The sequence below is a fragment of the Eulemur rufifrons genome, chromosome 4 (genome assembly GCF_041146395.1).
Source record: "Eulemur rufifrons isolate Redbay chromosome 4, OSU_ERuf_1, whole genome shotgun sequence".
Taxonomy (NCBI): domain Eukaryota; kingdom Metazoa; phylum Chordata; class Mammalia; order Primates; family Lemuridae; genus Eulemur; species Eulemur rufifrons.
The window spans coordinates 70,456,389-70,528,477 of record NC_090986.1 but is presented as its reverse complement, the minus strand read 5'-3'; the positions used below and the strand labels follow the sequence as shown (position 1 = coordinate 70,528,477).

The window sequence follows — 72,089 nt, the reverse complement described above, 5'->3', positions numbered from 1 at the left end:
ATTTTTCAGTCAGAATTGTGTAAGCTGAACCAGTTGAGGTACATATGGTATTGGCTACTGTTTGTGCTGTTAATTATCAGTTCTCTTCAGTTAGAGCATAAACAAGATTAATTTTTCCTCATAAATCGATGTGGGTGGTCTGATGCTGAAGGTTTCATCTTCAACATAATCTCATCCTTTCTCTCTCTCTCTCTCTTTTTTTTTTTAATATATGGGGTCTCACTATGTTGTCCAGGCCAGACAAGAACTCCTGGGTTCAAGCAGTCCTCCTGCCTTGTGCATAGCTGGGACTACAGGAACCTGCCACTGCCTCTGGCTCAGCTCATCCTTTCTTAAAATGAGCTATCCATTTGTAAACTGCTGGTTTCTTTGGGGCATAAGCTTTTCATAAGCATCAATGATTTCACCATTCTTCTACCCAAGTGTCACCATAAATTTGATGCTTATTCTTGCTTCAATTTTAGCAGAATTGATGTTGCTCTGACAGGGGCTCTTTTCAAGCTGATGTCTTATGCTTCTTAGTGCCTCAAACTAGATCCTGTTCAGAAATGTTATAACAAGTTAATATTATTTTATTTTGGTGCAAGAAAATTTTCAAATCTATGCATAGTTTTTTTCATAATAGGTATTTTACATGAAAGACCCCCTCATATAACCTGGTAAGCTTCATTTAAAACTCTTGAAGTAAGTTTTCAAATATTCTGGACCCAGATTCTGGGACAGTTTGCATAGAGTTGTGATTTTATGTCTTACTATATCTGTATAAATAGTAAAGTTATAGGGAAAGTGTCAGCTGTAACATGTGGCAGAGAGTATGTTCTGTTCTATGAATACCAAAACCATTCTATTTGGACCATTCTATTTCTATTTAGAAACAGGGCCTCACTCTGTCACCTAGGCTGGAATGCAGTGGTGTCATCACAGCTCACTGCAGCCTGCAACTCCTGGCTCAAACAATCCTCCTGCCTCAGCTTCCTAAGTAGCTGGGACTCCACATGCACACCACCACACCTGGCTAATTAAAAAACATTATTATTATTTTTTTTTTTGTAAAGACAAGGGCTTGCAGTATTGCCCAGGCTGGTCTTGAACTCCTGGCCTCAAGTGGAGGGATGTGCTGAGGAATTAGAAGTGAGATTTGGTGATGAAGGTTTTATCCTTAGGATGGTCAATCCAGGATGGTACAAAGAGAGACTAAGAGTCAGACTCAGCATTTGCATATTCTTCCCATGCCCTTAGGGTTACTTTTTCCCCCTTGTATCATTCTCATGGCACCTTTTATAAAACTGGTTTTCACCTGCCAAGTTGGCTTCTATGGTATATCAGGTGTCCCACCTGGATGCCCAGAAGCCAAGAGACAGTAATTGGCAAGGGTAGGGAGGGAGAGGGGAGGTCAGTGGATGGCTGAAAAGACAGCCTAGATGGGGAGATGTCATCGTTAGGGGATGCACACGTTTTGTTCCTTCATTCCTAAATTTTCTTATTTCAGTGCAACACAGATCAAGAAAGAGTTCTCACCCCTCTTGGGGTTCCACGTGCTCTTTCTCATCAAGCCCCTTTCTCCCATAACCCTCATCAGTCGCCACACTATCTCCCTTCCTCAACAAACACCTTTATATCCATTCGGTGTTAGCTTGATGCTGCAGGGAGTGCCTCAAAATGTCCTTGGTGTAGAGGGCAAGTGACAGCTGAAAGGCCGTGGAAAAATAGCACCCCAGAGATGGAGAAAGTAGGCTGTGTGCGAACTCTAGCTATTCCATTTACTAATTCCATGGTTTTGGGCAAGTTACCTAACCTCTTTACCTCAGTTTCTTCATCTGTCCAAAGGAGAGAATTATATCTATTCAGAAGGATTTTGTCAGAATTAAATGAGATGTGTCAAAGTGCTTTTGAAATTATAAAACCCCATATTATATATAAGTTATTATGGAATATGGTAAGTGGAGTAAGAAATTATTTAAATAGGCTGTGTGTAGTGGCTCATGCCTGTAATCCCAGCACTTTGGGAGGACAAGGTGAGAGGATCATTTGAGGCCAGGAGTTCAAGACCAGCCTGGACAATGCAGTAAGCCTTTGTCTTTACAAAAAAAAAAAAAAATGTTTTTTAAGTAGCCAGGTGTGGTAGTGTGCATTTCTACTTAGGAAGCTGAGGCAGGAGGATTGCTTGAGGCCAGGAGTTACAGGCTGCAGTGAGCTGTGGTGATGCCACTGCACTCCAGCCTAGGCAACAGAGTGAGGCTCTGTTTCTAAACAAAATTTAAAAATTTTTAAAAATTAAAAAAAAAGAAAGGTCCAAATAGAATGGTTTCAGTATTCATAGGACACAACACACTCTCTGCCACATGTTACAGCTGACACTTTCCCTGTAACTTTACTATTTATACAGATATAGTAAGACATAAAATCACAACTCTGTGCAAACTGCCCCAGAATCTCTGCTCAGGTAAACTAGGTCAACAGTCAGCAGAGCATGGTAGTATTTTGTAAGCTAAAATTGCAAGTCACAAATACTTATTCTTTATTCTTAGTAAAGGGCTTAAATCAAGCAGGATTCAAATAAATAATTTTATTTATTGAATCATGGAATAGGTAGGAAGAGATAGGAAAATCTTGTATATCTTTAGCCTCAAAGAACTTTAGAACTCAAAGAACAAAGAAGGTGGTGACCACATAAACGTTAGTGAGAGTTGTACTTTTTTCATATATGACTATCCTAAAACCCCTTATACCATTATATAAAGTTCCTTCCAACTCCAAAAAATCTGAATACATGAATAATTTTCAAATTACAGTAAGTTTTTCACACTTGTAAGTAACAGTCAACTCCATTACTATTTTATAATCTGAACAAAATTGCAAAGGACTGCTGATTCCAGTCCAAGAAAGCCGTTTTATCTGAATTCCTACAGCACTCCTTACCCATACTTGTGAGTCACGGGTGCAGAAACACAGACACAGAAATTGTCATAAAATGTGAGTATCTTAAAAAACACCTTCTATGTGAGAAATCATTAACATAAAATGGCGAGGCATGAAGTAAAAACGAATTGCATAGATAACAGCACAAGCAGACATGACTCTTGAAGCAATTTACCTAGGATGTGCATTTATTCGAATGAGAGAAATCATTGTTAACATGTGTTGAATCTTTGCTTTGTAGCAGGTCCAGGGATAGCCATTATACCCTTATTAATTCATTTAACTCTCCCAACAATGACCTCCATTTTACAGAGACATGGAAAGATTATCTTGCCCAAGTTTGCTCATTAGAAAGTGAAGCCAGGATTTACACCCGGGGATTCCGGTTTGAGAGCCCATGTTCGGAACCGCTCACCAAGCTATCTTGAGACCCCGTCTTCACGGGAAGCACAGCGTTTATGAAAGCTGTGGCACCCAAGGACCTCCAGTAAAGGAGTGGATACCATCACTGAATGGGCTCTCTGAAGACAGCATGTCTCAATACGTCATTTGTTAAATGATCCCTTCTCTGTTTCACCTAAGCTTAAATATGGCCGAGGAGAATTTCTGCATTTAATTATTTAAAATCTCTGAGAAAGAAAAGAAAGTGAGCTTTTCTTTTACTCCATAGGGAGTTAAATTCTATAAAAAAATTAAACACAGATATCAAGAAGAGCTTTCATTGTACATAAGCAAAAAGAAAATAAAGAGAGAAGAAAAGAAAGTAATTATTTTTATAATAAGTAATTTGGTTATATTTTCAAAAACCTAAAGTGGTCTTCCAGGCAGAACACAAGTAACTAAGTAATGTGTCGATGCAGAACCCTGTGCTAATTCTGGTGTGGCTAAAAGAAGTAAATGGTTAACCAAGGCCAAGAATACATTGTTAAAATAAAGACAGGGCTGCTTTAGAGAAGTAAATTGACAAAAAAAAGGAAGAGGAGGAGGGAGGGAGGAAATCACTAAGTTGGTAGCAGGTTTTCCTTATAAAACCAATCAGACAATTAGAGGAATGAAAAAACGTCTTCCCAAGGTGCTTTATGCTTCTAATGCAGACCATAATTTGCAGTAGTTCTCAAAGTGTGGTCCCCAAACCTGGGAACTTGTCAGACATCCAAATTCTCGGGTCCTACTCCAGACCTCCTGAATTAGAAACTCTGAAAGTGGGGCCCGACAATCTTTAACGAGTCCTCTGAGGGTTTTGATGCACCTTGAAGTTTGAGAACCTTACTTTATAGTTTCATTTGGCACTGGAGGTCCCTACCTGAATGGCCAGTGGGCACTTTTTAAAATGTTCCTTAGTGAACTAAACACTTCTCTGAGAAGCATTTGAGTTTCGAAGGAAAACTGGTAGACTTCCGCCTATGGCCAAGATGGAATAACAGAGATTGGATTTACTCTCCCAATGGAAACAAACAAAAAACAGACAAGTTAACAACAACAGACATAGAGAAGATTTTTTTTAAGACCCTGGACATCAAGCAGCAGAGGACAGAGAGAAACAGACAAGGTGAGTTCTCTGATTGCCCTGGCTTCCTTTCTTGACAAAGTTTTTAAGCTATGGGGCAGGAAGAGGGAAACAAGGCAGAGTTCAGGACACTTTATACCCAGAATAGATGAAAACTAACAAAACTTATAAAAATATAACAAACAACCCAATAAAAAATGGGAAAGTTTTAAATAGATACTTCACCAAAGAAGATACACAGGTGGCAAATAAGCACGTGAAAAGTTCTCAATATCAGTAGTCATTAGGTAAATTTAAATTAGAACCACAGTGAGGTATTGTGACATGCCTGCTAGAATGGCCGAAATAAAAAAGATTGACCTTTCCAAGTGTTGGCGAGGATGTGGAGCAACTGGAACTCTCACATGCTGTTTGTAGAAACTTAAAATGCTATCCCCACTTTAGAAAATTTTGGCAGTTTCTTAAAAAGGCAGATATACAGCTTCCGTATGATCCAGCCATTTCATTCCTAGGTATTTGTCCAAGGGCAGTGAAAGCATATATCTATAAAAAGACTTGTATACAAATGTCCATGACAGCTTTATTTGTAATAGCCAAAAAATAAGAAAAAAAAAACAAAAACTGGAAGCAATGCATCAATAGCTGAATGGATAAACAAATTTATTTGAATAAACTATTGATATACTGAATAATATGAATCAATCTCAAAATAATTATGATGAGTGAAAGAAGCCAGACAAAAAAGATCTCATACTGTATAATTACATTTGTATAAAATTCTAGAAAATAATAACTAAATTATGACTCAGAGTAGATCAATGGTTTCTTGGAGGTAGAGGAGAAGGCACAGCAGGGAGGGAAGAGAAAGGGCAGGAGGAAAATTCTGGATGTTAATTATCTTAATTGTGGCAATAGTTTTATAGACTTGTATGTATGTCAAAAGTTATCAAATTATATGCTTTAAATATATGTCAATCATACCTCAATAAAGCTGTTTAAAAAAAAAAAAAAAAAAAGCAAAAAGGGCCAGTGACGAAAGTGTACCACCTGAAAGGAATAAATCACCCACAGCAGAATTTCAGGCAGGTAGCTCCTGGCTGAGCTGCTTTTGTGTAAGGACTCTTCTTGTCCACGAGTCTGCTCCACTGCCCAGTGGACTGTCCATGTTGACCACTGCACAGCATGGCTCTGCCTAAGCACACTTTGTCTTCAGCCTCTTCACATCCCTTCTCTGACTTCCCCACCAGTTGCAGAGCTTCTGTCCACACAGCATCCTCCTTTTTTTGTCCATCCTGTTCCTCGTTCCTGCCAAGCTGTGGTTCTCTACCCGACAGAGTAGGAAAATGAACTGAAAACGATGTATTAATAATATGGGTCTTGTTTTGGCTGACAAAAGCTTCAGGCGTGTTTGCATTTTCATAGGAGATTCTTTAAACCTAAGAAAGCTTCTAGAAAGAAAGGATACACTCTAGCGACAGATTTGCTGGTGCAGACAATTTTTCAGCAGGAGGAGAGGAACCTTCCTGGTGCTACTCCAGTTGTGTCCGCCACATGGGGCATGACTGTGCCCACAGGATAGCCAAACCTGTGCAGTAGGTCCCTTAAAACTGGATTCTACACAGGATGTGACAAACCACTGTGCCTGTACTTGTACAAGTACCTTTTGCCTATTATATTTAAAAAGTAATTTGTAGAGTGATATTTTGAGACCGTGAATATCCTGTTTTCTTTTTTTTTTTTTTTTTTTTTTTTTTGAGACAGAGTCTCACTCTGTTGCCCAGGCTAGAGTGAGTGCCGTGGCATTAGCCTAGCTCACAGCAACCTCAAACTCCTGAGCTCAAGCGATCCTCCTGTCTCAGCCTCCCGAGTAGCTGGGACTACAGGCATGTGCCACCATGCCCGGCTAATTTTTTCTATATATATTTTTAGCTGTCCATATAATTTCTTTCTATTTTTAGTAGAGATGGGGTCTCGCTCTTGCTCAGGCTGGTCTCGAACTCCTGAGCTCAAACGATCCGCCCACCTCGGCCTCCCAGAGTGCTAGGATTACAGGCGTGAGCCACCGCGCCTGGCCAATATCCTGTTTTCTAACAACATTTCTCCCAGTAGTTTTAGCATCCAATGATGATTCTTGTCTGAATCAATTATTACTGTGGGGGTTAGAGCATGATGATTTTCTAGTTTTATAACTTCTAATATGTTTCATTTTTAAATATTCAGCAAAATACCCAGCTTTAAAACACAAAAACTTTTCCAGGCAAGTTGATGCCCTATAGCATGCTGAGAGTATGGAACATAAATCTCCTAATTCTGATATAACCCACAAACATATCTGTGTGGTCTACAGAAGAATGGGTCACAATCTTACTATATTCTAGAATACACACATTACATAAAAGTGATGGGTTTTTAACATTTCTGAAGTACAAAGATAAAACCTCTATTTCAAAACTACAGTGGTTGAGAGAATATGTCCTTGCTCTATCAGAAAATTCGAAAGCCTGATGATCTAATCATTAAGATGGAAGCTTCTGCCCCTGGAGAAGGCAACCAGAAAATACAATAAAAGTATGAATATTCATGCTGCCTTAGTTATAAATCATACATTTTCAATCAGGCAGTGTTCTTCTAGACACTTTAATTTAGTTTCAGTCTGTTCTTCTCTGCCACATGTTGATCATATTCTAAATGAAAGAAAATCTGCTGCAAATGACGGTGGCATAGCACAAAGCCCTACAACCCATAATGGAATCAATAGCTTACATGATGAGAGACCCCATCTTGTCCTCAACTAGTGCCATCTTTTTATTGATGCTCACTGTCAAACAAAACCAAATGTTCAATGTTTCTTATGTTTTCTTGTGTTATACTTCTTAGAGGTTGCAGTGAGCTATGATGATGCCACTGTACTTTAGCCCAGGCAATAGAGTGAGACCTTGTCTAAAAAATAAATAAATAAAATTAAGAACTAAACAAGAGGAAAGCCAAAATCAATTAAGTATAGGAACTTATATAGAAATAACTGCTGTAAATACAATCACAAAATTCAAAATAAAAAGAAAACTATTGAAAATAAGGGAACACAGCGTAAAGAGAAGTAATAATTACATGGAAGTAAGATGGGTCCACTCCTCTGATTAACCACACAAAACCTGGGGAGTCAGGGAAGAAAGGAATGGAAGTCAAGGCAGATGAAATGCTGCCTCCTGCACAAGGCAGGATAAAAATGATGACTTATAAGCTGAGGCCTGAAAGAACAGTAGGCATTGGCCAAGAGAATGGTGGATATTTTGGTGGCAATAAGAGAAGTCCACACTGGCTGAGGTCAACAGAAATCTGTTTATGGGAAGGATGTCAGGAGTTCACAGATGCAGTTAAAGGGCAGGAATGTTGGGTTCAGAATGAGACAGACACAACAGCACTGGAGACATCACCAAGGTCAGCCTCACGATCTTGTCAGACCACCACCACTGAGATAACGAGCCCTAACCATGTTTATGACTCTGCCTCATTCCTTCCAAGATTTGAAGTCCATGAAAAGAGATCCAGATTGAACCAATTCAGGCCTGTTGCTGGCCAGAGAAAGGCAAGACTGTCCTCAATGGCCCCCCAGAGACAGCTCACAGCCTGGAGGAGGTACAGGAAATTGAGATGCTTTTACCAATAGGAGGGTGGGTGCCAGGTGATTCCAAAACTGTAAATGTTCACTCCAGGCGGAACTGAGGCTGGTGAGGGCAGCAGAAATCTATCACAAAGAGCCTTGTAAGTCATGTCAAGAAATATGGGAGGATGATGGCATTTTCCAGACAGTAGTCTCCATCCTCCTCATTTGCTGGCAAATTAATAAACTTTTCTTCCCTTCTCCTCAAATCACTTGTTCTCATTCTTCTGATGCAGCCTCAGGGACAAGTGCTGAGCTTTCAGTAACAGATTTTGCATCTATCAGCTTCTCCGTAGAATGGTACCCTGTGAATGCTGCAAGAGGCAGGGAGCAGCTCCAGATCAAGCCATGGGCAGGAGCATTGTCTTTTCAGGTAAGAAAGAAAGTGATTCTTCCAGCAGGTGCCGGGGCCTGTTTAGTTCTGGGGAGACCCTTTTCTTTCTCCCCAAATGAACGCAGCTCTAACCAATGTGAACTGAGTTGAAGAGAAGGAAATAGATTTGGGAAGTGTTGCAACAGCCACGGCCATTTGTAAGTAAAATTCCCCAGATACCAAGACCCTGTTTCCACCCGTTTGTGGGGAAGGGCTCAGATCTCCCTGCTAGATTTGTTTTGAGGCACTGATTTGGGGTTGGAAGTCAAGAGGTTGAGTGGAACTAGGGGACCTGGTCTGGACTGAGCTCAGTTGCAGTTTCCAGAGAACCATGGGGGATTGGTTGATGTTGGTTCTCTTGTTGGAGAGAATTCGGTTCTTGGTTGTCCTCTTTAGATCAGGAGACACTGATTCTCAGTTGAGAATTCAGTTCTCGTTTGTGGTTCCCATTTCTGTTGGGGATTCCCTGTATTCTCCGGGTTTGTTTGTAAAGTTTGTTGCAACATAGGAAAGTTCCATCTAAAAGTCCCTTGAGAAAAATTTTGGTTGAATAGTCACCTTATAGCCATGAACCTATGTGTAAAGAGAATGGTGTTGTTGTAACCCAATAAAGGTGCTGGAATGTGAGAAGTGGCTGTTAAAATAAAACGTTGAATTATAAAAACAAAAACAAGAAATATGGGTGTTTTTCCAGATGAAAATGGGGAATAAATGAAAGGTTTGGATGCAAGAGAGTAACAGATTCGATTTTCATGTTAGAAAGTTGGCTCTAGTTGCAATGTGGAGAGGAAAATGGGAGGGGACTAACCAGAGACTGCTGCAATAGTTCAGGTAGAACAGAATGTGGCTGAACCAAAGAGTTAGCTATGGGTCTTGGAGAAACACACGAAGTCTCAGGAGAGTAAAGTGATGTAGAACCAACAGATTTTAGTAACTGACTTTGGGGGATGGAGCAAGAGAGCAGAGGCATCATAATAATAAAAAACAATACTGGAAAAAATTTGTTTCCCACCCCTCCAAGTAATTGGCATGGTATATGCTATTCATTCATGAGGACTACAAAACCAGTTGTTTGGCTTAGAGCCGAATTTTAATCTCATTCACATCAATGAAGTGGACTATTGTCATTTGTGACCTTCTTTCCCTTGATCCTGACTTTTGCCATCTCTATTTGTTTTACTGTTAATACCATGTATGTATTCTTCTTTAGTAAAGTGGCCTAAAAATTAAGATTACAAAATAAACAAAGAAAAACTCATTATCCCCATATCCTCAATCAAAACCATTTTCCTGTCTTCCCAGCTTACTGATGGCTCCATCCTTTCCCTGTAACCTGAGCTTTGAAGCCACATCAGTCAGCAGTGCCTCTCCCCACTGCCTGGCCTTTGTTGCACGTGTGCAGATCTTCTGTATGTGAAGGTTTTGAATCAGCGCCCTACTTTTCGTTCTCATCTTTTTCAAGTTAAATCTCTCTTTCTTGCTTAAACATCCTATCAGCCCCCTAACAGTTTCTCCTCACCTTCTGACTGTATACCACTGCTGTCTTAAATTCTGATTATTTTAGTTTTGCACTTTAAAACTCAAATGATTCACCAGTGCTAATAAATTAGGTACCCACCCTTCATTCTGGCATTAAAGGTTCCCTCTCAGTATATTATAATATGAAAAATCTAGGAACACCTTTAAAATCCCCTAAATTGAGTTCACGCATTGGGATGACAAATCTACTTTTTTTTTGCTTCGTATTTTTTTTTCCAGGTCCCAGTACACCCCTGGTGTTTTACTCCATTTCCTGCTGCTATAACAGAATACCACAGACTGGGTAATTTAATAACAATAGAAACTCATTTGGCTCATGATTCTGCAGGTTGAAATGCCCAGGATCCAGGAACCACATCTGGTGAGGGTCTTCTTGCTACATCATAGCATGGTGGATAGTTGGAAGGACAAAAGATCATGAGAGAAAGAGAGAGAGCGCTTCTGTAACTAACCTACTCCTGTAATAATGGCATTAATCCATTCATGAGGGTAGAGCCCCCAAGACATAATCACTTCTGAAAGTTCCCACTCTCTCAACACTGTTGCATTGGGGGTTAAGTTTCCAACACATGAATGTTGGGGGACACTTTCAAACCATAGCACCTGGACTCTCACCCATGAAAGAGAAGTGAATAATTGTAATGGCAGATTTGGGAGCTCTAGCTCTAGCTCATCAACCTCTTGTCCTCTTCTTTTTGGGGTCTGCCTTCCTGCTTAGACCGTACACTGTGGGCCTCTCCTAGCTTGGCATAAGCTTAGTGCAGAAGCTCTGCCCCTGGGATGGGAGGGACAAGGAAAGTGCTGGAATTATTCAGGATGGGCAAGCCTGTCTAGATCTGGGATTCAGTATGAGGAATTCCACTGCTGTAACATACATATGGAGACCAAAACTAGAGCATATGAAGATCAAGGCTTCTGGAGGCTAGAGAAATTGATTGGTATAATTTAACCTTTGTGAGGACTATACTAAGCTTAGGCCATGCAGGGATTTTAAACCTTGACAGTTTTCTGCAGCCAATATTGCACCCTATGCCTGATTTTTTATGAAGTTGGTTTTTAGCTACTTCAGTCTGAATGAGTGAGTTTACATCTCAGGCTTCCTAAAGATTTTGACTTGGTGGCTTGGTCAAAGTCAATTACCTAAAGACATTGGCCACTTCAGGTAATCTCAGTGGCTTTGGCCAAATTTTAGCCACAGACGCCTTAGCAAGCACACTTGAATTGAGATGAAAAATAAATAAATAACTTAGTCTGTAGGCAGCTGCAGATGACCTTGAACAATGCATGCACAGGTAGGCCTGTGATTGCAGCCAGGGGTGATAGAGGAAGTAAATCATTAGGAGAGAGCCTTTACAGTCTCACCAAAGTCTTGTCTTGAAAGAGGTAAAGTTTCAACATATTGTTTGGCTTTTACTGGGGTTTTCTCCCAGATCTGCAAAGAAGTAAAGTTCCACATGGATCACAGAGCAGTAACATATGAGATTCTAGCTTTAAATTGTTAGTGTCAGGCTAGTAGTACCAGATCTCACAGACCTCAACTTTGTTCTACATTAGGAGCCAAGGAGGAAACTCTAGAGGACTAAACTTCAGTTCATGTGGCTGGTCAACAGTCTTGAGTTATCCCCAACCATGCAAACTCAAGTTGGCCCTGAATTCATCAATTCCATGAATTCAAACCAATGGTTTAGATTTCACACCGAAATTATGCATTCAACCACAAAAGGGTAGTAAATTTTATTAATAAAATAATAACAACAAATGGGTACCCTCATTGAAAAATATGCCATCTTCTTAAATAACACCTTTCAGAAGTCATCCAGGTAGAATTACCAGTGCATTCATAGCACCCCAACATTTTATCTTTCTTATATATTTGTTGGCTGTCATTAAACTCTAAGCCAGTGATTCTCAAAAAGGGTGATATAGCTCTCAGGAGTCATTTTGAAAACGTAAGGATCATGTTTAGTTAACACAAGATTGGGGCTTGGGAGAGCAGGACAGATACTCAGTGGACAGGGCCAGGGTTGCTAGATACCTTGCAATGTGCCGACAGTCCTGTACAAAAAAAGGACTATGTGCATCATGTCCAACCTTTGAATGTTTCAATAGACTTTCTGTAGGTGAAAAACTTGTTTATAATTATCAGAGTTAGGATTCAAACTCTGTGTTATATAAAATCAAAAGCATTTTTGCATGGTGTTAATATATATTGAATTTCACAGGAATACAACTACCATATAAATTGAGGGGAAAAAATGTACTCTGTTTTTGTTCATAACTTTACCAAGAGTTGTTTCCTGATTCAGAAATCACATCACCAAGGGCAACACTGTACGTGATATTTGAATCACCAATATAACACACCTGTATTAGTCTGCTTTTGCTGCTGAAGTACTCATGGTGATTTGTAAATGTACAAATTTCCTCATTTAGCTCTTATTTCAAAATGTCAAATATAAATTTAAAATATGGGCAAATATTCAGTTAAATATTTTAAATTGGGTTTTACAGCTTTTTTGCACAAATGAACAGTCACCAATGTGTCTACTCTGCCAACGCATTTTTTATAATTAAACCAAGAAACCCATTAAGATTAAATGAACACTTTACAAAGAAACGTGTTGATCAAATTGGCAAAAGATATATGTACATATATATATTTCTGATATTTAAGGAAAACTGAAAACTATAATCTAGTCACTGGAATATTCAATAATATCCTCTGCAGAAGGAACTAGGTGGGTTTTTACAGAACAGCATAAATAAATAATCATGCACTATGGCAGACAATGTAACACTAAAAAAAATCAGTTTTATCACTTATATAAGAGGTTACTACAAAGATGATGAAAAGAAATCCAGATTAAATAATTTCCTCTATTCCACTGCAATATTGCTTTAAGATGGTAAAAGATATCGAAATCAACAAATGATCTTTTTTTTTCTTTTACAACTCCCCTGCATACTGGTGACAAATGATCTTGATTACAAGTGGGCAAAAGTATCCTGTATAATCATAAAGCTTTAATGTTTGCATATATAAAGTTTACAAGGACAGAAAAAGTTGTGTAGAAAACATTTTCAAAATTACTGACAATGAATACAAAAGAATGGTCAATATTTGAAACCCTTAAAATTAATTAAAGAGAAAAATAACTCTTTTCCAACATGATTGCTTATTTAACAGATGGAGCACCAGCAAGTTTACAGTCAACTTTAAAAAGAGGTACCAGGTGTTTTAACAAGTCATTTTACTATTGATTAGAAACTTTCATTCTGTTGCCCAGGCTAGAGTGCAGTGGTGTCATGATAGCTCACAACATCCTCAAACTCCTGGGCTCAAGCAACCCTCCTGCCTTAGCCTCCCAAGTAGCTGGGACCACAGGCACACACCACCATGCCCAGCTATCAGTAATTATTCTATTTTTGTAGAGATGGTCTCTTACTATGTTGCCCAGGCTGGTCTTGAACGCCTGGTCTCAAGCGATCCCCCAACCTTGGCCTCCCAAAGTGCTAGCATTAAACGTATGAGAGCCACCATGCTGGGCCTCAAGTTATAATTATTTAAATTTATATTTTATATATTAATATGTTTATTTTTAAATACACAGAAAAATCTAAAGACTTAGATTCAGCTATTATAAGTATTTTGCCATAACTGCTTCCTATACCTACGTATATTTTGGTTAAAACATTTCAAAGTAAAATGTAGTTATGTTGCTTCACCCCTAAGTTCTTTATGAGTTTCCTAAATATAAGGACATTTTCTTACATAACCACAATGTTGTTATTACACTTAAAAAAATTCGGAATCATTATCTAATGTCATCTAATATTCGGTTTGTCTCCATCAGCAAAATACCTTTTGTAACTGTGGGTTTTGATATTGTTTTTAAGTAGTATCCAATCAAATTTCATGCATTGCATTTTTGGGTTATGACTTTTTACTCCTTTTTAATTTATAAAATATCTTGACCCTATCTTTTTATTTCTTTGTCATTTTCATAACATTGACTTTTTTCTACTGGGCCAGTTGTCTTTTAGAATTTCCACATTCTGGATTTTTCTGATTGTCTCTTCGTGGTGCTGTTTAACATATTCCTTCCTCTGTTCCCTACGAGCAAGAAATGAGTTCTGTAGACTTAGGTAGATTCACATTAAAATGTTTTGGTGAGAATATGTCATACGTGATGCTCTTACTTCACATCACCTCACAGCCGGAGGTAGGAGACATCAGGTTCCCTGCTATTGCTAATGCTATGGTGTGGTGCTCCAAGGTGGGCAGGACTGTGCAAACCTAATCCCAAAGGCAGAGGAAGCTGAGAGACTAAAGAAAGAGGCTGACAAATCCAGTTTCTCAGAAGGAAACATTTAAGAGGGACTTGTGAATGAACAGAAGCCATGTGCCAGGCGCTGCCAGATGAGATGGGGAATCCTCCCACTGTTATCCTCAGACGCAGGGCTTATATATCTTAGGGAAGGAATGTGGAGGACAAAGTTGAGCCCTCAGGGAAAGGCAAGCGTTTGCCTAAGGGCAGGCTTTATGGTAGGTACATGAAAGCAGAAATCTTAGAGGTATTTCCAGAACTGGGAGAAATCAGAAGTCAACACTGCCGATTAGCACCTGAGATGGAGTTGCCTTATCATCCCTGAGTGGCTGAGGAGGGGAGGACTCTCACTCCACTGTGAAGGCACATCTACAGCATAAACAAACGAGGTCTTTCTTACATTTTAAGGAAAAGGGATCAATCTCATTACAGTAAAGGGAATTTTCATGGCTTTATCAACAGATACAATATTTACAAAATATCTTACCATATTAGTCTGTTTGAGCCACTATAACAGAATACCACAGACTGTGTGGCTTATAAACAACAAATATTTATTTCTCACAGTTCTGGTGGTTGGGAAGTCCAAGATCAAGGTGCCAACAGATTTTATGTCTGGTGAGGGCCCAGTCCTGATTCATAGACAGTCACCTTTTGGCCGTGTCCTCATGTGGCTAAAGGAGGCAAAGAATCTCTCTGGAGTCTCTAATCATATCATGAAGGCTCCATCCTTATGACCTAATCACCTCCCAAAGGGCCCACCTCCTAATATTACTACCGAGAGTGTTAGGATTTTAATGTATAAATTTTGGGGGATGCACAAACATTCAATCCATCACACTTGCTCAATGAAGATTTTTATAGTTTTCAGCTTTGCAGCATAATCTATTTTACAAAACGATAGATTAAAAGATACAGACTCAGAAATATATAGCTCTCATTTGGATGCCACAATGATTAGATTTAAAGATCTGTTAACATTTTACAATACCAGATTGAGTGATTTTAAACAGATGTCAAATATATTTGCTGGCATTTTCAAGAAAAGTTAATTGATTTCAGTGTGGTGTCTCCCATTAAAAAAAGAAAGAAAGAAAAAGAAAAGTTAATTGGATTTTAAGGATAAAGCATGATTTAATCAATCTAATTAAAAAGATTTGGACTCCAGTTAAGACTTTCTCATCCACTTGTTTGAAAAGAAGCTAAATTATGGCAGCTTCTTTCATACTACATACATAGTTGAGGTTTGCATCACAGTGCTACTGCAAAAGTCACAAAAACCAATTGTAAACATGTAACAGGAGATTTTAAACTAATAGACTTAGTACAAAATATTAACACCTAGACATAGGAAATAGCATCTCACTGAATTTCAATGAAAGCTATTGTTTTCAAATATTTCATATTATTAGCATATATTTGTTTAAATTTAAAATACCATGGTAAGATACATATATTATGAAAATTACATCTTGAAACTGTGTATTTATATTTTGGCCCAAAATTCTTCAGGAAGACAGATTTGAGGGGTTCCTCCCCTTGTTCAGCTTCCCAGTGATGATTAAACTCTTTCTGTTGCAACCTCTGCTGCTTCAGTGTATTGGTCTGAGTACTGCACAGCAGGCAAATGAATCTGGGGTCCTATAAGACTTACATCTACTGGTTTATTATAAAGGATTTTACAAAGGATGTAGATAAAGAGACATATAGGGCAAGGTATGGAGGAAGGGGTGTGGAGCTTCCATACCCTCCACAGGTATGCCACCCTCCAGGAAACTACATGTTCAGCTATCTGGAAGCTCTCCTATTCCTGCCCCTATGGGTTTTTATGAAGGCCTCATTACACAGGCATGACTGATTAAGCCATTGGCCATTGGTGAGCAACTTAACCTTCAGCCTCTCTCTATTCCTTGGAGTTTGGAGGTGGGGCTGAGAGTCTCAACCCTCTAATCCTGCCTGGGTCTTTCCAGTGACCAGCCCAATCCTGAAGCTACCTAGGGGCTGCCAGCCACCAGTCAACTCATTAGCATCACTGGCGTTTTTAAGGATTTTAGGAGTTGTATGCCAGGAAATGAGGTCAAGGCAGAAGACCACATATATGTTTCACAATATCACAGTGCCATTCTCAAGGTAGTGAGTGAGTTCTTGCTCCGGTGAGACTGGATTAGTTCTAGCAGGAATGGATTAGTTCTCAGGAGAGTGGGTTGTTATGATGCAAGGTTCCTTCTGTTTTGTCCCCTCCTCAGGTCTGCTTTCTTTTTGACCTTCTCTGCCATGTTTAGACCTAGGATGCAGCCCTCACCAGAAGCCAAGCAGACGCCTGTGCCAGCTTCTCCCACCTCTTAGCCTCCAGAACTGTGAGCTAAATGACCTCTTTTCTTTATAAATTACCCAGCCTCAGGTATTCTGTTACTAAACAGACTAAGACATGTGTTGATAGAACTGTCTGTTTCATAAAGGAACCAACAGGGGTCACTCTTGTGGCCATTTCTCTACTATTCTATCAATGGGTAATACGTTTTGTGACATTGTGTTATGCCAGATTCAAGGATGGTTTGGGGTATGAAAGATCAAAAACATAGGCACTCAGACTCGGACCGAAGTCAAAACATCAGGTTTGACTATCTAGGAATATTTCGGCTCTTAAAAGTACTTACTCTTAAACTGATGATATCAATATAAAAATGTTATGTATCCAACAATTCTTTGGAATCTTCTTTCAAAGGAGGTTACCTCCTGACTGTTTTAAATAAAAGAAAAACAGTATATCTGAAAATCTTAGCACAGTCTGGGTTTTTTGCTATGGTCATGCATTATCTGTGGATTGATTAATGAAAGAAATACAAATAGAGGCTCAAAAAATGAATTCTGTGTTCATTTGTATCTTCCTAATATGCCTTTCACTTTTCTGGAAGCAAAAGATGAATTATTTTAAAACTTTTTGTTTTTTTTTTTGTTTTGTTTTTTTGTTTTTTTTTTTGAGACAGAGTCTCACTCTGTTGCCCAGGCTAGAGTGAGTGCCGTGGCGTCAGCCTAGCTCACAGCAACCTCAAACTCCTGAGCTCAAGGGATCCTCCTGTCTTAGCCTCCCAAGTAGCTGGGACTACAGGCATGCACCACCATGCCCGGCTAATTTTTTCTCTATATATTTTTAGCTGTCCATATAATTTCTTTCTATTTTTAGTAGAGATGGGGTCTCGCTCTTGCTCAGGCTGGTCTCGAACTCCTGAGCTCAAACGATCCGCCCACCTTGGCCTCCCAGAGTGCTAGGATTACAGGCGTGAGCCACCGCGCCCGGCCAAAACTTTTTGATTAAATAAAACACTATTATAAGATATAACATGTAATATAGATTGTCATAAATAAATTTCTCACATCAGAACTCTTTACTGTGATTACTATGCTGTAATCACAACAATGAAGGTCTGTTTTGGTGAGAATTGGTACTCTGTGCATACCAAGTTTCATAGGTGATTGTAAAAGGATTGAAAAGGGGTGATTGAAAAAAGGAAATCGGAATGGTTCCTTTCCTCAGCCCTCAATCTATAGCATATATTACTTCTCAGGGAAACATAATACTGTCTTCTGAAAATAACAAAAAAAGAAGATAGAGAAAGGGCAATGGGCTATAGAGTTGGAAATAGAGGAGAAAAGGTATGGACCTCTGGTTCTAGGAAATAATTCTTAAGTTTTATTAAAATTAAATAAAAATTAACCATACATCATTTTCTTTAGCAAAGGCAGAAGCCTAAGTTGAGAAAGCAGAATTAAAGCCATCCTACAGGTAATGATTGGTCCCTGCCAGCCTACATCCCCCTTTAAGAGAAACTGCATTGGCCACAACCCCCATAGCAGCCATGTTCTGCAATAAGGGATTCCCCCTCCAACCACTGACTGGATGAGGAATGGGCACCTTACCCAAGTGCAGAGGGTCCTTGGCTGTCCCAGTGAGTACTGACCAGCCCAGCAAGAAGAACAACAAACCAGGTGAAGCAAAGTTTCAATATCAGGGATCTGAAATGGAAGCCCTGGAGAAATGGCACCAATGAGCAGTGGGAATTAGATCAAAAAGTCCTGAGGAATTGCAGAACATGAGTCTTATCGATGGCCACCAGTTTCTTCAAAGTTGCAGCAAGAAACAGAAGACACAAATGGTTCAAAGGGAGACTTAGTAAAGCACTATTTGCAGATGTGTAGGCAGGGTTAAGAGAATAAAGGATGGTAAAGGCACCAGGAAGAAGTAGCAATAGCAGGAAGCCAGTACTACCCCAAGTGTGAAGGAACAAGAGGCAGAAATAGTGTTACTGGAGCTCAGTGAGATTGGGAAATGTGGAAGAGGGCCCCTCGGCAGGAGCTGTAATCTAGGAATGATACAGATTCTACCAGAGAGACAAAAGTGGAACAGGGAAGGTGAGGGGAAGAAATATCCTAACCTCTCACTTTCTTCTTGCCCTCTGGTGGTCCATTCATTGGCCAAACCCAGTGGAAGCCAGTGACCATGGGAGTTCTGATATGATTCATCCCACACAGCACAGAAAAGAGCAGAGGAAAGAGATCAAACAGAGACCAGCCAGAAAGCCACATAGAAGCCAAAGTTAGGAAGGATCTGAAGAACGCTAGTAGAAAGAGGAAAACTATCCAGAGAGAAGTGACTTGAGAGAAAGAAAAGGTGGGGAGAGTAGCTAGTCCCTAGCACTGCCGTGACTCTGATGCCTTTCTGATTCCACTTCTGTCCACCCATCCCACCCCACCCCTCAAGAGCTTGAGGCCCCTTTAATAGGCCTTGCTTCCCTGCAATGAAAAAATAAAACAAGTAAACCAAAGACTATCAAAGAAAATAAGCACCTTTTTCATCTCAATGTTTCCCACTTAAAGGAACTCCTTTGGTATTAAATAAGCATCGTTTTCAAAAATACAAAAGAAGGACTGCCCAGTTATATGGAAAGAGGGGGCTAGTAAGGAGATAAATGAAGGAGATGAGGAAGCCCACCTGGAATTTGCCCAATGCCTTGTCTTTAGTAGTAAGTCTTCAAAGAGCATTTAAACGGATAGAATCTACATGAAATAATGGCAATAGTAATAATGCTAAAGTTTTTCTTTGACTATAATCTGAGTTTCTCTCCCTTAAAAATATCATATATGCAAAATCGTACTGATTGGTGACAAATGCTCTATGTTTATTAATCCCGGAGCCAGGATATCTGTTTGTACATATAAGTCTATCAGATTACATTTTAGCATATCACAGATAATTCAGTGATTTTCAACTCTGTTTGTATATTAGAATTACCTGGAGAGCCTTTTAAAAATATGTATGCCTGGTCCCATGCCAGATCAATTAAATCAAAATCCCAAGTGATAGGTCTAAGCATAGTAAAAGATCATTATGGTATATTACATTCTAAACTTAGGAAAGAGCTTATATATCATTTAGACCAACTTCATCATTGAAAGAGGTTCAGGAAACAGCACTCCAAAATGTGTCACTTTGGTAGGCTCATTACTTTGAACTGAGGGCACTTGAGGAACATTGGGTAGAGGCAGAGGCTTTCTCTGAGCTCTCCTTATCTGGCTAGAGACAGATCCTCCTGAAGGAATTCAACTGTCACCAATTCCATGCCCACGGGTTTCATCAACCAGGGAAGATCAACTCTTATCACGGGAGAGGAAGACTAGAAGTCAGCACTACACCCAGACGAAACTTATCACAAACTATTATCTACTCTTCTAAGGGTAATTGAAAGGGGTGATTAGAATTTGGGGCTTACAAGAAAAGGTTCCTATGGGCTGAACAAGTAGTTTTCTTTAGGAAAGACTAATGGGTTTTTAGGAGACAAATGGGAGGTAAGGAAGTTTGTAGTGATGTTGGCTTATGTAGGTGCCAGTGAGTGGCCTTTTTGTCTTCTGAATTCCTGGTCATGAAACTCCCCAGGAGTTTACTTTTGGTCTCTCTCCTGGGTGTAGAAGCTGCACTGAGGGAGACATTTATGGCAGTCCTCATTTCTCAGAAGTTTCTGCTTTTAGTCCAGTAAGGGAAGCTCTGAGAAGGTTTCTGACATCCCAAAATGAGTGAGGCAAGGATCTCAACAACCAAGGTTTATTAAACCAGCTTTAGGGTGCATCTGGGAAAAACACAAGGTACAGATGCCTCTGTGACAGTTTTTGCTGGACGCCTTCAGGAGGTTTAGTATTTATACATTTCCTTAAAGGGGGGAGGGACATGTAGAAAAAGGAGCAGGTAGGCAGTAAGACAAATGGTTACATTCTTGTGAGACTTTAGTTAGTACCAGGAAATCGACATTTTCCATAAGATAAGGTGAATGTTTGAGGAGAAATAGGGAGTAAAGGAAAAATCAATTATGCAGATGTCTCTGGGTAGGTAGAGGAATGATTGGTTTGTCTTTTCTCTGTTCTGCACCTGGGAAGATAAGCTTGGAATCAACATTGTCAGTGTGGAATCGAACAGTTTTTAGTTTTAAGGGTAGACTTAGACTGCAGACCTAAAGCTATGATTGGCCTGTCCTTGTTTATGGGAGGCCAGCAAAGAATTTCCTTGTGAATGATCTGTGGAAATAGTCCTTTGTATATGCCTGAGGCCCTTTGCCTTTGTGTGGGGATCTGCTAATACATAGTGGTAGTAATAGCTATTCACTTGGAAGGGGGTTTTGTATGACTCAGCCTCCAAGTTTGAGCTTCCCTTTTACATAAAGAGTTGAGAGTGGGGAGAAGATAATGATATTTTATTTTCCTTTACACTTCTTTCTGCATCTATTGAATCTCTTCAACTCTCTTCAAATGTCTTCAGCTTAAAATAATCTTTATACCAACTCTGGGGTTCTGAATGTGTCCCCACATGATATAAAGAATGTTTAGCACACAAATTACAAACAATAATAAAATATGCAATACTCTGTATTGTAAATCCCATACACCGATACTTCAATGTGACTTGCTATTTCTTGTAAAAACCACTCAGTTTTTATAATTATTTTGCCAATAATAGTGCCAAAAATTAAAACTTGGAATAAATGCTTGGTTTCTATCCAATTCAGCAAAGTAATTACTTACATCATTGACAAAAAGTGTACTTTGGACCTGAATATTGGGTGATAATATTGTTTAGATTAAGGAGAAAGACAAAAGTGAAACAATGAATATGTATGTCAGAACTTCATTTGCTCTTCAATGCTATAAACAACTTCGTTGCTGAATTGCATGCCAGTTTTCAAACACTGAAAGAATATTTCCTCAATTTGAGGGATGGGGAGCTAATCACAATGTGACAATTACAGATATAACATTTTTTAAGTTTAATATTTAACATTTCATTTCATTTTCACTATCGCTTTCTTAAGTCAACAGTAAGTCAAAACTTGCTTTGGAATGTTGGACAATTTCCATGGTGTAAATACTCCAATCATGGCTGATTTCAAGCAATCAACATGACAGACTTAAGACAGAGTTGGGAAAAGATGCTCAGTATCACACCACTAAATAGTATTTCCATATACAGACACAATAGACATAGCCTTAAGAGGACAGATAATGGTAAAATGTAGTAAAATGATTAGAAAGTGATGAGTTTTCAGTTTTCTAACCTTTGTTTTTAATGTAATTTAATTGTAAGTTTATGTAGTATGATTTTTAATAATAGCAGTGTTTAACTTTCCAGCTCTTTAAATTCCTGAAATTTTAGCAATCAGGTCTCATCAGTTGGCTCTAGCTCACCACTGACTAATGGATTTTACCAAGGAGGAAATTGGGACGCAGAGAGGCTGTCACTAACTTGCTCTGCTCACCCAGGAGAGTACCCCCAGGTCTGATTCCAAACCCTCTCCCTTCCATTGTGCCTGTATTTGAAATATAACTGATTTAGCCACACATCAACACCCAAACGTCTTAGTGTGAACAGATTTATCATTTGATGAATAGTCATTGCTTTCCAGTAGGTGAAATGGGAAACCTGACTAGGCCAAAGAAAGAAATAAATGGAAAGTTGAACATCTGCATAAGAGGATATGGCAGGATCCGTTCCCTCCTGGGTTTTGACCAAGTCAAGATTTAACAACCAGCAATTGTCTGCAAATAGTAAAAACGATAGATCCTTCAACGTTTTTTAAACATTTGTCATTCAATGTTCCTTTTCACACTTTCATTGTGTTTAATGAGAACTTTAAGACTTATCTCAGAGGCCTTAGCAAGGGCAAGAATTAAAAATCAAGTAAGTTTCTGAGTGAGGAAATCAAATTTATAAACAGTAAATCATTTATCCCTCAACATAAACACAATTTGGTCAAAGTTCTGGCTCACCTTTTCTCCACTCCGCTATTTTCAAATAAGCCACCTCTGCCCTCATCGACTGCAAACTAGCAGTTCCAGCTTCAAAGCTCCCATTTCAGGCAGTTTGGGGAGAAATATTGAAATTAGCGTCCTAACGCCACAAGTCATGAGATTGCTCAGGAACAATTTTAATTTACACAGTGAAATTCCAGTAGAAAAGTGCTTTGAAAAGTTTTAGATACAGTAGGTTCGGGGGGGGAGGGGAAAGCGCTGCCTTGGAAAACACTGCAAAGCTTCACAGCAACTCTGCCGTCCTAACAACGTCGGCGTTTCAGGTAGAGAGCGGAGACGGTCGCACATGCGCAGTCAGTCCCGCCGGGTCTGTCCTCAGCCCCGCCCCTCAGAGCGCCGGCTTCTCGGAGAGCCTTCGGGCGGGCGTACGGACGCTTACGCGCGGGCTGCGGCTGCGCAGGCGCAGTCGGATTGCTTTCGCGGATCCGGCGCCTTTTTCTGTCGCGTGCCCACAGTGTTTGATTTGTGAAGTGCCGTTGGGTCCGGCAGGTGGTGAAAGTGTGGGCTGTTGGGCCCCGGCCAAGTCTCGACAGTACGGAGGTGCAGGGTGTCGCCGAGAGTGCGGGGCCGGGCGCCGCCGGCGGTGTGCCCGGCCCCGGGGCCCTGGCTCCTGCTGCGGCTCCGGCCCTGACTCCGGCCCCTGTCGCGGCGGCGGCCTCGCAGTTCACCCTGCTGGTGATGCACCCCTGTGGGGGGCAGGACGAGCCTGCGGCCGAGGGCGTCCTGAGGCACGCCCCGGCTCCCGCGGGCAGCGTCGGGGCGGGCAAGCCCGTCAGGTACCTGTGTGAAGTGCCTGGGGATGGCGAGGAGGAGGCGGGGGAGGACGAAGCCGACCTGCTGGACACTTCGGACCCCCCGGGGGGAGGCGAGAGCACGGCTAGTTTGGAGGATCTGGAGGACGAGGAGGCCCACTCGGGGGGCGAGGGCAGCAGCGGGGGAGCCCGGAGGCGGGGCAGCGGCGGGAGCAGCATGAGCAAGACCTGCACCTACGAGGGCTGCAGCGAGACCACGAGCCAGGTGGCCAAGCAGCGCAAGCCCTGGATGTGCAAAAAGCACCGTAACAAGATGTACAAGGACAAGTACAAAAAGAAGAAGAGCGACCAGGCCCTGAACTGTGGTGGGACCGCCTCTGCTGGCAGCGCGGGAAACGTCAAACTGGAGGTATCAGACCTTAGCTGGGGCCGTGGGGGGTGGAAGATGGAAGAAGAAACCCTATCTTGCTGCAAACTCCGATTCCATCGCCTGTCCACCCTCTGGGCTAGTGGCTGAGAGTTAACGAGCGCTTGCCCTAACAAAAAAGTTGATGCAAACATGTGCAAAGCCCTAACAATTTTGTTGCACCCATGTGTTACGTGAATAAATTTCAGTAAAAATAATGTGACATCAGCGGAGCCATCATTTCAGAGATCTTGGATATGGGCTGGAAGGGTGGATAGTAAATAATTAATCTGGTTCATTGCTGAAGGAGCAGGCAGAGACTTTGGAACTTAGATGAAATTGGTACTGTGGACAAGGCAATTTCTTCCTGTTTTCAGTACTCTGTTCTCAGTATCCAGTTCTCAATATCCTTAGTCTAAATACTCCTGTACTTAGTACTCTGTTTTTAGTGTCCTTTTCTCAGTTAATCCTATTCTTAGTACTCTGTTCTTGGTACTCCTCAGTAGTCTGTTTGCAGTACCCCTGTACTTAGTACCCATTCCCAGTACTCCCATGCTTAGTCTCCAGTTCTCGGTACCCCTATACATAATACTGTGTTCTAGTATCCTTGTTCTTATTACCCTGTTCTCATTAACCCCCTTTTTTTCTTTATTAAAAATTTTATTTCTGGTATACACAAAGAGCCTATCAATTCATTTGTTGAAAGGTAATTTTAAGCTACACTATCATAGACAATATAGTTCTGTGAGTTTTCTTAAACTAAATACATTTTTTTAAATTTATTTTTCCCTTTTTAAAAATTTTAATGGATTTAGGGATTACAAGTTGAATTCCAATATATGTATATATAGTATAGTGGTAAAGTCTGGGCTTTTTCACTACCACTTTTCTTAGTACCCCTGAGGAAAAAACTGAATGATAATGGGGCATAAGTCTCAGAAAATTTTTTGATTGTTTGATTTGAACTGCGTGGAAGGTTAAACCTAGTGCTGTGCAGTTGGACTTCTGGCTACACATCTGTGCTCTGTTATTTGTTGGCTTTGTGGCCCTAAATAGGCTAATTAAACTCATTTTAGGACTTACCTGTTTTGTCCATACCAGTAACTGGAAACTACTTATACCAGTGTTTTCTAGCTTTTTCAAGCCAGTTTATCATTTTTCTCCTATTGACTTACAAATTTTGAAAGCTTTGGTTATCAATTACTTCTTTAAGCAGTATTTTACTGCTTCCTCCCCATTTGTTTTGGTTGTCAATTGGGCAAAAAGCTATCAATTAGAGTGTCTCATTAAGCAATGTATAAATTGCCTCTGAGTTCATATATTCCATTCAAAGGCAGGCAGACTCTATGTTTTGGCCTGGGTAGCTTTATATGAAGAGAATGTTCAATTCCACTTGGCATTTTTTGTAATATTGAAAATAGCTCACAAGTAACTTTTTGCCTCCCTCCCCCCACATCTCTCCCACTATTAATTTTGAGACCCTTCAAGAGAGTGAAGACCCTAGGTTGGAAATTGTGGAGGGAGAGGAAGTGAGAAAGTAGTGTTATGTACGTTAACTGCCAGTATCTTGCCTGTGATAACAAGGGGCTTTCCCAAAGTTTCACAGGGACTGGGCAAGAAGGAAGAAAAGCAACGACCAGTTCATTACATCATTGAAATGCCTGTAATCATGGATTATTGTATTATATTAACTGTTAATCGCATTTTTGTTTTTATCGCTTATCCCAGGAAAGTGCAGATAACATACTCTCCATTGTTAAACAAAGAACAGGATCTTTTGGGGATCGTCCTGCAAGACCTACTCTTTTAGAACAAGTGTTAAATCAAAAAAGACTGGTAAATATCTGTTTGTAAAGTAGTTGCAAATCTATTAACAAAAGCCATTTGTTATAAATGGAACTATTTAGATTTTTGAGATTTTAAAATTTGTTAAACTGATCATCAGAATAGAATTGTGCCTCAGTGGCAGTAAACACTGGAATCTCAAAGATGCTCTCTCAGGACCCTAAGAGCAGACTCTATGAACACTTTTAATCCTATTCCTTTCATTGACTAAACCTCATTGAATATCTGAGCAAGATGGGAGTTTATTATTTTCTTTTTTATTCATTTATTTACTCTCTCGTTTTTTAAATAATTTTCAGTTGACAAATAATAATTGTATTTATGGGGTACAATGTAGTGTTTTGATAAATGTACACACACATAAAATTTTTAATTTCTTCCTGAAGACTTAGCTAGTTGGAGAAACTTGAATTCCAGTACTAGTTTATATGTATGTACAAACTGGTATGTAACTGCCATTTTCACATATGGCCCCCTTTCATTTCCGTTTTCTTCTTGCTATAATACTGGGTCAGTGCTATTCTTAGCTCTTTGCTCATATGTTTCAAGAGAATATATTTGCCAGCATATCATGCCAAAAGCATTTCTTTTGTGCAGAGTCAGTAATAACATCATGCTTTACCCATTATTTTTAGATTTTAGGTGTTTTGATATATGACATCAAATTTTATTATTAGTTTGCAACTTAATCGTAGTGCATCATATGCAAAAGTGAATTCAATTCAGGCATGTTTGGTTTGTAAGCATATTGTATCTTGTTTAGGGACACATCCGTATAACTCCATAGCATGAATACAATCTAATCACATAAGAATAATGCTATTAATATTTTTCTTTTTTCTTTTTAAGTCATTACTGAGAAGTCCAGAAGTAGTGCAGTTTTTACAGAAGCAGCAACAACTATTAAATCAGCAAGTTTTGGAGCAAAGACAGCAGCAGTTTCCAGGAGCATCGGTATGAGGGAACTTATCAAGAACATCTACATGTTTCTTACTTTAGTGTAATAGATGAACGTATTTTTATACTACAGATAAATGGGGTAATATATGTTAATGGAACGTAAACATTTTCCTGTAAATGTGTGTTGCATTTGGGGATAAATAAGTATTGCACTTTGTGCATCTAATCCTTTCAGATCATCATGAGTTTGTAGAAATCAACTTATCTTTCCAGAATAACATTTAATTACAATGTTGTTTAAAATGTGTTCCTCTTCAGTCATTGTTACTGAAGGTAATGAAGCAGTTACTTTCTGTGGAAGTCATGAAGTTAATAGATATTAATCTTGAATCATCTAGCTCAGTGGTTCTCATCAAAGCGCAGTTGGAAATGTATAAATATGTTTTTTGGTTGTCATAGTGACCTTGAAAACTACTGGTTTTTAGTGAGTGGGCCAGGAATGCTAAATGTTCTACAGTGTCTGGGATAGTTGTGCACACCAAGAATTATCTCACTCACAATGCCAATAACACTCCTCTTAAGAAATACTGATAGCTATTTGTAGTGATAACATGTAGTTGAGGCACCTAGAATTGGGTTCTCGTTATAACCTTTCTTTGCAGTTGAGACTGGAGCTGTCATAGAGGTAAGCACATTTTATATCTATTAGGAAAGTGATCACTGTTTAATATCTGTGAAACTAGGACGTGCATCTCTTTTCAGAGATATGCTGGTAAAACCTAAGAGAGGAATTAACTCGGTGCACTAGAATGAATGCGTCTCTTACAGTTGGCCTATTTCATATTAACTATTAGTGTTGATCCCTTTTAAAGCAGACACTGTTGTGTGTTGAATTTGTGAACAGTGTAGATCTCAGCCCACCAATGCCGGAACAAAATTCTTTTCTTTATACTCATTTTCGTTAAAGAAGTGAAAAAGAAATCCTTTTCAAAAAGAAGATCTTGAAAATAAGAATAACATTTCAGCATTCTGTCATTGTTTTTAAAATTGAGCTATTTTAAGACTGTGTTATTCCTAAGTACTGTTAAAAAATGATAGGTAATCTGGATACTTTTTCTTATATTTTCTCCTAGAAAAACTTTAAAAGGCAAACCTACCAATAACAAATCAAATGTCAAGAGAGTCTATCCAATGTTAGGATAATAAATGTATGTGTCTCAAATTTAACTGTGCAAAAATTTGTTAGTTGGTTTTTAAGCTCTGAAATATATATCAAGTTAAATTTAGTAATGGCTGTTCTAAGAAGTACTTATGGAGAGAAAGAATGTTTTTATTCATTTTTTATGTATTTTATACCCAAGTATCTGTTGAAAAATGCTTTTACCAAAATTATTCATTAAAGTCCAGTTGACTTTTGAGTTGTCTAATTTCCTTATTCTATTCTTTAGTTTCTTTTCACTGAATGCAGATGAATGCATCTACTATTTGTTATTAACTGTTAGTTCATTCTCATACTTACAGTGTTAAGAGCTTTATTGAATCCCTAGAGCTTAAGTTAACTTTTATGGCGGAAAAAAATCAGCTTATGCTTCTTCAGATGGAATAAGAGAAATAGAAAAGAAAAGAAATAGGCCAATGAGAGCTGAATGAAAAGGGTTTGAATTTGTATATTTATAAGAACTTTGTGATGATTGTTAGTTGTCAAACCCTAGAGTGCATACTTGAGAGATTCAGAATCTTTCACCCAGTGTATTTTTTAGAATAAGGTAGCAGCCCATTCATGATATTGGATAGGAATAGGACAATATCGAACACAATGTAATTATTATCTGCCACAGTGGAAATTTATTTTTTACTTTATATAAAACTATCAATAAAGTTATAAAGTTTATTTCAGGTAGATTTATTGCAGTGTGTCCCCAATTTTTCGCCCCTCCCTGTACTCATGACATTGCCATGTGACTTTGCAGCTCCTCTTACCGCTTGAGCTCGTGTTTGTTTACCAACCCCTTAAATCTGGAGTTCTGGCCTTGTCACTTGTTTTGGCCAATAGAATGCAGAGAAAGTAACAAGATGCGAGCTCTGAGTAGACTTCTGAAGGTTTTGAACATTTCCACTTGTTTTTTTAGAATCCTACACAGCTGCCATAGTGACAAGCCCAGCCTAGCCTGTTGGATAATGAGAGACACATGGTCTAGTCACCTCTGTTGTACAGCTGATAGCAAACAGCCAGATATGTGAGTGAAGCTATGCTAGATGAGCTGTCCCCCCATCCAACCTGCAAACTGACTACAGATATGTTTGATACCAACTGAGATCAACCAAGCCTAGCCCAGATTTGCAGAACCACCCAATTGACCTATAGAGTTGTGGGCAATAATAAATGTTTATGACTGTAAACCTCAGAGTTTTGGGGTGGTTTGTTATGCAGTTTTCTTGTAAATAACTGATACAGCTAGCTGTTAATAGTTATTTATTGCTGCATACCATCACCTGAAAATTTGGTAGGTTAAAACAATTTAGATTTTGTTATTTCTTACAGGTCTGTATACGATTACTCTGATTTTAAATATTAGCTGTGCAAATGCTTTCAAGGTAGGTGAGGCAGACCATGCTTTTCAGAGATGTCTAAGCAGTCTCCCACCCCACATGCTCTTATGCAGTGTGGTCCAGTAAGATCTAGATTTTATTTTTCCACCCCTTTGAATCTGGGCAGGCCCTAATGACTTCTCTAACAAGATATGGCAGAAGTAATATGTGAGAGCTGGGCCAGTTCATTGGAGGCTAGAGGAAAGGAGATAACAATAAATGTAGATGTGGTATGTTTATAGTAATAAGAACATAAAGGAATTCACAGTGTCTGTTTTCCAGCAAAGTTAAAAAAGAAGTCATCTGTTAATATAGTGTGCAAGAGGTAGTAAGGGGCTTTAGAAAAGAAAAAATTAGGAAGATACATTAAAGTCAATGAGAGAGATGGCTAGTAGCTAGTAGCCTGCTAATAGTCCCTGATAGCATTCTTCCCCTTTTTTCACAGTAGGATGAAAAGTGGCCTCTGAAGATATCCATGTGTTAATTCCAAGAACTTGTGGATGTTGCCTTAGATGGCAAAAGGGACTTTGCAGATGTGATTAAGCTGAGGATCTTGAGATGGGGAGGTTATCCTGAATTATCTGGATGGGCTCTGGATATAATCACAGGTGTCCTTCTACAAGCGAGGTAGAGGAAGACTTGACTACAAAGAGGATGCAAATGTGATGAGGCAAGAGGTTGGAGGCATTCAAGGGAAGGGTAACCAGCCAAGGGAATGCAGGCAGCCTCCAGAAGCTAGCAAAAGCAAGAAAACAAATTCTCTCTTAGGGTTTCCAGAAGGAACCAGCTTTGCCAACACCTTGACATTAGCCCAGTGAGGCAGATATCAGATTTCTGGCCTCCAGAACTGTAAGAGAATAAATTTGTGTTTTTTTTAAGCCACTAAATTCGTGGCTCTTTTTTACAGCAGCAACAGAAAACTAATGTCAATCCTCAAGAGGTAGGGGAATGGATCTCATCAGGTTTCTAAGCAAGCACTGCTATCTTGCTTTTCTTATTTAAAAACAATAGTGGCCAACTACATTGTATGCTATATTAATTGTAATTAAATGTAAGAGAAAGGATTGCATACTCTGTGAATCAAAAAATCATTCCCCCCAAGTTAGAATAGGTAATATTTATTGTGCATTGAATGCCCTCTGCTCCTTACCCAAAGCTTTCTAAACCCCAACCAAACTCTTAGCCGTAAGGTTTATATGCAGTGGCATAATTTGGAGCCTTAAAACACCCAAATTCAGAAAGATGTTTTCCAACAGGATTTTCCAAAGCATGCCTGCAGCTAGGACAGGGAATGACTCAGGAGGCCCCAAGGGGTTCTTTCATCGTTGGTAACATTATTGCTTTTTAACTACTAACTAGTAGCAGTGCTTTGTTGTAGATTTAAGAACCTGTTGTCCAAATGTCTTAGTTTAGCATGCAAAACCTTTTACCTCCAAGCTCAGGCCTATTTCCTGCTACTTTCCTTCAAGACATTGTGAATTATTTATGTGATATAATACTAATGGATCATTCTGTTTCACCAAAGTTCTTTCCAATCCTCTTAGTTCTTTTCTACTCTTAAAGCACTAAGCTTTTTGCTTTCTTTCTAATACGAGATCAGGAGAAACAAATAGCAGCGTTGCCAACTTTTGTTTTCAAACCTCTTTCATAGTCATCTATAGTTTCACAAACTCCCTTAGAAAAAATATCATCTATTTAACATTTTTTCATGGTGTGTGAAAAATAAATGATTTTAAGTTAAAAGTATTTTATTATACATCAATGTTCTAAACATTGTATTATCATAAATATTTATATTAGGACAAATGTCACTCTCCACATTCACTTAGTGAGTGAATTTTTTTAGAGAGACGGGGGTTGCCCAGGCTGGTCTTGAACTCTTGAGTTCAATCGATCCTCCCATCTCAGCCTCTGCAGTAGCTGGGACTACAAGCGATCACCACCACACCTGGCTTATATTTAATTTGTTTTAAAATAATTGTGTCAGGAAAACCAAACTTGTTAACAAATGAATTGTAAAATGGGATATGTTTAGTTTGAAGACCAACTGTATGAGAGAGTACAGGTTAAACTCTCATCGTATCAAAAGAGACAAATCACTTTTACAACATAATGCTGGAAATTGTGCTTAAACATCAGTGGGCTATTTGCATAGTTTTTAGGTTTTTTTCCTTTCTAAATGATGAGATTACAGAGAAGTTAGCTTGCCACTTGCAAATATTATCTCCGAATAACATACTGCAGATGTGAATAGTTTTTGGCTTAAAAGCCAAACTGAATATAATTTTCATTACATTTGCTCAATTTAACATCAGTATTCAGTGGATTACTAAAGTCATTCTGAGGCTCTACCTAACATTGTTATCAGATGCAGGCATATAATGGAACCATCTATGCTCATGCAGAGATAAACTTCCAGAATTGGTGTCTTTTTGTGAACTTGGTGAATACAACATTGAAATTCTTTATGCTGCTTGTCTTACTGAACTTCACATTTTGACAATAAATAGTTCAGAATAAAAACAATTTTAACTGTTGAACTGTCAAAGTTACCTTCCCTTGGTACTGCTATGCAGCTGAGCAACAATTTCCAAACTGAATCATAAGCATGCTTTTCTGGTCCTCATCAGCTGTGCATGGTCACTTGACATGCAATTGGAGGCTTGCAATTACATATTTTTATTTTGAAGAGGAGGAAATGCTGATTTTTAAAAGAGAATTGGAAACAACATTTCTGCCTTTACAGTGTGTACCCAAAATGCCTTTCGAAATGAACAATATCTGGAAAATGCTGAAAATGAATAGATACAACCCTTTCCTTAAAGCCCTTCCGGCTTGGTGGAGAGATGGATAAGTAAACAATGTGGTGCAGGAATTGGTAACTGGTGTGACCACTGATGGTCATAAAGTATTATGGGAGCACAGCACAGGCACTTAACCTGGCTACGAATGGCCAGGATGACTTGCTGAGGGAACTGCCAGGAAGGAGGGTAGATTGGATCAGCCCAGAAACCTTCCCTGGTTACCGACCCAGGGCCTGATGAAGATGTCATTCTGTGGTCCCCTGCAGCTTGTCACAGCTGATAGCACACTTAATTTTATTGGTTTACTGGTTCATCTCCCTCCAAAAACCGGTAAACTCCTTAAAGGCAGCAACTTTGTTATTTGTCATTGTGTCTACAGTGCTTGCTGATGCGTAAGAACCATCTGATGAATATGTGGAGGTTTCTAGGTGATGAAAATATTTCTTCTCTAAGATGGGCTAATATTTAAAGACAATATCTTGTGTCTACACCACGATCTCTTAAAAAATGTGTACCAGTATTTTAAATGCCAATACCCAATATCAGATGCAAGAACAGGGTTAGGAACCAGGGGAGATGCAAAGACAAGACAGGATCACTGCTCTCCAAAACCTTGCAGTTTAAACTGGAGGTTTCATGATCCCCACCTGTATCTGAACCAGAATAGCTTACCTTTCATTTGTTTATCTTATAGAGGTCTACACAATAATTCTTTCGAATAAAGGGCTCCATCGCTTAAAAAAAATTGAAAATCCTGATCAAGTTAATTAAGGCTAAGTTTTCTAGAAGTACTTACAGATATTCCCTCCTCCATTTTAAGACTAGAAGGAAATTTAAATGTAGGGAATTGAGAATTTACAATTTTAGATATTTTCCTATTTCTCCTGGAGTTCATCTTAGTTTTTCCTCACTAGCCTTCTTTTAGTACCTTTCTAATAGGCAATATAGAGCAATGTACAGATGTTAACAATAATTAAGTGTTCATTCTGTCTTATAACTGCAGTATCACTTGCTATTTTTAACTCTCCAGAAAAAAATTTTCTACATATATCCTCACTAAAATTACTGCAAAGTATCTTCCAAGATTCCATACTTAATGCCAGTTATTCCAAGATGTTTAATTCAAAACCACTACTTAATTTCCTGATAGCATGTGAGAGTTCAAAAATACCCCCTTTTCAAAATAGGGTGGTTTAAGATGAATTGTTTTAAGGAGCTGCAGACCCATGTGCCGTAAATCCTTCTACAAGGTTTATAGGAAAAATGAGCCAAAAGACATACAGGTACAGTATTCTTTATTATAAACAATCAGATAACAGCCTAAGCACAGATTTAATAGATAATTGAAGCCAAGTTACTATAATCAAAAGCATTACTTCACTCAAATAGAAAGTTTCTTTTTTGCTGTTGATTTGTTTTACATTAATTTGAACATATCTTTAGCATATGCCAGGATCACCTAATCTTGTCATACAATTCAGCTGTTAAACATAACAGGGAAAGATAAAATTTGAAACGCATGTTGTATTTTATTTGTTGAATATGTATACCAAATATTTGGGACACATCCAAAGTTAAGCAGGAGCTTAAAGGCTACCAAGTGATATTATAAAGTGCTTTTGTTGTTACTTTGTTGCTGTTATGGGGGTATCCATATCCTTAGAAGACAATGACAGAAGATTCTAAATGCCAGGTGATTAGCCAACTTTTCCTGATTTATACTGAGTGTAAAAAAAAATTAAGAAAACATAAAGTATATGTGTTAAATAGTGACATCTTCATAGTTCCAAAGTACTGGCCACTATTAAAATATCATCTAGTTAAAACAAGCTTTTCACATCTCAGTTTTTTAACAAGAAAAAAAAACTGGCTTGAACAACTTGATAAATGTTCTGGGTCTCCTGAGCAGGCCGAAATGTTACTACAGGATTCTCTATTGCACAATCCATGTCCAGGGCAAGCTTAAACGTGTTCTGCAGTGCTGACGTATTTAAAGGCTTAGCGTGTCTGCTTTGTTAGTTATCCTGAAAATTATGCTATTCAGTTTTTTTGGATCGTCTACCTCAAGGAATGAGTGCACATGACACATTTAGAAGCTTGAAATCAAATACTGCATTACAATTTTTAAGAAGTCTTGGTGGCAAAAGAAAAAGCTGATTAAAATATGATTGTTACAATGACTAAAAGGTTAACTTCTCATCAATTCTAAATTCTCTGTATTTCAAAGGTATCCTAATAAAGGCTTTTGGGGAGACATGACTGGTGATCATGTACCAATTTAACAGTTTATTTTTCACAGAAAACTCAGATTCACTGCAATATTTTTTCCTGGTTTCCCAAAGCTGCATGGAAATCCAAGTTTTTTGTTTCTTATTTTTTGATTTCATTTATAAATTGCCTGTTTTGATTAATTCTGTAAAGGTAGAGGATTACCAGAGGATGAGTTTGACAGCTTGTGGAGAGATCAAGAAAGCTATGTTTGATCTCTGGAGCCAAAGCTGTGTGTGCTCAAAGCTCTCCCATGGAATGGTACCCATGTGAGACTCACTATATTGATGCCTTTTCCAGGAAAAGAGGAGATGGGAAATTATCAGAAAATGGGGAAGCAAGGGGAGGGAAAAAACCAACTTTGAGACCTGGAAGAATAATAGCATTTATCCAAGGAATCCATTACTTGACTGCTCATAAGAGAAGGGAAATAAAAATTTCAAAATAGAGATAATTAAGAAATCAATTACATTTTTTCAAGCAAAAGATCACATGCTTTGTTTTATTTAGTTCTGAAACATGAAAATGTCTCTACAAACGGATACTGTTAGACTCTCAGCTCCATGAGAGCTGGGACTGTCTCTTGTTTACATTTGATTCCACAGTACCTAGCATTGTACCTGGCACCTATGGGTGCACAATACATAGTTGATGAACCAGTAAACTACAGGCTTTTCTAAACACTAAATGGGCCACCTAGTTTTAATGTAAAATGTAATAATTATTTCCTATTGTATACATGAAAGTTTCTATTAGATAACACTAGTCATTACAAGCGGTGACAGTAGTAGCTCACTCGTATCTTTTTCACATGATCATTTCTACCTTGAATACAATTTAATGAGAAACAACTACCATGTGCACTAATGCTAGAAAGAGTTGAGATAAAATGTATAAATGAAGAAACTTCTTGGATTACTGAAGTGCCGTCTGTTATAAGCCTAACTGCCACCTTAAATTATACATTTTTAAGAGGATGTGAAATATTTTTCCAAGCAATGCTGTGTTTAGTGGGTGGCAATTTTATATATATAAATATATGAAAGTACCTAAAAATTGGGGGGGATTTTCCTCTATCACCCAAAGGAAAATAAAACAAAGGTTCTTAATATTGTGTCTATTTTAAAAAGATGTCCTATTTTCAGTATCACTGTTCCCCAGAAGTCATGGGGGGATTATGAAATTATTATCACTTTATTTGGGAATTTATTCTAGGTATGAGACCTTTTTTTTTTTTTATCAGAGGCTACCAGTTTTGACCAGTAGATCATTTAATTACCAGAGACATTAAGTTTAATAAATCATAAATTTGATCCAAAAATATATGTAGATTTTCTCAAAGTCTTTACCATTGCTTTAGGAATCTGCAAACAATCAATATTTGCCAAGAGGCAGGAAAATGTGGCAAAAGGAGCGCCCTCACCTAAAGACTTTAACATGGGAAGGTGAGACGGTGTACGCCAATGTGTGATGCTTTCAAAGTTTTGTCCCACCCTTTTGTTTCACCTGCTGCTTCTCCACACAGGACTGAGCCACATGCTATCACGGTACACTGCGCAGACTTAGTCTGCAGGACCGCCTGCCGGGAACAGCCAGGACGGCAGGAACCTGATTTCCTATGTGGAAAGCAGGAATCTCCCTGGGTGGTTCTGGGACTAAGTTCCGGTCTTATAATTTGGGAAAATAGTAACAGCTCATTTCGTGGTATTTTCATATTTATTTGCCCATAGTAGACTCACTTTTTACAGCTGTAGACTGAGGCAACATGGACGCTTAGCTTCACAGCTTCTTTCTTTTCCAATCACAGTTTAAATTTATTTTAAAATGTACCATTAATATCAGCACAGCTATAGGTATGTCAGTTTCAGAAATAAAGTTTCTGTGGCTTATCTCACTTAATTCATTGTACAAGCTTGTTTTTTTTTTCTTTCTTGCCAATAGCACTAAACATGAGATCATTTAAAGTATATGAGTTTGCTTTAGCTGAGAGTGTTATTTGCTCTAGTGCTGCTAATACCTGATTTTTGTTATATAAACAGTTTCACTGTTTCTGTGAGGCCACACAGCATGCTTTAGAATGACGAGAATGATGTCGTTGACTAAAGCTGCCTTTTACTCTGCCAACACCCTTCAAATACTGTTGACACTGTCGCCTTTCATTTGTTTCCTCCTGCAAAAGAAGCTGCTGCTTATTATAGCACAGGCACGAACAACCTGCCTTTCTAATCGCACTGTAGTGGCACCAGGTTAACTAGAAAGCACAAAACAAATGGTGATAAAAAAATATGAATAGTATACATTATATGTATTTACACATGTATTTAGAAATTTCAGTTAGTCGTGAATTTGAAATGATAGAAGCCACTGCTCGCAATAGCATCTACTCTATAGAAATGTCGCTTACGACACGACTGTTAAGATACTGAAGAAATCGGGTTATGAGGAGAGCCCATCTGAGTGAGAACCTTGTCCAACCACTGCAGCGGTCCATGAAGATGAATTTCAATCCAGCAGGGGGTGCTTGTGACATCCTGGCGATGATACTCGGCTCCCCAACCCTGAAAAGCAAGAAGGGAGCTGGGATTGATTGTGCCAGACTGAAGTGACCCTTCAGGGCCCGGGGCAGAGCTGGCGGGGAGCGGGGCAGGTGCAGAGCCAGGGCAGCTCCCGAGACCGGAGAGGGAGAGAACGTGACCTCTACTTTCCGGTAAGGACAGGACAACCCTTGCACCAACCGGACACACTCCGTGAGCCCCAATCAGTGCATTCCGTCCAGGTTCACAGTGCAGTACTTGGACCTAGAGATGGTCTGGGGCTCTAGTCACATGGCAAACACTGGCAAATCATTTTCTCTTGCACAGAGAAGAAACCTGACCTTATGTTCACCCCTTTGGTGCGGAAGACAGCGTTTTGCACAAAATGGTTACTACGGACCAGTGATTGGATCTGAAAGTCATAAAGAGAGAACTGGATGGCGCTTTGGATTTTTCAGGGTTGATTATCAAAGCTTGCTCTCCTCTCTCTGACTCACGTGGCAATTTCCCATTATCACCACTCACAGGAGAGACAATAAAAATAAAAAAGAAATAATGAATATATTTATATATTTTTCTCTATGTGTCATACATCAATGAAAAATTATTTTAAAAATGAAGGGAGATCACAGCCAAGCAAATCAGTTTTGTTATTGGGAGCAGTGATTCTCTGTAGAGGTGGTTCAAAACTGAACTTCACCACAACCATGCAGCCTGGTCAAACTTTATATTCGTGACCATGAACCTCAAGTGGACCTCTGATGCCACCTGGCAGGCGCCCCACACCCCCCAGTCCCTTTGCTCTCATGTCCTTCCTTCTAGCAACTGCTCTGCCGCCTAAAACCTCTAGCCACTACTCCCCATCCACACCTGCAACTGATGATCTTATTTCTTATTTTCATTAAAATAAGATGAAGCAATAAGAAATGAGGATTTCCACAGCACCTGCACCCACATACCTGGCCTTTCTACCTCTTCCTATAGATTAATAATCTGTGTTTCCAAATAAACTGGTCCATCCATTTATGCATTATTAGACTCACTGGCCTTCCCAGGGACATCATTCCACCAAATCTCATCATTCTCTCCTACCATCTTTGGCTCCTACTAGATCACTGAAATATCTCCTATCTCCAGAATACTTCTCTTGGTCCTCCTGCCCCCACCAGTCACTGCCCTATGTCTTTGATCCCCTTTCTAGCAAAAACCCTCAAAAGGCTTGTTCTTGCTGGCTTTCTCAATTCCTCCCTTTCCATTCTCTCTTAAATCCATCCTAATCAGCATTTTACCCCAGCCTCCAACAATACTTGTCAAGATCAAAAAAAGACCTTTGTATTGCTAAAAGTAAGGATCAGCTCTCTGTCTTCATGCCACGTGGGCAGTATTTGATTTAGTTCATCACTCTCTGTTCTCCTGCACTGTCTTGTCTTGGCTTCCAAAGCACCATATTTTCTCGGTCCTGCTACTACCTCACTGGATGGTCTTAGTTCCTTTGCTGGTTCTTTCTCTTCTCCCCCATCTTTTAATGTTGATGTGTCCCAGGCCTCAGTTCCAGAACCCCTTGTCTTCTCTGTTTAAACTCAAACCTTTGATGTTCTCATTCGAACTCATGGGGTTAAGAACCATCCCGATGCTGGTAATTCCCAAATTTACATCTCAAGCCCCAAATCCAGACTCATTGACCTGCCTGCTCAGCATCTCCACCTGAATGTGTGGCAGACATGGCAAAGTTATTATCACTGAAACGGAACTCTTAATCTTATCTCCAAGCCTGAGACACCTGCATCTTCTCCGTCTTGGTTGAAGTCAACTAACTTCATTTTTCCAACTTCTTTCTTTTTCTCACACCCCACATCTAATCTGCCTCCACAATTCAGAATCCTTCTGCTTCTGACAAGCTCTAGTGGGCTCTCCTGGTGGGAGCGGCGTCCTCTCTCACCTGAATATTGCAACAGCTTCCCAACTAGTTTCCCTCCTTGCAGCCTTGCCTGCATAATATCTGTTCTCCACACAGCGGACAGGGTGATCCTTAAAAAACAGAAGTCGGATCATGAAAATCTTCTGGTCTCTTCGCTGCAAAGGCTCGCTAGTTCTTTAGAGTAACAGCCAAACTCCTTGCCGTGGCTTAGGAAGCCAAAGCCTTGCTCCGGGTCCCTGTCCCTGCTGTGATCTCACCGCCCCACGCTCAGGGTCCAGCCACACTGGCCAGCTTGTTCCTCCCAATTTCCAGGCTTCCTCTTGCTGTGGGGCTTTCGTCCTTGCTCTTCCCTCTGCCTCTGCTGCTCCTCCCCAGACAGCCCCGACTAGTCTCCTTGCAGGCTCTCCTTTTCAACGAGGCCTGCCCTGCCGTGCAGCCAACCCCACTCCCACTCCCTTCACCCTGCGCTAGGTTTGCTCTTTCCACCCACCTTCTTTGTGATGGTTGGTGTTTACTGCCTGTCCCTCCCTGCTAGAATATTGGTTCCATGAGGGCAGAGATCTGTGAGTAACCTTTTTTTTTTTTTAGATTCAAGCATACTTTATTACTGAAAAAGTAATCTCTAAGCATGAACAAAGTTTAAAACATTTCTATATAATTGTTTAGAGTTTACATCTTTTCACTAACTTCAGTAGATATAATTATTTTCCATAACTCTGATACTAAAAGGGAGTATTTCCTCAATATTTTAGTAACTTTTTAAGCAAAGCAAAACATTGACGTAGGCTGCAACAGAAACTCTTACCATTCCCCATACTCTATGGCTGTCCATCAAGCACAACTGGACAACAGTGTGGCCACAGCTGTTTTCCATCTCCCTTTGCCTCCAATCCAAGACAGTGGTTCTCATGATTACAACTGTGTCCACTTGAAATCAGGAATGTTACAGAATCGCTAAAACCAACACTTTCAAAGTTTACAGCTCATTAATGGAGCTTAAATTGATTTAGTGACTCAAATATTTCAACAGAACTGAAATCCAATGAGTATTCTCCTTGTTTTCCTATCCTCCCTTCCTCTCTCCATCCTTTTCTTTCTTTTTTTTTTTTTTCTATCTTTCAGCTGAACTAGACTCAGCATTACTTTGTGAGTAATCACTGAGGTATCCAAACACCTACAACAGCACCTGGCCTGGCACACAGCAGGTGCTCAGTAAGTATTTGTTGACTGACTGAATGAATCAGTTTAGATCAGTAGAAATCAGAGCTGAAAGAGAACTTAAAGATGATCTGATCCATCACTCCCAATAGTAGCCACCAGTGTTTACTCATGTATAATTTTTAAAACTGATCATCTATAGTTATATTTATTAAATATTTTTTAAAGTCCATGCAATATAAGTTTGTTTTTTGTGAACTGTATAACTTTATAAATTTAAATGTTGCATACCTGAGAAATACATCTAGTTGATACTAGAAAAATCAGATTTCTATGTCAGCTCATATTTAATGACAGTGAAGTAATTACCTATAAGATATTGGCATTTCATCCTAACTTTAAAAACACAGAACTGGAAAAAAAAAAAAATTCAAATGATGGTTCATTAATGGCAATTTAATGCCCTCTGCTGGCTCTAAAGCAACAGAACATTTGAAAAGATTTCCAGGTATTTAATAATTGCTTTACAATGTATGCTTTTAAAACTGTAAATTCTAATAAAACTTCTTTGTCATCATAAAAGAGAAATGGTTTCAAGAAGTTATTTTTGAAATCTCAAACTTATATTCTTGATTTTTATTTTGAAAGTAATTATTAAAACTATAAATACAATAAAAACACCATTTAAATATTTTAAAAAAGGACAATTATTTGTCAAGGTAATTTTAAAGAGCTAAAAAAAATTTACTTTGAAAAAGCAGGCCATACTGACTCTTGGGATTGCTATATGACAATGTGGAAACTGGGTCACATGTACCCAGTTTGATAAACAAGCTCAGCTTTTGAAATATTAGAATGATTTGTGAGCATTTTGCAACAGATAAAATAACAGATGATGAAACTGAAGCCTTTAGCTTCAATGTGCAGATCCAGTTGTTTTTCCTTCCTGCTAAGAAACGTCCTTGGTTCTCCAAACTTCATAGCAACGTTAAGACTTAACTTGAGAAACCCAACACATATTCATAAGCAGAACTTGTACTGCTTTCTCAGAATTAATCACATTCACCTAATGTTTCCATCTCAATTTGTTTATACCTTTATAACAGCACTTATTTTATACTGTCTTGTATTAGAGCCAGTTCTGCCTATTTTGAAGCTTACCTATGAATATTACCTCCTCTGTTCGACTGTATGCTTTCTAAGAGTAAGGAGAGAGGTCTTATTGAGTTTAGATAAATTCACCAACATTCACTGAGTGATAACAGTGCTTAGCAATTTGAAGGGTGGAAAAATCTCTGTAGCATTTAGTCCTATAGAATTATGATTGTCACTTTATCTTCTGCATTAAAAACAATGAGATAGCCACCTTAGTTGTTTTTCCTCCAGAAGTAATATGTGTAAGAATTTTCATACAAGTGCAAAAGAGAACAGTTGATACTCATAGAGGAACTCTTCCTAAAAACTATTAGTATTAATAGAATTTAAAAAAAAATGTTGCCAGAACTGGCTGGAGAACTGCCACATCCACCAAAGAATGCTTTTTTGTTTTATCATTTTCCATTTTATAATCTGAGAGTCAGCACTCCCTTACCTTCACAAAACTCATCCGGATAGTGCACATCTTGGTTAACTCATAAACGACTTCGAAGCCGTGGTGCACCGACTGCGCCAGCAGCTGAGCGAAGAGCTGGTTGTTGAAGACCTTGAGGCTGCACCCGCTGGGGATCTTGCAGACCGTGGCCGGGTGGAAGCCGTGCTGGTAGTTGCAATTCCGGCTCTGCACAAAGATGCTGCTGTCACTCACGCACTCGGCATACACCTCTCCCCCGACGTAGTACAAGTGCACACCTGCCGACACAGAAACACGGCCTTCCTTCATATTCTCTTTCACACTGCACCCTTCCCACTGACTCTTTCAACCTCAAGAGATGTTAAGTCTCTGCTGTCAGGTTCACCGCCAGAATCACCAAAGATGAGTAAAATGTGTGACCCAAATGCCACTTCTTTTAATTATAATCTGTACTTTCCCCAGGAATCCATTTAAAAGTGGATTGCAACCCATGTTAATCATTCCCAAGAACCAATCAGTAGGCTGTCATATCCTGTTGCTCCCATCACTCTCTCAATCTCCTGCTTATTTGTTTCAAAATTAAGGTTTCAAAATATCAGAAACAAAATAAATATGTCATGCCAGAAAAAAATCAAATAAAGCCTTCATGTACATAATACTAATTTGAAAAATTTAAACTGGACACAGTTAATAGGAAAATGTTACGTAAGTTCATACACTAAACCCACTTCAGAGGAAACAATAAATGATGTTTAATTTTTAATTTACCAACAGATATGAATCTATTTCTTTTAACAAATACCTCAAAGAGACCTATTCCATTTAAAAGTCTATAACCCACTCTTATAAATCATAAATTGTCTATTTTTTACTTATGAACAGTGAAATTCTCACTACATATTCAGATATAGCAATATAAAAACTCAAAAACAAAATGTAGCTTATATCACTTTATCTCACATTCTTAGAATTCAAGTTCAAAAGAGTACACTAAGAATGCTGCTATTCATGCTAATTTCCATTCCAAATTAAATTTTAGTTGATTCTTTCCCTCCAACTGTCTTGGTTTGAGATTCAACATATTCATTTATAGCAAGAGACTAGAGTTAGATTAAATGAAGAACTTCTAGTCTAGTGAATATTAAATACCAGAACAATTTTTCCCCAACTTTTCTTTTTATACCTCGCACTTCAAGGAAAATCTCCAACTTTTAGGAAGAAAAAAATTCTTCGGCTCTTACAGAGAATAGAACTTATAGACCTCCAGGGCCTCTCAGACTCCAGTGTTCAGAACTTTGAATTTAAGAAACATTCTTGATGTAGCGGCTCAGAGTGTCTTTGTCAGGTTCTAAGTGGCACTTGTGGCAATTTTACATTGTATGTGACCACCTCCCACTGTATTTATTGTTTTCTCTTCCCTTAATAAAATTTTAGAAAAGAATGATTTTGAGTATTATATATTCCAGTCACATCACTCCGAAGAAACTGGCCTAGGGTCACACAGAAGCAGCCCAGCTCTGGATATTCAGGCCAAGGTCCCCTGTCACTGCGTACATCAGCCTGGCTCCCCCTCCTCTTCCCTCAGCCTTCCTCTCAACCCTCTCTTCCTCAGCTCCACCATTCACGCTCCCGCATGGCCTTGGGCCTGAAACCCACGGCCAGGCAGTCGTGCCCAGTAGGTAGAAGGATGGTCCTGACCTGCTGGAACATAGTTACTTGGCTGTACCACCAGAGTAGAGTAGGTATTTGAATTCAATGACCTTCAAATACATAATCCTCCCCAACCCTATTATGTAGAACAGTTAAGATTTTTGTTATATGACTCCAGTCTTTATTTAGGGGGAGGTTTTCAATCCTGTTAGAGACTTATCTGCAACCACAGCACACTTTGGCAGAGGCGAGGCTGGGCAGGCAGGCAGCAGTTCAGCGTCCCGAGGGAGAAGAAGGAAGGAGTCCGCTCTGAACACCAGGAGAGGGCGGAACCGACCTTTGTGTGAAGGAGGTCAGGTTTGGGCCAGAGATAGCAGCATCTAAAGTGTCCAGTAAGCAAACAATTTTTTTTTTTTGAGGCAGAGTCTCGCTCTGTCACCCCTGGTAGAGTGCAATAGCGTCATAATAGCTCACTGCAACCTCCAACTCCTGGGCTCAAGCGATCCTCCTGCCTCAGCCTCCCAAGTAGCTGGGTCCACAGGTACACACCACCACACCCAGCTAATCTTTCTATTTTTTTGTAGAGACATGGTCTTGCTCTTGCTCAGGATGGTCTCAAACTCCCGAGCTCAAGCCATCCTCCCGCCTTGGCCTCCCAGAGTGCTAGGATTACAGGTGTGAGCCACCTGCGCAGCCAGCAAACAATTTTATTTGCACCCGCCTGGCAGGCCAAAGTAGTGGCATTAAGTCGTATGTATCATATGCAAGATCACCATGGGATAGAACAGCTTGTTCTTTAGCTTTACCAGAATCATTTGGAGGGCTTACTACAAAAACAGATCACTGCTTTCGTAGGTCTGGGATGAGGCCAATAATGTGCATTTCCTACAAGTTCCCAGGTGAGGCTGATGTTGCTTTGCTTTGCCACACTTTGGAAAGCACCGATGAGAAGCTCAGGCCAGTGTACAAGCCAGTCCTGGAATTAGAGGGCTGGATTTTTAAGCCTGTGATACTTGGCAACTATATTCAGACAAGAGTTCCACAGGATTCATTACCCCATTCTGTTCATGAATACTAGCAGGAGTTTTTATACCTACTTCAGAATTTCACCTCACTGAAGGTTGTTGTTTGTGAACTAATCTATGTGACATCCCTTTAAATCGGTACAGGAAAAAATGAACATGCGCAGAGTTTACTGCAGCCTCCATGACGACAGCTCTATATGAAATGCTTAAAAGTGACATCATACCTATTATTGGTGCAATACAATATGCCAATAACATGTTAATTATTGTAACTGAGAAGCTTTAGAAGTGGAAAACAAAGCTACTGTCACAATCCCACAGCCTGTTCTAACTCCCAGCAATAAGGATAAATGCCCCAAAGCAAGCACTACCCAAGATGATAAAGGAAACCCAGGCACTGAGGTCCTCAGGCAGGTTCTGCTCACACCTTAGACTACATTTCCATTTGGTCTTTCTTTAGCTGAACTTTCTAAGAAGTAGGTGTGACTTCTCCCCACTTTTTATGAGATTGGGGGGCTTGGAGTCCCGTGTTGTGGTGAGTTAGGACCAGGAGCACCTTGGGTTTTCCTTAGTTATACACTCAAATAGATGGGAGAATATATCAAGTCTTAGATTTGCTCTGAAATATTCTGTCAAAAATATTGTGATGGGATAGATGAAACAGAAGGGCAGAGAGTGGGAATCATTATTGAAGCTGGAGATGGTAATTTGAAGACTCATTATACTCCTCTACTTTTGTGTGTAGTTAAAATTTCCTTCGCTAAGAAAACGTTTTAATGTATGAACATAAAAATATAGAAAAGTACAGATTTCCAGATCCACACCAGGGCCTAGGTCAGAGGAGGGAGGTGGGTCCTGTACAGGACTGTGCCTACGGTTGCACACTGTACAACTCCAGGGTCTGCCTCTCGGTCTTCTGAGCTGTGTATAATTATTACAGTACTTTTCCAGCAGATGGCAGTAATTTCTCTTGAGAAAGGGGCACCTTTTCCAAATTCACATGAAGTCGCCTCTGAGCCAGTCTTTTATGTGCAATTTTTAAAAATAAAATTGCGATCATACTCTACAGGATGTTTTAAAACCTTTTTTTTCATTTAGTAATATATTGTGGATATTTTCTCAGGATATTAGGTATTCTGCAACATCAAGTTTAATGATTGTAATAGTATGACATCCTTTGCTAAAATATTTTTTAGGATTTGGTTTTTTAAAGATGAGTAGCCTGGTAGGGAGAGGCAAAAAAAAAAAAAAAAAAAAAAAATTAAAAAAAAATAAAGATGAGTAGACTTGCACATGTTCAAAGATAGGCTAGAAGGATATTTTGAGATGGAAGCTACATGCATCGAGAAAGGAGGCAATCCAAACAGCACCTGGAAGTGCAGACCGTCCTTCCAAGGAACTGCCCAACGCCTCCCTGATATCAGGATAATTCCTTTCATAAAACAGGAAGAAATAGTGGAATTCCACAGAAACTTGCAAGAAAATAAAGATTCACAGAAAGGTTTAAAAAATCCCAATTTCAAAAACAATTGGATGATTTGGAATATGTGATAATTATTTTCAAGATGCTCTTGATTTACCTCAGAGATGTCCATAACTAAGGTTAATGCCTCAGGAATTATGATTATCCACTTTTTCTCCCAGGAAGGGAAGAACAGATGTCCGGTAGGACGAATACAGCTCGTCTACGCCCGCGCAAGAGCCCGGAGCCTGTCTTGCTCGGTGTCGTTTCGTACCAAGAACCCGGCACAGGCTCATTCCGAGGGTTAACAGAGAAGACGTAAGTTACGTCAGAAATCACAAGCGCTAAGAAACGTACTATTGATTATGATTACATTAAGGCATGAATTCCTAAGAAATATAATCCTACCTTAAAGTCTATGTTCATGCAGGCGTGTGGTTTGCCTAATTATTTGGAAATCGAGGCCATCTTAAAAGCCACTCTTTAAGAAAGCAGGCAAGATGATCCTCCAGTCACCCAGGCTGTTACGTCATTCCCAAATCACCAGGCGCCCTCTGCTTTATTTAGCGCAGTCACACATCAGTATTACGCGGCAGCGGTTCTTTGTCTTTTTTTTTCTGGAAAGACCCTTATGATCCCCCACAGAGGTACTTGGGGGTCAGGGTAAATATCAGCACAGTTCTCCCCTTCTAGCACAATATTTTTGTAAGGAAGACATAACATTTTCTCTGATTTACATTTTAAAAGTAAATCATAGTAAAATTTCAGCACTTTATTATTATTTTGGGCATTCTTTCAACATGACAGAGTTGATTATGACACATCATTGTGCAGCACAGGGATTCGATTCTACAAACAATGCACTAGGAGAGGTGACAAGATAAAAGGAGGGTCTGTCCCCTCCAGCAGAGGCCTGAGACCGAGACATGGGTGTCAGTCCCTGGCATCGCTCACGTGACCACGTGTAGGCTACCACACTGAGCTTCAGTCATCTCATCTGTAAAATGGGACTAATAAAACCCAACTTGTAGGGTTATTATAAGGATTAGAAATAACCTGTGTAAATGCAAGCCAGGGTTCCTCATGCATATTAGGTAACCAATGTGGGTAGCTATCATCATCATCATCATCATCGTCATCATCACCATCCTTCCTATTATTTAGCATATCATTGAAGAGAGTTCAAGTGGTCTGCCTAGTTTTCAAGCAAGAATATGGATAGATTCCACAGAGTGCAATGCTCCAGCCCACTCCAGGTACTGCTTCTGATATTTAAATGGCAGCCTTTGGTATGCCAGTGCTAACTTGTTAGTAGCTAGTCAGAGCACTTTGCCAGTGAGGTCAAAGCAGTAGGTTCAATCCCTTTGCACCAGTTAACTGTTGCAAGGCTACAAATATTAATAAATGCCTCATATCAGCCCCAGCGCCTGACAGTGCGGCCCAAGAGCTAGAAACTGTGTAGGTGAACCGGGATACACCATCACCACTAGAGAAAACACAACTCTCAGCCCAGGTAGTGATGTTACCTCCTTAAGGAGGACCAACCATCTTAGCTAATTGTAAGTCACAAGAAACACAAGCCAGAAGTTGCCTCAAAGCTGACTGATAACTACCAAAAGGGAAAATGGCTTATTACTAACTATAAAAAAAAATTATATATTTTTTGTACATGTCTTCCACCCTTGCCCCCCTACAGTCTAATCTCAGTAGAGCAGCCAGGGGATCTTTTTGAAGCATAAACTCAGATGGTATAAACTCCTCAACCTAGATCTGTCTTCCCAGCAGGGCCTCCCAGCTGTTTCTCACGACAAGCCAGGCAGGCCCGGGGCCTTTGCACTTGCTGTTCTTGTTGCTGGGAAAGCTTCCCCCAAATGTCCACATCACCAATTCCCTCTCTAGCCCTCTGCTCAAATGTCACCTTCTCGGGAAGGCCTTCCCTGGTTACACCGGTCTAAAGGCCCCATTCTCTTCCCCTGCTTTGTTTTTCTGTTCTGGACCTGCTCTATAGGGTGGTCCTTGTGTGTCTTCTCCCTAGCAGCACCTACCCATGAAAGCAGGGGGTTCATCCTTGTCTCCCTGCTGTACCCCTAGTGTCTAGTCCGGCTGAGACTAGGCGCTCAGTAAATATTGGTGAGATGAATACATATCTCTAAAATCTGAGTGTCTTTATTAATGAACTCTGCAGAGCAACTTAACTCACTCACTAACCCAGGAGTGCACTTTGCAGCTAACTTATTCGGGCTGGTGCTCCAGGAAGCCAGGTGAGGCGGCTCAGAACCAGATACCCACGGCAGCAACCGAGACAGAGTCCCATGATCACACAGAAGACTGACAGCCCTTGGTTTAAAATCTCCTAAGCCAACCCGTTTTTCTGCTATGCTTTATGGCATGGCTTGTAGCTCCTTCACCCTCCAGGTGAGCACTCAGATGGGCACTCTGGTTTTTAGAATAAGTCACCAGTCTTGCTCGTGTGGTTTCTTAACCCCATGGATTAGCTCTTGTCCGCAACACAGAACATCTGCTCTGCACGTCCTCATCAGGAACACCTTGAAGCAGCTAACTGCAGAAAGGTTCCCAGAAGGTATTCAGTGCTCATTTAATATTTTAATCCTATCTTTGGAGCCACTGGCACCAGCAGAAGTTTCATACAGAAACCAACCTGCAAAGCCCTTAGCAAATAGCTCCACAAAGTTACCTGTTAATGCTCTGCCTTTAGATTTCACTGAAGATTCTTTTTTTTTAAGTTTTTTTTTTAATGTAAAACATTTTATTTTTAGTTATTATGGGTACTTAAGAGTTATATATATTTATAGGGTACATGTGATGTTTTGATACAGGCATACAATGTGAAGTCATCAAATCAGGGTGATTGGGGTATCCATCACCTCAGGCATTTAAGATTTCTTTGTGTTAGGAACATTCCTGTTCCACTCTTATTTTAAAGTATCCTTAACTTATTGTTGAGGATAGTCACTTTATTGTGCTATCACATTCACTGAAGATTCTTATAAAAATCATTTGAAAGTAAAGCCAGGCCTGAGAAACTTGTTTGGGAATTCAATCAAAGTAAAATTATTATTTCCTTTAAAGAACTGCTATTTTCCCCTTTGAGAGAAAAATTACATGACAGAGTTTCCCCTTTCTGACCTCCCTGTCAGGAAACCCAGAGCAAAATGACCACCATAGTCACAATGACCTGCTTGGATTCTTCTCCCCTACCCCCAACCCCAGTTTCTGATTTTCTATTTTTTCTTTTTATTTTTTTCTCAACAGAGTGAGAAAGAAAGGGTCTCATTCTGTTGCCCGGACTGGAATACAGTGGTACAATCATAGCTCACTGTGACCTCAAACTCCTGGGCTCAAGCGATTCTCCTGCCTCAGCCTCCTGAGTAGCTGGGAATACGGGTGCACACCACCACTCCCAGCTAATTTTTTTATTAGCAGGGTGTGGAGAGATGGAGTCTTGCTAGGTTGCCCAGGCTGGACTAGGTTGCCCAGGCTGAACTCCTGACTTCAAGCAATCCTGCCTCTGCCTCTCAAAGTTCTGGGATTACAGGCATGAGCCACCGTGCCTGGCCTGATTTTCTAGTTTTGACTTATCATCTCACTGCAAAGGTTTCTTACGAGCTGCCAAAAGCCACTATGGAAAGAAACAGAATATAAATAAGCCTAAAGTAACAGTCTCCATTATGAGTCAACATTAATGAAAAATTCAGCTTGTTTCTAACAATGACATGTAGGTTTACTATAACAGGAGACATTTAGGAGGTGTGTTAGGAAGAATATTTGCCTCACAAAGTGGAATAACAAATCTCCCCTGGAAATTTGAAAAGATAGGCTCAAGGCCACCTTCCCGGGGTGGTTTAAGTGTGGGAAGGAGAGAGAAAAGATCAAATGACTCTGAAGGTCTTTACACTTGTGACTCCAGAGTAGTATCACTCAAAGATGTCAACTGTTCTAATATAAAAGAAAATAGTTTAAAGATATTCAACGAGGCCTCATATTCAGCTGGGATTTGCCACCATTGCGCACACTGAACAGGTGGGATTTAAAAGCACCACTGATCAGAGGCCAGTGTGGCCTGTGCCCAATCAGCTGTTGTAACAATCGCCTGGATGCAAGAGATCTCCAATCACAGACACAAATCAGTCATTATTTCTAACCACCTAGCTTCTCAGCCTCCAGAGGGAACTGTACCTGATATAAATAAGCATCCAGTCGGAATTCCTCTTCTTTGGAAGTTATCTTAGCATCTTTAGGCAATTCAGTAATAGTGCATAATACTTCCTTTCGATAATTTCATGCTGCTTCCATATTTATCATCTGCTTGTCTTTGCAATACCCACTCCACGCCACCCCGCAACAGGTGGCGGGCTGACTTCAGAGGCAGAGAGACTAAGATCCCGAAAGCCCATGTGCTTTCCCCAATGGTCACGCCAGAACTGCCCCACAGCTCGCCTGCCCTGGGGTCTTTCCACGAGGCTACATGACCAACAGATGACTGGTTTCTATTTCCACATTTCAGCTCAGAAGACCATATAAAGGAATGACATATTTGCTCTTACCCTTTCCTATGTGTCTCCTGGTATTTTCTATCGTGGAGTTTCTGTTCACATTCGAAAGAAGTCCAAGACAGAATCTGTTCCTGTTATTGGAAGGGTCAGTGAACCCATCTATGAGCACACTTCGCGAGGAGGCCTGGAACGTCTCCCCAACGCGGTTGTTCAGTTCATAGTAGGCGACCGAGCACCAGTGCTGGGGCTCCTCGTAACAAACCGGCCGGAAGTCTGCAAGGAAACAAACCAGATGGCACGTCACTACTGTCGTACCCAGGCTTCCTGGCTCACGACTCCACCTGGACACTCACATTAATGCTTTTAGCCAGAAAGGTGGCCGCAAGACCAATTATGCAGCTTTGCAGTCTTTCAAAGCCTGTCACTTGCACAGAAGCTGTGTGGGGTTGGCTCATTTGGTTTGCAGGCCTGAGAGGCAGAGGCCAGGATCCTTTGCTAGTCCTCCGTGGCTAGAGCATTTGTAAACAGGTGTATCAGCAATGAGGGGGCCGGGGGAAAGATGGCGTGAACAGATCCATGTAAAAAATCATCAGTCCTAAAGCAAGCAGAGCTAAAAGGAAGTTGGCAGGTCATCTCCTCTTTACATACTAAAGACAGCATGTTACTGTTACTGTGCCAAACTGAATCCCAGTGGCAAAATGTGTCATTTTGTAACAAACAAAAGATGAGAAATAATAGTTTGGATATGATAAAAACCAAATCAAAAACACTGAATAGAATTTTAAATTATTTAAGAAAAAAAAAAAACCTTCTACATAGAGGGGCTCACGTTCTCCTTCGTGTACATACTGGACATCTAGTTACGTATGGCATAAAAATATTTTAGAGTTGGATATTTCATTAGGAAACCTAGGAATATTATGTTTTCACTCCCAATTTTAAAGTTAAGTTTCCTATAACCAACCAAAGTTCAGAGTTCTTTTTTTCTTTGCCGCCCACACGCTCTCTCTGCCTTTCTATTGATTGTATATTATCCTTCTTTTCCTTGAATATCCTAGCAATTCTAGAGTGTGTTCCTGTATGTACTAAAACAAAAATTTATAAAGTAAATAAATAAAGAGGTAATTATTTGACTTACAAAAGGATCTTCACTTATAAAAGAATTCACTCTGGGATATTTACATAGTAAACTCCTTCAGACCCTGTCTATTCAAAATGTGGTTCATGGAACAGTAGCTTGGGAGCTTCTTAGGAATGCAAATTCTTGGACCCCACCCCAGATCCAAATGATCAAAATCTGCATTTCTACAAGATCACCACATGCTTTATATGAACATTAAAGTTGAGCGACACTTATCTAGCCTATGATAAGATGCAAATAACATTTTATAAAGATCTTATTTATGTATATTTCTAAGAGCACTCTTTAGCCAAATGAAAGATACCACTATAAATCTATAGTAAAAACACAAATAGAACAAAACCTCTCACTTCTTAAGTTCCCAATTCCACACTAAACATCAGGAACTACAAACTTCTAAATGCCAGGTTAAAATTAAAAATTAACTTATTCTAGTAACAAGGATGATAAAACATCCATTCTACAGCACCGAGGAATGCCAACGTTAAAATGCAAAGCCATGCTATCTGCTTTTTAAAACACATGCAGAAGAGCAGGCCAACACATTTTTTTGTTTTGTTTTGTTTGGGGGTAACAGGAAACACTTTTGGAAAACAGCTACATTTAGTTGTCCATCTGCAATTTACCTCCATTTGGTACTGATAGCACTAAATGTCTATCAGTTGTGGCATCTACAGGTCGGCCATTCTGGGTCCCTGGGGCTTCTGGGGCATGATAAAGCAGGGGTGGTGTGTCAGCTAAAAGAAAGCAGTAGAACAAAGGAATCGTCAAGCTGATAAACTATACAAAGACGGTCGGACCCAACATTTTTTGGGTTAAACTCCTGGGCTTGGTGGACAGTGTTACAGCTACAGACAGACCCTATAAATGTGACTGGGCTCTTTTAAGTGACATTGTGAGTGTCCTACAGGAGACACTGGCTGTTCTGAGATCCTCACTAAAGGGTTGATTAGTTTTCCCTGACTTATGAGTTATCATTATTTCAAATGACTTCATGATAATATTTTCAAATCTAGGAGCTGTTCTTCTAGCTTTTCTTAATAGCAGAATAGTTTGTTATTCTTGCACAACACAGAGAAAGCTAAATCTTCCTTGAAGGGAGCTTAATTTTCAGCTCCTGTGTTGCTATGGATAGCAAAATGGCCACAGGGATGCTCTCTGTCCCTGAGACACTTTCAGATATGCCCCCAAAACACAGAATAGCTGAAACCTAATTATAACCTTGTGGCCAAGGCACGCTGAGAAGGGCCCTTCTCCCTGAATGTCTGTTCTATGATTGGATATGACTGGATAGTGATCATGGTTAGGCAAATGGGATACATTCAGCAGATAATATCTTATCAGGGAGTAGTTCATAACACAGTGAAAACTCATGAGGCAGAAGGAAAGCTCTTAAGGGAGAACCTCACAACAGCTGATTCCTTCAGTATACACTCCAGAATGGTCTTGTTACATACATTAGTGGTGGAATTCAGTGGCATAAAAGTTTGGGTCAACCTGCCTTTGTTGGATTTAACTGTTCACACAAGTAGTTCTCACACCCAAGTGCACAAAAATTGCCAGTAGATGTTGCTAAAAATGCAGATTCCTGGCCCCACACCCAGAAAATCTGATTCAATAGATCAGTGGTTGGATGTAGCCATGTACTTTTTTTTTTTGAGACAGAGTCTCACTCTCTCTCCAGGACAGAGTGCCGTGGCATCATCATAGCTCACTGCAACCTTCAACTCCTGGGCTCAAGGGATCCTTCTGCCTCAGCCTCCTGAATAGCTGGGACTATAGCTGTATGCCACCATATTCAGCTAATTTTTTTCACTTTTTTATAGAGACAGGGTCTTGCTATGCTGTCGAGCCTGGTCTCGAACTCTTGGCCTCAAGCGATCCTCCTGCCTCGGCCTCCCAAAGTACTGGGATTAAAGGTGTGAGCCATTGTACACAGACACCATGTACATTTTAACAGGCCTTGACTGCAATACAAATGCAGGGGTTCATGGACCACACTAGAAAACCATGGAAAAGGTATTTTCTTGTGAGAAAATGTACTGTGTGACCCTGGTGAACAAGTTATAAAGCAAGATGACCCTTTTGTGGGTCCTTAAGTAAATTTACCTGGAAAATTAAGGGGCTGGACACTGAATTACCATATGATGCAGCAGTTCCACTCCTAGGTACATAACCAAAGGAACTGAAAGCAGGGACAGAAACAGAAACACAGCAGCCTTATTCACAATAGCCAAACAGTAGAAACACTCCAAATATCCAACAACTGATGAATGGGTTTTGTGAAATGTGGTATCTCCATACAACAGAATATTTGTTCAGTCTCAAAAATGCAGTACTGACACACGCTACAACACGCAGATAAACTGTGAAAACACTTTGCTCAGTGAAATAAGCCAGACACAAAAGGACAAATATTGTATGAATATTTGTACCTATTCTAGGAGGTGCTTAAAATAGGCAAATTTATGGAGACAGAAAGTAGATTAGAGGTCACCAGGGGCCGGGAAGCGGGAAACGGGGAGCTATGACTTCATGAGTACGGAGTTTCTGTTTGCAGTGATGACTTGAAAATAGACAGCGGTGAGGGCGGCACAACATTACGAATGTACTTAATGCCACTGAATTCTACTCTTAAAAATAGTTAAAACGGCAAATTTTCTGTTAGATATACTTTACCACAACTTAAAAAAATTACCGTAATATGCGAAAAAGCCATCGAATTGTACACTCGAAATGGATGAATTGTATGGTATATGAATTATATATAAAGCTGTTTAAAAACTTTAAGGGCTAAACTAGCTAATCTCAAAAGTTCCTTTCACTCTTACTCATATCTACGGGTGTGTTACCGAGGTTGGCATTTTGCTGTTAGTCATTCAGAAAAGAATTATTTTCTTTGAAATGAAAGGGGCTATGCCTTCCATGAGAAATTAACCAGCTTTGGCGTGGCTGTCGGGGCTTGCCTTTGCTGGCTGGGAAGAGGAGAAAGAATATCAACCTGTCAGTGTGACCAGGGCAGGAATTCAGAGTCAGTACAGGAAGTCTTTACAGCATAGATGTGTGGTATGTAAATATATATCTTGCAACATAATTACGCTCCCATCCCTTAACCATGGCTCTGTCCTCAAATGACTTCTCTTGCTGTTGTGCCTCTTTCTCAGTGAACTCAGCCACTTGCAAGACTTCAGCCATCTGCTCCCATACCGGGTGAATGGCTCCTGAGTCAGTCCCTCTGAGTCCCCCTCCTCCAATTCACTGCCTTCTTTCCAAGCCCACATCCCTGCTTTAGTAATCCTTAAAATCACTTGCCTGGTTCCCTGGTAAAAAGGTTACTTGTTTTCGTGATTGTTCTCTATAGTCACTGCCTCTTCCAGGTCAGACACCCCAAAGTTCCCCCATAATCTCGGGAGATAAGTTCCAAGCCCCCCAGTAGATGCCTGCAATACTATCCCCCAGACCACGGAGAGTATTGAACCCTGTACATACTATATTTTTCCTATACATGCATACCTGTGATAGAGTTTAATGTATAAATTAGGTGCAGTTTGTAAGAGATTAGCAACAATAACTAATAACAGAATAATTATAACAACATGCCAGTGTCACTATTGTGTGCTTTGGAACCATTATTAAGTCAAATAAGGGTTACCTGAACACCAGCGCTGCAATACCACGACAGTTGCTCGATCACAGAGATGGCTACTAAGTGACTTGGGGGTGGGTAGCGTACACAGCGTGGATATGCTGAACAAAAGGATGATTCAGGTCCTAGGCGGGACAGCGCAGGATGATGCGAGATTTTATCACAATACTCAGATTAGTATGGCAAGCAATTTAAAACTTATGAATTATTTATTTCTGGAATTTTCTATTTAATATTTTCAGACTGCTGTTGACCTCAGGTAACTGAAACTGTGAGGGGTCTTAATCATCATCGCACATCTAACACCGGCACAGTGCTGGACGCTTAGCAAATGCTCCATCATCACTTACTGAGTCCATAAAACCTACCCTACGGTCCTGAGCGCTAGTTCCATGTTCTAAACGCCTGTGTGGTAGTTTATCTACTCAATTAGCAACTGATGAGCAACCACTTCATTTCAGGCTCTGTGCTGGACGTAGAAAAGGGAAGACTCACAGTTTAATTGGGGAAATAGACACACAAGGAATTATTAGCATATAATGTAGTATAATAAATGTAACTTGCTCCGGGGGCAAAAAACAACTAAATAACTCAAAAGGGAAGAGGCAACTCCCTTTATCTTCCCACACTTTGTAAGTTCTTTGAGGACAGGAATAATTTTTTGTAATCTTTTAATTCCCCTTTCAGCAACCCTAAAGCAATGCTTGCATATTATACGAGTTTAATAAATACCTGCTAAATAATGAACATATGAATAAATGAAGGAGGCCTATTGTAACATCTGGCAGCAAATGCATTTATGCACACCTTTAGGCACTCGTGAGCTCTGAACAGTATTTATCTCAAACTCACGAGGTGCATGTGAGTCTGTTCCTCGTTATCTCAATTTAGACCCACTTTACAGGTATGGCAGCAAGTGCAATTATGACAATATGCTAGACTCTCCCTTTCCCTTCCATACGCTTTTTCAGTTCAGCAAATTAAAGAGCTCCCTACTCAACACACTGTCCTAGCATCACACAGCAAAACGGGAGACTGCCCTGGCTGGAGCTGGGGCTTCGCGCTCTGGCCCACTCAATGGCCCACACACCTTTTGCAAGCAGGGACTGCCTCCGATTGTCGAAAGAGGCAGCCAGAGAAAAGTCCTAGCATTGATCCTCGAGCTGCTCACCCTCAGGCCAAGTCTTCCTGCTCGGGTTAGGAAAGTATTTTAATCTTATTTCTATTGCCTTTAAAAAAAAATCCTCAGAAATTCCCAGGGATGCTGTTCAAATCCATTTAGTTTCTGAGAGCTTCCAGAGGATTAGAACCAGAAACCAGGGCAAAACCATGCTGTCACTCCAGGGTAACCGCTCCAAGGCAGGTACGGTCCTGATCACCTCGGAGGATGTCAGGGTCTAGCGACCTAAAGGAGAATGCTTTGTAAACTGTAAAGCACTATACGGATGTCAGTTAAGATGACTGTAATTATGATTGTCCTCCATGATTAATCACGCTGGGTTCTATTTTCCCATGTTTTCCCACTTACTGACCTGAGTGTTGATACGGACTCTCTGGCTCCAAAGGACTTCCCGGGGAGTGGGTGTAGCTGGCTGTGCACGGGGACTGCGAGAAGGCGTGGCTGGGCGAGGGAGGGAGCGCAGAGCACGGGGGCTGCTGGAAGGAGTCGGGATAGGTGGCGTTGTGTGGCATGAGTGGCTCGCTGTGCAGGGAGGCGCTGCGGAACTTGGCCAGGAGGCTGAGCTGGGGGTTATATTCGCTGTGTCTTGGCACGAGCACAGGAGGCAGCACTAGGATCAGAAGGGCACAAAAGAGTTAGAATCGGACATTGCTCATCGGTACAGAATGCAGTGGACATTTGCTTTTTTTGTCTGCCTATTTTTTGATGATAAAAGTGTTTTTCCTTTGAGAACTCTCCCTTCACTACTTTTTGTGCTCATCGTGAAACTGTCCATTAAGGTCCCCTCTCCACCCATGATGTGAGCAAGGTGGGTCAAGGTAAACCCACAGTCTTTGTCCTTGTACCTGAATCATAAGCAGAATGTCACAATTCATGAAAACGTGTAGAGGAGGATCCTTCTAATGTCAGCAGTCTAAAGAGACTGCCTATTCATTCCTACCTTGGAAATGACCAGAGCTGTCCGAATACTCAGCCTGCTAGAAACCTGATTGTTTACTTTCTCCTTTAATTCTGCCAATAAAGTCTTTTTTTGGTTTCGGTTGTTGTTAAGGTAGAATTGGTTTCTATTGCTTGCAATGAAACGGGATGCCCAGAATATCTTTCCTTCTAAGACCATGTTGAATTATTTAGATGACCTGCCTCAACTTCAGGCTCAGCAGTGCTGCTGAAATAAAATACATTCTATTTGTCCTTACTGGAAAGATTTAAAGGTGACTGACTAAAAGTTAGTATGTTAAATATAAACGGTGAATAATTAAAGTGAGTAAGTAAAAGCAACAATAAGGAAATCTGTAAATTAAGTTTGTTCATTTTAGCATATTTCTTCTGAGTTCCTCTCTTTAAAAATAATGTGAGTGTTCCTGATTTTGATTCCATACAAAATTTAGGAATGGACTGATATTCTCAAAGGCAAGCTTTGCCTGGGCACTCATAGCTCCTATCGATTCCTAAGGGGTTGCAATGCCTGGCATAAAGGAAGTGCTCCATAAATGTTGTCGAAGTGCCACCTGTGACCAACCTAAGTTCCAGACAGAGAAGCAGAGAAGACAAAGGAGGAAGTAATCAAAGAAATAACAGAAGAAAACTTTTGAGAGCTAAAAAAGTTATCTAGGTCTTCACACAAAAAAGAGCCATTAGAGTATGTAGAGCCCAATTAAGGAAAAAAGATCCAGACCTAGTCATTCTGTCTTAAATTTAAACATCAAGGGGTAAATGGAATATTCTAAAAGCTCCAAGAGGATCACCTCAAAGTCAACTACAAAGAAATGAGAATCAACCTAGTTTAACTTTCTGCCACTACACTGGCTGCTAGAGGACAATGGACCAATGCCCTTCTGAGGGCAAATAATTCCTACCCTCAAATTCCACAACAGAAACCAGCAGAATAGCCAAAAATTAATATAAACTATGAACTAAAATATAGATATCAAGGATTGAGAAGAAGAAGGAAGGAAGAAGGTAATATAAATGAGCTAAATCCTCATTCTTTATGTTAGAGAGTCAATGAAATCATCTAAAGGTGATAAATTTGGAAACAGATGTATAAGTGTATCATCTAGAATTACCTCCCTAGTTTTTAGTAATGATGGAGAGATATACCAAAGACCTAAGCAAGAAATGGTTAAAAGACGTTGTTTCTGGGGATGGATAGGATGGCTCTTATTTTTATCACACTTTAGATTTGTCATCATATGCAAATATCATATTAACAAAAAAACTTTCATAAAAAGTAAATGTTCAAAACTTCTCTAAAAAAATTAAGTCTTTAAGAAAAGTCAATGTTTTGGAATGAACAGACAGTAACAATGGTAATAACAGTAACATTCACCACAAAGTCTACCGTTCACCTTTTGCCGTTATACATTTCTTTCTTTCTTTTTTTTTTTTTTTTGACAGAGTCTCACTCTGTTGCCCAGGCTAGAGTGAGTGCTGTGGCGTCAGCCTAGCTCACAGCAACCTCAAACTCCTGGGCTTAAGCGATCCTCCTGTCTCAGCCTCCCAAGTAGCTGGGACTACAGGCATGCACCACCATGCCCGGCTAATTTTTTCTATATATATATTTTAGCTGTCCATATAATTTCTTTATATTTTTAGTAGAGATGGGGTCTCGCTCTTGCTCAGGCTGGTCTCGAACTCCTGAGCTCAAACGATCCGCCCACCTCGGCCTCCCAGAGTGCTAGGATTACAGGCGTGAGCCACCGCGCCCGGCCTCTTTCTTTCTTAAGAAGCAATAATTTTCAGTTCTGTAGACAGAAAATAACTCAAAAGGGTAAATGAAAGGTTTTAAACTAAAACCACTACAGGTGAGAGTGGCAGAGAAACAAACAATTGCTTCCCCCTTTACAAGCTAGTGTTTGCATACAGATACTGCCTTATGACACTGGAGAACAAGCTTTTAACATCAGCACGCAAAAGTGACACGGGTGATAAACCCCTGAATTTCCTTTAATCTATTTAGTGACTATGCAGGAATACAAAGATGACTTGCCTCATAAACAGTTTGAAGGGAGGGGTTGACACAGAAGATGACATACGGCTTCTTTTTTCAATGACACTTCTTCATCACAAAGTTAAGAATGTTCAAATAAACACTCATTTTCTTTGATGAAGAAGAATTTGAATAATCTCTGTTACTGCAGTTTTAATGTAAGATATTTACAATGCATTCCTAGCACGGATAAACATAGTATGTCACCCCCTTCTGAATCCAGAGACTTCTATTTCTTCATGGCCTGCAGATCCGAGGCACCAAGAGAAAAGAAAAGATGTATTTTCCTTTATCATAGCAAATATCTTGATAATATGTTTTTACCATCTGGGTGAAACCAAAAGCAGTGAATGTTTGCAAAGAAAATTGATGATATCACCCTGGTCCGTTATTTAGCCTGACTGGCTCAGTTACTTAGATTTGTACTGATCATATTTTTAAATATGTTCATTCAAAACACAGCTATTCCTAATTACTTAATTCCATTTCCGCATCTCAACTACTGCTTGCAAATATGACACAGTGAGCTTACCGACATCCGTTTCTATTTTATGCCACCTTCTAAATACCATGCTATCTTTAAATCTCAGTGCTACACAGGGAGATACAGGGAACATAGGGGTGCAAAGCAGAGCTGAAAAAAAACTTTTCTCTTTTTCAAAAGTCATGTGATTTTGATATAGTATGAATATGTCATGTAAGGGAGAAATTACACTCCTGAAACAACTTCCCATCACCATGCACCATGAAAACATTTTTGTTTTCCAATAGGTCTGTGCTGGACAAAGTGTAGTCTGTTGACCGGACACACTTCACCAGCTGCTGGGTATCAGTCCATGAAGAGACGAGTGCTGAGACAGTTTTAATAGCAATTTGACAGTTGCTGTTTTATATCTGTTGAAGTAAATAATTTTTAAAATTGGGCTTGTATTTTATAAAATTTTTAAAATTTCATGTCCTTAGTGATTCATTTGTATTGTAAAAGAATGGATTTGAAGGACTGGAAATTAAAAAACAAAAAGTAGTCCCTCACCACAGGTAGCTTGAGAAGAGCTGAAATTAATTATTTAAGTGAACTTATGAATGAAAAGAAAATTCAAATGCAGCCTTCTAAGTACCTAAAATGGATGGCCAAAAAATAAGAGGTTTCAAAGGCAAAATTTAAGCTTTAACATTAGGAACTCAGCCAACTTTTAACCTTAACATTTTTGTTAGTCTCATGATATTTACTTTGAATATGGCTAGATAGCTAGACATAAAATTCACTTTTTCTATTAAAAAAATCAAAGTTAGGAGTAAAGAAAACCTGTGTAGCTTAAATATTACCTTAAATTAATATAATCTTTATCTCTCTTTCATTCTGGAAATTCAAACCTAAAATACAATAACATGAAATCTATCTACCACATGTAAAACATTCACAATGTCATTCCTAAAAGGACCTTACATAATGTGAAAAACTAAAATATTGAATAATTTTTTAAAATTAGGTTTTTGAATATTCAAAAGGAAAACCAGATACATTTTACAAGATACTTCTTACAAGTTGTTACATTTTAAAACTACATTATTCAGGAAAAGACAAGTGATTTCTTAATGAACATTTTTCCATTTGGGTATATTTTGGATGCTTGATATAATTCAAATCTTAGGAGACATAAAAAGAAATCAAGTCATTTTTGTCATAAACAAACATTGTTGACTTTTTTTTTTTTTTAAGTCTGTAAACAGAGTCCAAAGAGAGCAGGACAGAAGGGAAGACCTCCATGATTCAGGGAAAACGAGTTCAGATTTGCCAAGAGCGTGGGAACTTCTAATCACCTTCTTACACAGGGTGGCAATCCCTGCATGAGGTGGCCACGAGAAGCATCCACACACAGGCAGCTGACTTCTGTGATGACCATTTTACAACATGAGGGCAAGTTTGGGGAGCCCGAAAGGTCGCCTAGCTAAGACTAATTTAAGCTAGGCACGAATCACTTATTCAATATTGCTTTAAGGTTAGCCGAACTCTTGAGCCTTCCTTCTTACACAAGGCCATCTCTTAATAGGACATGGGCAATTTCCCTGAGCTAACGTGTCAGCCCTTTGGTTTCCTGGAATGAGGCAGATGGCCAATCCAAAGGAAAAAGCCTCAGTGAAGTCTGTATTCCTGCCTGGAATGCACAGAAACACTCAATCAAGAGAATCACAGTAAAACCCTGTCACAGCCAGTGTGAAGGAATGAAGAAAAACACCAGACTTCTCTAGAAAGGGGGGGTGGAATACATGTGCACACACACATACTGTTGTGGGAAGTTTTAAAACAGTACTTTCCCATACAGTCATGCGCCCCCTAATGGCATTTTGTCAACAAAGGACCACCTAGATGACGGTGGTCCTGCGAGATCACAATACCGTATTTTTACTGTACCTGTTTAGATACACAAATACTCCCCATGGTGTGACAAGTGCCTACAGCGTTCAGCACAGTTACGTGCTGTACAGGCGTGTAGTCTAGCAGCAACTGGGCACACCACGCGGCCTAGGTGTGCAGTAGGTGGTACCGTCAGGTGTGTGTAAGTACACACAATGTTCACACAGGGACGAAACCACGTTAAGGACGCGTTTCTCAGAACTTTCCCTGTCATTAAGTGAAGCATGACTATATTTCAAACCATATTTTAAAACCGTCTGGAATAACTTCAAGCAACAATTTCACTGGCTGTTTCCAGACCTAGGTATGAGACACCTTCCACTTACCTGATCTTGGGCAAAGTGGCAGCCGAAAAGCCTTCTTTAGCTTAGCTTAGCACAGCTCAGTTTGGTGGAGTTGGGGGGAGAGGAGGATGCTCCTATCTCAAAGCTAATCAGTATCCAGGCCATTTTAAAACCTTTCAGGGCCCCAAGAACTGGGAAAACATGTCGACTCATCCTAAATACATCAAAATAAAACCGCATTTTCCAAAATCACACAAAGGTTACATGTACATTGAAGGAAAATATCTTCTTTCTAGATATTTTCGGACTACAAAATTTCTGATTAGTTCCTCCAAACCGAACCTCCCTCTCTTCTATTTCCCTCTCTCTCCCTTTGCCAAGGGTCGAGGTCCTTGTTAGCTGGGGCTCCATCATTCTCGGTCCTTCTCGGTCAACGGGGCGCAGGGCTTGAACCTGGCAAATAAACCCCGGCGCGGTGAAGCAAACCCACCTGGCGTCTCCACGCGGCGGTAGTGGTACGGGTTGATGCACACCTCCTTCTGCTTGGAGCCAAAGGGGAACTCGCAGCACTCCAGCGGCTTCAACTCGTGGTGGGACTGGAGATCCGGCCACCGCCACACGCGGCAGTAAATGACGTGCGGCAGCCCCTTGCGGTGGGACACCTGCAGCCGCCCGTCCAGGGAGCGTGGGATGGTGACGCACTTGCTGGGCTGCCCCGGGCAGCTGAGCGCCCTCTCCAGCTCGTCCATGGCGCCCTTCTTCTTCTTCAGCTTCTTCACCAGAGAGTCCACCGCCTTCTCCGCCCACTTTTCCTCTTCATCTCCTTGTTTCCAGCCGAGCAGTCGCTTCACTGCGGGGCTGGTGAAGGAGAAGAGCGAGCTGATGGGGGTGGTGGAGTGCATAAGCGGGGACGGGGCGCAGGCCGGGCGCGCGCCCTTCACGGCCCGGTCGCCGGCGAGCCGCTCTCCTGGGAGGTCATAGGTGCAGACTCGCCCTTCCTTCTGGAAGCGGTTGGGAGCGATTCAGGTTGGGAAACGTATTGGCTTTCTCCTAAGCCCTTGAAAGCGATGGCCAACTCTGGAAAACAAGACAAGACTCCAATTAGCTTCATCAGAGCCATGTTCAGAAAAGGTTTAAGTTGGACAGAAGGGAGAAAACATTCCTCAGATGTTTTAACGTGAGACCTCTCAGTCATCTTTGACTCTGCCCTCTCCTTTGTTCCCTGTATCCAGGTCTTGGTCGTTCTGCCTTCAAAATGTCTTTCAGAGTTTGTCCCTTTCTCTCTGCGCCCACACGAGACCTGGCTCACCGCGCCGCGCACCTAGATGACTGCAAAAAACTCGGAAGTACCATCTCTCCTTCTCTCTTCCAATTCTAATCCGTTTACTCCCAAACACAGCTCACATGGAGTCATTTTCCTATTTAAAACATTATGGTGGCTCCTTGGTTTCCCAAGTGTAAACTTCTCTGCCTGGGTTTCCAAGGCCTTATAATCTTCTCTAAACGTGAGTAGGTGCTTTCTCTCTCAATTTTAGTTTGCACAAGTAATCCACCTTCATTGTAGAAAATTTATACAAATGAAAAGAAAAAAGTCAGGATCACTAATAATCTCACCATTCAGGGATGGCCACTTTTAACGTATATTCTTCCAAATTACTTTATAGGACAGTGGTTCTCAAAGTGTGCCCCAAGGCTCCCTGGGAGTCCCTGCAACCCTTTCAGGGGGCTTTGAGGCCCTCTCTCTCCTAATTACATGTCTGTATGAACTAAAATCTCTTCGTGTTCTTCAACCAAAACAACATATCACAGCAGACTGTATGAAGAAGCAGATATGAAAATCAAGATGTCATTTATGAAACCAGACATTAAATAGATTTGCAAAGATATAAAACAATGACACCCTTCTCAATAATTTTTGAAAACGTAGTTTATTAAATAAAGATGTTTATTTAATATATAATGGGTTTGTTTTTAATGAATCAAATATTTTTATACTTCTCAGTTTTAATTCTTAAAATGATAAAAATCGATAGCTATAACCCACTTAAGCAAACCTGCTTTGGAGTTCTAAATAATTTTTAAAAGTGGAAAAAGGTCATAAGATCACAAAACTTAAGAACTGCTTTTCTAGAAGTTACACATAGTAATGTACACAAATTCATACACAAAACAGGACAGCTATCACATTTGTTATTTTGCCTGAAAATCAGCTAACTTCTTCTATGCCCTCTCATCCAAAGGAGACATTCTTTCCCAGTTATTCAACAGTCCCATTTAAATTTCCTGAGGTGGAACTGTATTTCCTCTTCTGTTAAATACTTGGCTGAAACAAAACCTCCTCCTTCTTCCAGATTTCAGAAACCAGCTACCTCATTAATGTTTAAAGTGGCTGCTGGTAACATTTTGGAGCAAGCTGACTCATTTTAGGATCTTGGAATCAATCGAGCTCATAATCTCTAACAATTGCTTGTTTAATATGCATTAAGTGTAATTTTCTCCTTGGCTTCCCTGGAGGGCAAGCTGCACCTTTCTGAGTCCAATTCTATAAACTTCTTTTGAACAAAGGTGCTAAATAAACCCCCTGCTATGGTGATCATTATCCACTCCGAGTGTGAAGAGGACGGCAGCCTGGACACACAAAAACGGATGACATTTACTGAGGATAAAGCAACACTTACATCACTTTCTTCCTCGCCTGGCCTTTATTCAGCATTGTGCGGAGGTAAACTATGATGAAAGGGAGCGCTGAGGGCTCCATAGCTGTTCTTTTTCACTTGGCAGTTTGACTTACGCTCAGTTTTATTTGGAAAGGTTGATTTTGTGGCTTAACAATCATGAATTTATACAGTATAGTTAAGTCACTGTGTTCGAGTTCTGTTTACTTAATCTAGACAGGCTGCCTTAAAGCAATGGTTGAAGAAGGTTATGAGCTTTACAGAAAAGTAGCATGACACAGAATAACCTGAAACCCAAAAGAGCTCTGAATTCTGCTTAGTTTCACGTGGGATTTTTTATTAGTAAATCGCGGCATAAATCTTTAAGCATAGGTCAGTGGTAGAGAAAAGCTTTTTATGAAAATGTTCAGCAGAAGTTAAACTAAATATACCTTTTTAAAAACTTTTGCTCCATGAAAACAAACAACAGTTCCCCAAGCCAGGTTTTGTTTCCGGTATTTTGTTAAACTGTGGGTTCCTATCTACTAATGGCATGTGAAATCAATTTATTGGAACAAAATAGCTTCTGTAAAAACAACCAAACAAGATAGACTATATTCAGGGCAGCTAACAAAGAAAGAATAAATATAACAACAATAATTTCATTAAAGCTTTTTGTTCAGAGGAACGTGTTCTCTGTGTATTTGTGTGTGTGTGTGTGTGTGTGTGTGTGTGGTGTGTCCAGGGTCACAATGCAAAATTTGTTATTGTTATTGTGGATTAAAATTTTAAAACTTTGAAAAGCACTACTCCTAAATCATACATATCTTCAAACTGTGTCTGCCTGAGGTTTACCTTGATGAACGGCTTTCAGGGGCCACCATCAGTCCCCATCCCTCAGGGAAATCCCAACTAGCCATGAATCTAGGGTCTGAAAAATCTGGACTCTCTGCAGTCTGATCTCACTGACGCATTTCAAACCATTAGAGTTGTCTTGTAGTGGCTCCAAAATTATGATTTTATTGCTGCAAGACACAGCTCCTGTCCCATTGCATTAAGGGAGGCCCCGAAGAGTTAAATTTAGAATCTCAGAGTGATAAACACCAAATTCATAACAGTGGCCTCTGCGTAGGGAAGGAAGAGAAGAAAAACATTAAAAAGTTAAGATTTACAAAGTCTGACTGGTGGGTTCGAGAGTGTTCACAATATTATTTCCTATACTTGTTTATATGTTTGATATATTTTTTAATAGAAAAAAGTATAAAAAAAAGAATGAAACCTGGAATCTCACAAACACATAAGGTTCTGTCTTTGTTAATAGTTTATATTCGTCCAGTTTACGGTTCATAAAGGTTATTCCATTCTCATTCCTATGATGTTTTAGCCACTGTAGAACAAAGGGCCCCCTGTTTATCTCCAGCTGGTCATCACACTGACACCAACAGTGCAGGGCTGTCCAGTCGTGTCAACCTGGCTCAGAACAGCTTTCCCCTGTTAGAGAATTTAGGTGCCCACAGACTCTAGGCTCTAACCTACAATCATCTCCTGGAAGCTCCACTGCCCAGGTTCATTGGAATGATTAAAATGGAGCATCTCAGAGGGTCACTGAAAAAACAACTGTTGCAACAACAAGAAGGGCAATTAATATTTCTTGTGGTTACTCCATTTCTTAAAAGTACAAGGAAGAAAAAAAAATGAGGCACCTTTTAAAGAGGAATGTATGTGAGAGATTTATCGACAGAAACGTAACCAGATAATTTCTACAAAATGTAACAGGAGCTATAGAAGAGAGATGCAGGAGGTGATATATGAAGAAGAAGAGTTCTTAGCCCAACCTAGGGGTCGGGGGTGCAATTCTAGAAGGATTCCAGGCTTAGAGGATAACTGAGCTGTACTCAGGAGGATTTAAATCACAGTTAAAAAATAAAATAACTTGACAGATTAGGATAATTTTCTAAGTTTTCTGTGTGTGTGTGTGTGTGTGTGTGTGTGCAGTTATAGGCTCACTCTTGTAAGTGAAGTGTGTATCCCTGTCACAGATCAACTTTGTGATCCTAGGCAAGCCATGTGGTCTTTCTGGATCCCTTTCTTTCCTCATCTATAGATCAAGACGGGGCTTAGCCTCCCCCTAGGGTCTGTGTGGGCAATAGGTCTATGACTCCATTATTCTTGACATGGGGTCACACGACTCGCTCAGCTGCTTTGATGCTCCATGGCTGCCCCACGGGTAGTAGAGGGTGAGACCTTCACTCACGATGCTCCATGCTCTGCTGCACAGAGCAGGGCAAAATAACAAAATAACACCTTCTTTTCCATGGCTATCAAACTGACCCTTTGAATAACAAATGTCATCTACCAACACAAAACACTTTCCACTTTGCTTTCCAGCTGTTTCATTCTAGTGTTATTCTAATTATTGCAAAGGTATAAAAGTAAAAATGTATACTGGACATTACTGCTTAATTCTAGTGTTATTCTAACTATTGCAAAGGAGTAAGTGTAAAAACGTATAGTGGGAATTACTGTGTTTGAAACCATTTGTTGGTGCAGCATCAGGCGCTCAGCACCCCAGGTCCCTACAAACACCTTCTGCCGGTTGCCAGAGCTTTCCTTCTTTGGGCAGAGAGAAAAAGGCACCGTGACTATCCCCTCTCTGGCTCTCTTGTAGCCCACTTCACACAGTCACAGCACAAAAACAGTACTTCTTTCTTTTTCTGGCATCGAGTTTTACAATAAACCCCAACTGAGTGAGCAAAACAACTTCTCATTTTGAGTCTTTTAAATAAACAAGCCCGCTTAAAAGAAAAGTAGCGCTGACCACATGCACACACCATGATTTAAGTGTACATAATTCCACACTAAAAAACAATTTACCCAGCCAGATAAAAGTTTGGGAAATATGAGCTTTTTTATTTTTAAGTTGTCGGTTTAAATCCAACTCCGATTAGCAGTTACTGAAGATTATTTCCAGCCATTTGGCCTCCTTGGAAGACTCAGTTGGTGATTCTAATCTTGAAGAAAATAATTTTTTTTTTTTTTTAGAGACAAGGTCTCATCCATCTCCCAGGCTGGAGTGCAGTGGCACTATCATAGCTCACTGCAGCCTTGAACTCCTGGGCTCAAGTGATCCTCCTGCCTCAGCCTCCCGAGTCACTGGGATTATATGAGCCACTATGCCTGGTGAAATAAATTTTTTAAAAAATACTGTCTAATACGGAACATGCCTAAACACTGGGCACATGGAATCTTTGAGCAATCCTTCCCAGTCACTGCTTTGAGGTTAATGTGGCCAAGAAAAGTCTCGATCACCTGCTGGTCTGCACAATGTAGTCAGCCCAGGGGTTAGGGAGCACTTGTCAGTTGAGCAAGGGCCCAATCCAGAAACTATCACCGTGATAGAACATCATGGTTTCCTTATTTGTGTGTGTGTATTTTAATATTCCAACCTTATCAATTTTGACCTTCTAATCCATGGCCAGCATTAACTATACCTTGTTATCCCCTATATAAAATAGTTTACTAACCAAATTTAGAATCTGAACACATTTGCTGAAGGAACATTATAACCCCCTTCAAGGAACAGACTCTTTTCTTGACTATTTTTACAGCACTTTTTATACACCAATAATTAATACAGCAATAATAATAAATGTTTTTAAAGTAAAAACAGGTCCGAAACAACATCTGTCTAGAAAACAGTTGGCTATTACCATCACCATTAGCATATATATATATATCATGTCTCGTTACTGTACACACTTGGGAAGAAACTGGGCTTAAAACATATACACACACATGTATATTTGACCCTCACTTAAACTAGCCTGCATCCTCACATGTTCCAAACGAGTAGCAATCATAAACTAGTATTGTAAGATATAACCACTTCATGCCTGTACCAGTTTAGAGTCATGCAGTTGGATAAACATGGAAATGGCACCAAGATTTCACATTCTGGGAAAGAGGCTTTTCTAGCTGTATTTCAAGGTTTCCTGCAAATCTGTGCGGGGACAGTCCTAGTTCTCTGGTCTCCAAAGTGAGCATCTCATGGCAGGGTGCAATACCTTCTGCCCACAGAGCCAAAGAAGACCACAGAGATGCAGCTGTTTATAATTCGAGCTCTATTCCAGGGGGCCATGGAGGGATTTCAGGGCATCTGTGCACTTCTGAATCGTCTACTCATTTTGGGTGATTGTGAAAATATAGATTTTTCTAGGGCAACAGCCCAGAGGTATTTTTCTTCAAATTTTCAAAAAAGCCTGTGATCCCCAAAAGGGTAAAGAAAACCCACTGAATTAGAAGAAAGAGGAAAAGGAGAAAGTAAGGGCAAGAAGGGGAACGAGCTAAAGGGACTGGTGAGAACAGCCGCCTGTTCTAAGTGACGAAGGCTAGAAAAGACTCAAGCAAATGGAGACAGGGAGAAGGCAGAGGTGAGAGGCTATGGCTAACATGTCCTGCGTATGTCATGGTAAGTGCTTTATGTGCATTTACTCACAGAATCACTGCCACAGCTGTGTGTGGTCACCCCGCTTTACAAGTGGGGAAACTGAGGCACACAGAGATTAAGTAGCTTGCCCAAGCTCACACAGCTAGTAAGTGGGAGCGCCAGGATTCAGACCCTGGCAGTCTGGCTCCAGACCCACCCCTTAGCCATCGTACCATAATCCTGCTCACAAAGGAGACGGGAGGAAAGCAGGCATGGGAGTGTCCCCCGACAAGCCTAGACGGAAAACAAAAGACCCCCTGACCCAAGGCTGGACCTGAGCTGTACTGCAAGGGAAGAGAATGGGGGAAAGAGCCTGGATAGCAGGAAGGTGGGAGAGAAGCCCTCCAAAGTCTCCTCAATCCCCACAATGTTGTGGTTCTAAAGGGCACGGAGCACAACACAGGTATTGGCTGCATGTCCCAAAGGAAGGGACAGACCAGAGCCGAGCCGTGTCCGTCAGCCACCACTGGCTCCTTCACAGGCGCCAGTGTGCCCACAGTGAATGCCCACCATGTGCCAGCCCTGCCTGCTGGGAGTCGCCCTTACGGAGCTTAGAAACTTGTCTGGATATGAAACAAGTTAACATGAACAAGCCATGAAACACAGTGCAGGAAACTAGCGTAACAGAGGGGCAGGGACCTGCCTGGACCTACTGGTGCCCATTCACTGAGGAGGGAACCGTGAGACCAAGAAGCCCTGACAAAAATGCTAAGAGGGGGCCCCGGGGCGGGGAGACTCTGGTGCGTCTGGGTAACTGCAGGAAAGCCGTGGCCAAGGCAGAGCGCGCAAGGGAGGGAGTGGCTGGAGGTGAGCCAAGGGAAGGCTTTGAATGGGCTTCCGAAGTAAAAAATAGTTAATGATCTGACTAATATTTTTAAATGATCACACTAGCTGCTTATGTGGAGAATGGATGGGACAGGACAGCAAGGAGCAGATAGGGGCAGGCCTGTCCCTCTGGTCACAGGAAGGGAGGATGTTCCCGTCCAGCCTCTGAGGTGGCACTGAAGTCAGCGGGTTTGGGGGGAGCAGGGCTGAGAGGTTTGAGGATCAAGGAAAAGCTGGGAAGTAGGGGACCGTGGGGAAGCAGGAGTGTGTAGAAGACGAAAGACAAACTCCAACAGGGGCCAGGCAGCCAGCAGGGCCGATAACAAAGGCAGCGCCAGGGCCCCACTCTGAGGAGCTTCAGAAAAGCTACCTCTGCTCTCAGAAATCAAGGAGCACTGCAATTTTAGGTTGCTTAGTCTGAAACTAGAGTTGGTACTGCTGGGCTCTTTTTCTCTTTTATGATATAGGAGGTGACCAGAGCTGGATAAAGAAGCAGAATGGGCCTGTGATATTAGCACTCTGGGTGGTGGAGGCAGGAGGATTGCCTGAGGTCAGGAGTTCAAGACCAGACTGAGCAAGATCGAGACCCCATCTCTACAAAAAATAGAAAAATCAGCCGGGCATAGAGGCACGCACCTGTAGTCTCAGCTACTCAGGAGGTTGAGGCAGGAGGATCAATTGAGCCCAGGAGTTTGAGGTTGCTGTGAGCTATGATGATGCCACTGCACTTCACCCAAGGCAACAGAGTGAGACTCTGTCTCAAAAAAAAAAAAAAAAAAAGCAGAATGGCTGGGCAGGTACCTGGGCACTTACCTATAAGAGTTGCAAAAATATCACTGCAATCAACTCTCAAATTATAAATTGGTCAAATTCCTACTAAAGCAGGCAGTGCCCTTGAGTGGGAAAAAAATAACACTCCTAAATACTTTTTGTGATGAGCATAGCACTCAGCACTTAGAAGTGGGGAAGCCAGAAGAAATTCTGAAAAGGTAACACGGTGTATTCATGATCTTTACAGAAAGAAGTGATTAACTCGATTGTCTTTTGAACCCTTTCAATATCATAGCTTAGAGCTGTTAGGAACTGGGCTGCACAGCAGGAGGTGGGCAGCGGCTGGTGAGCAAGCGAAGCTTCATCTGTATTTACAGCCCTGGCACCGCCTAACCTCTGCCTCCTGTCAGATCAGCTGCAGCATTAGATTCTCACAGGAGTGGGAACCGTGCTGTAAACTGTATGCGAAAGACTTAGGTCGCTGGCTTCTTATGAGAATCTAATGCCTGACGATCTGAGCTGGAGCTGAGGCAGTGATGCTGGCGCTGGAGAGTGGCTGCAAATACAGATTATCATTAGCAGAGAGATTTGCACAATAAATGTAATGCGCTTGCATTATCCTCAAACCAGCCCCCCCGCCCCTCCCAATGGGTTCCTGGAAAAATTGTCTTCCATGAACCTGGTTCCTGGTGCCAAAAAGGTTGGGTTGGGGACCCCTGAGCTTAGAGGAGGGGACTGGAGATAAACACTTTCACATCCTTGGAAGGATGCATATGAAACTGACCACATCAGTTGCCTTTGGAAAGGGAATGACGGCCCCAGAAGGAGAAGGGTGGAACGCATTGCACTTTGCAATTTGTATCAACTGAAAAATGCCTCCAGAGACAGAAAAATCACAATAGAAAACTGAGAAGAGGACTGTAGAAAAGTGGGAAATAGTTTGCCCACTGTTTTCTCCAAGCATTGATTCTGCTTCAGAAGAAAAATCATAATTGAATTTCTTCTTGAATAAACTTTTTATTAACAAAATATTGATTCCCCCCAACCCTTCCTCAACACATTTTTAAGCAGTCCATATGATTTATCTCTCTGAGGTGCCCACATATCTTGGTCCATCCCTTGTTAAGACTACAGGAGGACTAGATTTCCTGTATCCATGCAGAAAGGAGTGTCCTATTCACTCTAAAATGTGTCTCCATGTTTCTTTAACATACAGATAAGTCTTGCATTTCCAGGTAGACAGTGGGTATCTTATGAACAGGGACAACCCATTCACCAGGAGCTCTTATTTGTCCTAAAACTTTAATTAAATAGCCAGAACTCAGCAGAGAAACAAGATAACAGAATCAAAATCGTCCTTCAACCCAAATAGGGTTACAATAGAGTACCCTGTTTTAGACAACATCCTTAATATAGACCTCATCTAACATGCTGTTTTATTTGTATTACAGTGCTTTGATGGAAATTTCATGTATACACAAATTTCCATCATCACATTACTGACAATGTAATTCTTCCTTTCTTTCCTCGCATATTTGTAACTCTTAATGTGTTTCTAAAACATCCCACATTCTTAAGGAGAATAAGAATCAAAGCCAACTACTTCAGCATAAGTGATTTATC

General features: G+C 40.4%; 2 protein-coding genes across 3 annotated transcripts; one reads left to right on the top strand and one right to left on the bottom strand.

The window, feature by feature from the left end:
- Nucleotides 1–23,147: 23,147 nt before the first annotated feature.
- Nucleotides 23,148–26,716, top strand: RFXAP (regulatory factor X associated protein; the record flags this gene model as incomplete). The annotated part of the gene is made up of 3 exons (XM_069466953.1): nt 23,148–23,840; nt 25,566–25,673; nt 26,532–26,716. Coding segments are annotated over 3 exons (912 nt in total), but the record flags the coding sequence as incomplete, so codon positions are not given.
- Nucleotides 26,717–36,631: 9,915 nt separating this feature from the next.
- On the bottom strand, nt 36,632–62,632 carry SMAD9 (SMAD family member 9). 2 transcript variants are annotated; one of them, XM_069467330.1, is made up of 6 exons: nt 62,221–62,632; nt 56,394–56,651; nt 51,842–51,952; nt 50,126–50,347; nt 41,445–41,701; nt 36,632–36,801 (listed from the first exon to the last, which is right to left on the bottom strand). In XM_069467330.1, exons 1-6 carry the CDS (start codon nt 62,630–62,632, stop codon nt 36,658–36,660), a joined length of 1,404 nt encoding a protein of 467 aa, XP_069323431.1. In that variant the 3' UTR covers nt 36,632–36,657. The 2 variants fall into 2 exon arrangements, with proteins under 2 accessions (XP_069323431.1, XP_069323432.1); XM_069467331.1 differs by lacking the exon at nt 51,842–51,952.
- Between the last annotated feature and the right edge of the window lie 9,457 nt (nt 62,633–72,089).

Bases quoted from the DNA above. Each gene is read 5' to 3' on its own strand.
- SMAD9 (XM_069467330.1), bottom strand. From the start codon at position 62,632: ATGCACTCCACCACCCCCATCAGCTCGCTCTTCTCCTTCACCAGCCCC. The intron at 50,348-51,841 runs GTAAATTGCAGA...GTTTCCTTGCAG, and splicing joins GCTATCAGTACCAAATGGAG to ACTTCCGGCCGGTTTGTTAC. The intron at 36,802-41,444 runs GTAAGGGAGTGC...CTTGCTTTTCAG, and splicing joins TCCGGATGAGTTTTGTGAAG to GGTTGGGGAGCCGAGTATCA.